The sequence below is a fragment of the Oncorhynchus clarkii genome, chromosome 8, assembly GCF_045791955.1.
Source record: "Oncorhynchus clarkii lewisi isolate Uvic-CL-2024 chromosome 8, UVic_Ocla_1.0, whole genome shotgun sequence".
NCBI classification, from domain to species: Eukaryota; Metazoa; Chordata; class Actinopteri; order Salmoniformes; family Salmonidae; genus Oncorhynchus; species Oncorhynchus clarkii.
In genome coordinates this window covers 35,992,434-36,064,522 of record NC_092154.1, presented here as the reverse complement: position 1 = coordinate 36,064,522, position 72,089 = coordinate 35,992,434, and positions in this window count along the sequence as shown.

The following is a 72,089-nucleotide window of genomic DNA, read 5'->3' as shown; positions in this document are numbered from 1 at the left end:
TAGAGTGCATCTCATTAATAATGAAGCCTATTCAACCATCTCATTCCACTGACGAGATACTGACTGAAGCCATCATCCCAAGGCTCCATGCCTACGGACTAATCATTGTACTGCAAAATGTAATTACACACTAATGCTGTAACAAATAGGAACTCATCTAATGTACAGGAAATCACATGAACGGAAACAAAAATGAACGGCACAAACACACACATTGGTTTTACTATCCAAGTGGGGACCCAAAAATGTATGCCCATTCAAAATCGTATTTTCCCTAACCCGAACCCTAACCCTGACCTTAACTTTAAACCCAAAGCCCTAAAACTAAACCCAACACCTCGATCCTAAGCCTAATCCTAACCCTAATTGTGAGGACTTTTGGAATCCAAAGTGCAGTAAAGTTAGACCACACACACACACACACACACACACACACACACACACACACACACACACACACACACACACACACACACACACACACACACACACACACACACACACACACACACACACACACACACACTCATCTCCTCCTCCTCCACCCCCTCCTCCTCTTCTAGGGAACCAGGAAACTAACAATTAAGCCTCAATATGCTCCTGTACACGACAATCAAAATTAGCTTAATTACATGACATTGACAACCAAGCACTCAACCCTAAATTGGCTCCCATAAGAATGGATTGGTGCCGATGGCTGGCTGGGTGGCTGACTGGGTGAGTATGCTAAGTGATCTGAGTGGAGCTCTATTTTCACATTGTAAATATTCAGACTGTCAGCTGGGCTTCTCCCCTGTTTTCCAGTCCGGCCTTGAGATCCTCAGAGCCATGAGGGGAAGATTCAGGGGGGGAACCGAAATTTGACAGTGAGGGGTGCTTTTTACCGCCAGACACCCTTCAGCCACGGACCTTCGCAGGAAATGATTAATTCAGGAAGTGCGGTACAGCAGAGGCACGACGCGGTGCGGCACAGGGGCATTGGGCCTCCCCCGGCCGGTATTTAGGAGCTTCATTTACCCTTATCCTCTTATTGAGTAATTCATGGCCCTGATGCAATTTTCACAGGTCTGCCAATTGTCTGCCAAGTTTAGCTCCCCTGTTAGTGGCCTTAGAGAACAGGGCGAAGAGTTCTCTCTAAGGATCATTCTATTCTTCTCTATTATTAGGCTAGTTATTTTTTGGTGGTGGGGTGGGGGGGAGGGGGTTAACGAAGGAGAGGTTTGTTAAATATAGATGATATGTTACATTTTCTATAATTGGGGCCTAGTCGAAGAGCATCCGTAATTAACGTATTACAGGACAATGTGGCAGTCAATGAACATCCTACCCCAGTCTCCTTTTGAGCTCAGTTATCACCTGATTTACTTAACAAAAGGCTCATCTCAATAGGTGGTCCAGGTATCCTCACTATTGCTCCTCTATTGTCCCTGCAAGCAAGGGGGAGGCTGGTGACATCAGAAGGCACCATCAAACCAACTCCTTGAATGGCTTACTCTATGAAATGTACACTTGTGTCTAAAAAACACTATTTTGTTCAAAACTAACAGTATTTAGTGTGTGTACATTACTGTATTTAAATGTTGGGTATGGTAAAAAAAAATGCTTTAAGTGATATCTTTACAGTACAACTCTTACAAATTCAGAATTTACTAGTATTTAAGTATTTAATAACAGCAGTCTTGGCCTATAAACTTCTATGTCCACCTGTCATACCGACGCTAGCCTTGGCTTCAGGGACTCGCTCACGTTGTTCCCGAGAGCCTGGGAAAGTTCATATTGGAAAAGTAGGTATGAGTGGAGCGGTGATTGCCAGTGGCTGCTGGCTGATTGGCTGTGAGTAGATGTAGATTTTTTTTAGAAACAACCACTCATTTCATCCTTCTTCAGAAGCACAAATGATCCAGAGTATGTCACACCCTGACCATAGTTTACTTTGTATATTTCTATGTTGTGGTTGGTCAGGGTGTGATCTGAGTGGGCATTCTATGTTACATGTCTAGTTTGTCCAGTTCTATGTTCGGCCTGATATGGTTCTCAATCAGAGGCAGGTGTTCGTCATTGTCTCTGATTGGGAACCATATTTAGGTAGCCTGGGTTTCACTGTGTGTTTGTGGGTGATTGTTCCTGTCTATGTGTTTTTTCACCAGATAGGCTGTTTAGGTTTTCGTTACGTTTTGTTTTGTAGTATTGTATTGGAGATTCGTGTTTCGTATTATTAATAAACATGGATCGTAAACCACACGCTGCATTTTGGTCCGACTCTCCTTCGTATGAAGACGAAACCCGTTACAGAATCACCCACCACCAACGGACCAAGCAGCGTGTCAACAGGCAGGAGCAGCGCGAGGAGAAGCGCAATAAGGATTTCTGGACATGGGAGGAAATCCTCGACGGGAGAGGACCCTGGGCTAAACCAGGGGAGTGTAGCCGCCCAAAGGTGCAGCAGGAGAAGAGGCAACAGGAGCAGCCCAAAGAGGAGGTATGGACATGGGAGGACGAATTAGAAGGAAGAGGACCCTGGGCTCAGCCAGGAGAATATCGCCGCCCCAAAGAAGAACTGGAGGCGGCGAAAGCTGAGAGGCGCAGATATGAGGAGGCAGCACGACGTAGCGGATGGAAGCCTGAGAGGCAGCCCCAAAAATGTATTTGGGGGGGGCTAACAGGGAGTATGGCTACGCCAGGTAGGAAACCTGGGCAGACTCCCTGTGCTTACCGGGGGGCTAGAGAGACCGGACAGGCACCGTGCTATGCAGTGGTGCGCACGGTGTCTCCAGTGCGGGTGTATAGCCCGGTGCGGTATATTCCAGCTCCGCGTGTCGGCCGGGCTAGATTGAGCGTCGAGCCTAATGCCATGAAGCCGGCTCTACGCAGCTGGTCCCCAGTGCGTCTCCTTGGGCCGGCTTACATGGCACCAGCCTTGCGCTCGGTGTCTCCGGTTCGCCTGCATAGTCCAGTGCGGGCTATTCCACCTCGCCGCACTGGCAGGGCGACCGTGAGCATTCAACCAGGTAAGGTTGGGCAGGCTCGGTGCTCAAGAGCTCCAGTGCGCCTGCACGGTCCGGTTTTTCCAGTACCACCTCCACACCCCAGCCCTCCGGTAGCAGCTCCCCGCACCAGGCTTCCTGTGCGTGTCCTCGGCCCAGTACCACCAGTGCCAGCACCACGCATCAGGCCTACAGTGCGCCTCGCCTGTCCAGCGCTGTCGGAGCCTTCCTCCTCTCCAGCGCTGCCGGAGTCTCCCGCCTGTTCAGAACTGCCAGTTAGCATAGAGCTGCCAGTTAGCATAGAGCTGCCAGTTAGCATAGAGCTGCCAGTTAGCATAGAGCTGCCAGTTAGCATAGAGCTGCCAGTTAGCTTAGAGCTGCCAGTTAGCAAGGAGCTGCCAGTCTGCAAGGAGCTGCCAGTCTGCAAGGAGCTGCCAGTCTGCATGGAGCTGCCAGTCTGCATAGAGCTGCCAGTCTGCATGGAGCTGCCAGTCTGCAAGGAGCCGCCAGAGCTGCCTGTCTGCAGGATGCCGCCAAAGCTGCCAGTCTGCAAGGAGCCGCCAGAGCTGCCAGTCTGCAAGGAGCCGCCAGAGCTGCCAGTCTGCAAGGAGCCGCCAGAGCTGCCAGTTAGCATGGAGCAGCCAGGGCCGCCAGTCAGCATGGAGCAGCCAGGGCCGCCAGTCAGCATGGAGCAGCCAGGGCCGCCAGTCAGCATGGAGCAGCCAGGGCCGCCAGTCAGCATGGAGCAGCCAGTCAGCATGGAGCAGCCAGTCAGCATGGAGCAGCCAGAGCAGCCAGTCAGCATGGAGCAGCCAGAGCTGCCAGTCAGCATGGAGCAGCCAGTCAGCATGGAGCAGCCAGAGCTGCCAGTCAGCATGGAGCAGCCAGTCAGCATGGAGCAGCCAGAGCTACCAGTCATCATGGAGCAGCCAGTCAGCATGGAGCAGCCAGAGCTGCCAGTCGACCAGACTCTTCCAGAGCTGCCAGTCGACCAGACTCTTCCAGATCTGCCAGTCGTCCAGACTCTTCCAGATCTGCCAGTCGTCCAGACTCTTCCAGATCTGCCAGTCGACCAGACTCTTCCAGATCTGCCAGTCGACCAGACTCTTCCAGATCTGCCAGTCGACCAGACTCTTCCAGATCTGCCAGTCGACCAGACTCTTCCAGATCTGCCAGTCGACCAGACTCTTCCAGATCTGCCAGTCGACCAGACTCTTCCAGATCTGCCAGTCAGCCAGGATCTGCCAGATCTGCCAGTCAGCCAGGATCTGCCAGAACCGCCAGCCAGCCAGGATCTGCCGGATCCAACTACCTGCCTGAGCTTCCTCTCAGTGCTGAGCTTCCTCTCAGTGCTGAGCTTCCTCTCAGTGCTGAGCTACCCATCAGTCCCGAGCTACCTCTGTCCCGAGCTGTCCCTCTGTCCCGAGCGGTCATTAAGGAGGGTAACCTATCTAGGGACGCTAAGGAGGTGGACTAAAACGATTATGGAGTGGGGTCCACGTCCAGCGCCAGAGCCGCCACCGCGGACAGATGCCCACCCAGACCCTCCCCTATAGGTTCAGGTTTTGCGGCCGGAGTCCGCACCTTGGGGGGGGGGTACTGTCACACCCTGACCATAGTTTACTTTGTATATTTCTATGTTGTGGTTGGTCAGGGTGTGATCTGAGTGGGCATTCTATGTTACATGTCTAGTTTGTCCAGTTCTATGTTCGGCCTGATATGGTTCTCAATCAGAGGCAGGTGTTCGTCATTGTCTCTGATTGGGAACCATATTTAGGTAGCCTGGGTTTCACTGTGTGTTTGTGGGTGATTGTTCCTGTCTATGTGTTTTTTCACCAGATAGGCTGTTTAGGTTTTCGTTACGTTTTGTTTTGTAGTATTGTATTGGAGATTCGTGTTTCGTATTATTAATAAACATGGATCGTAAACCACACGCTGCATTTTGGTCCAACTCTCCTTCGTATGAAGACGAAACCCGTTACAGAGTATGCTATTTCACATTGCTAGAATACTATATATTTTTTTATTGATATTTCTGATTTTGTATAATTTACACTGAACAAAAATATAAACGCAACTTGTCAAGTATTGGTCCCATGTTTCATGAGCTGAAAAAAAAGATCCCCCAAAAATGTCCATTCAAGCTTATTTCTCTCAAATTTTGTGCACAAATTTGTTTACATCCCTGTTAGTGAGCATTTCTACTTTGCCAAGAAAATTCATCCACCTGATAGGTGTGGCATATCAAGAAGCTGATTAAACAGCATGGCCATTACACAGGTGCACCTTCTGCTGGGGACAATAAAAGGGCACACTAAAATGTGCAGTTTTGTGACACAACACAATGCCACAGATCGTCTCAAGTTTTGAGGGAGCGTGCAATTGGCGAGCTGACTGCAGTAATGTCCACGAGAGCTGTTGCCAGATAATTGAATGTTAATTTGTCTACCATAAGTCGCCTCCAACATCGTTTTAGAGAATTTGGCAGTACATCCGACCACATGTATGGTGTTGTGTGGGCGAGTGGTTTTCTGATGTTAACGTTGTGAACAGGCATAAGCTAGGACAACAAACACAACAAACACAATGACCACGCTGGTCATTTATGAACATTTGAACATCTTGGCCATGTTCTGTTATAATCTCCACCCGGCACAGCCAGAAGAGGACTGGCCACCCCTCATAGCCTGGTTCCTCTCTAGGTTTCTTCCTAGGTTTTGGCCTTTATAGGGAGTTTTTCCTAGCCAACGTGCTTCAACACCTGCATTGCTTGCTGTTTGGGATTTTAGACTGGGTTTCTGTACAGCACTTGGATATATCAGCTGATGTACGAAGGGCTATATAAATACATTTGATTTGATTTGATCAGGCCAGGTAGTCCTGAGGCATGGTCCTAGGGCTCAGGTCCTCCGAGAGAGAGAGAGAGAGAGAGAAAGAAAGAGAGAAAGAGAGAGAGAAAGAAAGAGAGAAAAAGAGAGAGAGAGAGAATTAGAGAGCACATACTTAAATTCACACAGGACACCGGATAAGACAGGAGAAATACTTCCGATATAACAGACTGACCCTAGCCCCCCGACACATAAACTTCTGCAGCATAAATACTGGAGGCTGAGACAGGAGGGGTCAGGAGACACTGTGGCCCCGTCCGACGATACCCCCGGACAGGGTCAAACAGGCAGGATATAACCCCACCCACTGCCAAAGCACAGCCCCCACACCACTAGAGGGATATCGTCAACCACCAACTTGCCATCCTGAGACAAGGCAGAGTACAGCCCACGAAGATCTCCGCCGAGGGAGGGGGGGGATGGGGGGGGGGATGGGCCGTACAGGAAGATCACGACAGTGACTCAACCCACTCAAGTGACGCACCCCTCCTAGGGATGGCATGGAAGAGCACCAGTAAGCCAGTGACTCAGCCCCTGTGATAGGGTTAGAGGAAGAGAATCCCAGTGGAGAGGGGAACCAGCCAGGCAGAGGCAGCAAAGGCGGTTCGTTGCTCCAGTGCCTTTCCGTTCACCTTCACACTCCTGGGCCAGACTACACTCAATCATATGACCCACTGAAGAGATAAGTCTTCAATAAAGACTTAAAGGTTGAGACCGAGTCTGCGTCTCTCACATGGGTAGGCAGACCATTCCATAGAAATGGAGCTCTATAGGAGAAAGCCCTGCCTCCAGCTGTTTGCTTAGAAATTCTAGGGATAGTAAGGAGGCCTGCGTCTTGTGACCATAGCGTACGTAGGTAAGCCCATGTAATGCTTTGTAGGTTAGCAGTAAAAACTTGAAATCAGCCCTTTCCTTAAACAGGAAGCCAGTGTAGAGAGGCTAGCACTGGAGTAAAATTATATATATTTTTGGTTCTAGTCAAGATTCTAGCAGCTGTGTTTAGCACTAACTGAAGTTTATTTAGTGCTTTATCCGGGTAGCCGGAAAGTAGAGCTTTGCAGTAGTCTAACCTAGAAGTAACAAAAGCATGGATTCATTTTTCTGCATCATTTTTGAACAGAAAGTTTCTTATTTTTGCAATGTTACGTTGATGGAAAAAAGCTGCCCTTGAAACAGTCTTGATATGTTCGTCAAAAGAGAGATCAGGGTCCAGAGTAACGCTGAGGTCCTACACAGTTTTATTTGAGACGACTGTACAACCATCAAGATTAATTGTCAGATTCAACAGAAGATACCTTTGTTCCTTGAGACCTAGAACAAACATCTCTGTTTTGTCCAAATTTAAGAGTAGAACATTTGCTGCCATCCACTTCCTTATATCTGAAACACAGGCTTCCAGGGAGGGCAATTTTGGGCATTCACCACGTTTCATCGAAATGTACAGCTGTGTGTCATCCGCATAGCAGTGAAAGTTAACATTATGTTTCCGAATGACATCACCAAGAGGTAAAATATATAGTGAAAACAACAGTGGTCCTAAAATGGAGCCTTGAGGAACACCGACATTTACAGTTGATTTGTCCGTTGACAAATATCTTTCCGACGGATAAGATCTAAACCAGGCCAGAATTTGTCCGTGTAAACCAATTTGGGTTTCCAATCTCTCCAAAAGAATGTGGTGATCGATGCTATCAAAAGCATCACCAAGGTTTAGGAGCACGAGGACAGATGCAAAGCCTTAGTTTGATAACATTAAAAGGTCATTTTCCACCTGCACAAGTGCTATGATGGGGTCTAAAACCAGATTTCGTATACATTGTTTGTCTTCAGGCAGGCAGTGAGTTGCTGCGCAACCATTTTTTCAAAATGTTTTGAGAGGAATGGAAGATTCAATATCTTAGTTTTTAGTTTTTTATATCTTCTGGGTCAAGGTTTGCCTTTTTCAAGAGAGGCTTTATTACTGCCACTTTTAGTGAGTTTGGGACACATCCGGTGGATAGAGAGCCGTTTATTATGTTCAACATAGGAGGGCCAAGCACAGGAAGCAGCTCTTTCAGTAGTTTAGTTGGAATAGGGTCCAGTATGAAGCTTGGAGGTTTTAGAGGCCATGATTATTTTCATCAATGTGTCAAGAGATATAGTACTAAAACACTTGAGTGTCTCCCTTGATCCTAGGTCCTGGCAGAGTTGTGCAGACTCAGGACAACTCAATTAAGTTGTAAAATAGGATGATCGAGCAGCAGTGAGGGCTCTTTGATACTGCACTGTGCTGTCTTTCCAAGCTAGTGGGAAGACTACAACATTTATTCTACGGGACAAAACTAGGTCCAGAGTCAGTGAGTAGGTCCGAAGTCATGTTGGACAAAAAACAGTCAATGATGGCTCCGAAAGCCTTTTGGAGTGGGTCTGTGGACTTTTCCATGTGTATATTAAAGTCACCAAAAATTACAATATTTTCTGCCATGACTACAAGGTCCGATAGGAATTTAGGTAACTCTGTGAGGAATGCTGTATATGGCCCAGGAGGCCTGTAAACAGTAGCTATAAAAGTGATTGAGTAGGCTGCATAGATTTCATGACTAGAAGCTCAAAAGACGAAAACATCATTTTTTTTGTAAATTGAAATCTGCTATCGTAAATGTTAGCAACACCTCCGCCTTTGCGGGATGCATGGGGGGATATGGTCACTAGTGTAACCAGGAGGTGAGCCCTCATTTAACACAGAAAATTCCTCAGGCTTAAGCCATGTTTCATTAAGGCCAAACACATCAAGATAATGATCAGTGGTTAGTCCATTGCCTATAACTGCCTTGGAAGTGAGGGATCTAACATTAAGTAGCCCTATTTTGAGATGTGAGGTATCACACTCTCTTTCAATAATGGCAGGAATGGAGGAGGTCTTTATTCCAGTGAGATTGCTAAGGCGAACACCGCCATGTTTAGTTTTGCCCAATCTAGGTCGAGGCACAGACACGGTCTCAATAGGGATAGCTGAGCTGACTATACTGACTGTGCTAGTGGCAGACTCCACTAAGCTGGCAGGCTGGCTAACAGCCTGACAGTGTAGCGCTGCATGAGGCAAATGGTGGTCACACCAGATAGTAACTGGTTTTCTGATCCACGCCCCTACTTAATTTTTAAGGTATCTGTGACCAGCAGATGCATATCTGTACTCCCAGTCGTGTGAAATCCATAGATTAGGGCCAAATTCATTTATTTCAATTGACTGATTTCCTTATATGAACTGTAACTAAGTAAAATCTTTGAAATTATTGCATGTTGTGTTTATATTTTCTGTCTTATATATATATATATATATATATATATATATATATATATATATATATATATATATATATATATATATATACACATTACATGACCAAATGTATGTTGACACCTGCTCGTCAAACATCTCATTCCAAAATCATGGGCATTAATATGGAGTTGGTACCCCCTTTGCTGCTATAACAACCTCTACTCTTCTGGGAAGGCTTTCAACTAAGTGTTGGAATATTGCTGCGGGGACTTGCTTCCATTCAGCCTCAACAGCATTAGTGAGGTCGAACACTGATGTTGGGCGATTAGTCCTGGCTCGCAGTCTGCATTCCAATTCATGGGATTGAGGTCAGGGCTCTGTGCAGCCCAGTCTAGTTCTTCCACACTGATCTCGACAAACCATTTCTGTATGGACCTCGTTTTGTGCAGGGGGGCATTGTCATGCTGAAACAGGAAAGGGCCTTCCCCAAACTGTTGCCACAAAGTTGGAAGCACAGAATCGTCTAGAATGTCATTGTATGCTGTAGCGTTAAGATTTCCGTTCACTGGAGCTAAGGGCCTAGCCCGAACCATGAAAAACAACCCCGAACCATTATTCCTCCTCCACCAAACTTTATAGTTTGGCACTATTCATTCAGGAAAGTAGCGTTTTCCTGGCAACCACCAAACCCAGATTTGTCCATCGGACTGCCAGGTGCTCCAGAGTCCAATGCCGGTGAGCTTTACACCACTCCAGCTGACGCTTGGCAATGCGCAGGGGGATCTTGAGCTTGTATGCTGTGGCTCAGCCATGGAAACCAATTTCATGAAGCTGTCGACAAACATTTATTGTTTTGATGTTGCTTTTAGAAGCAGTTTGAAACTTGAAGTAGTGAGTGTTGCAACCGAGGACAGACAATTTTTACGGGCTACGCACTTCAGCACTCGGCGGTCCCATTCTGTGAGCTTGTGTGGCCTACCACTTCTGTCCCTAACACTAATACTAAAAGTGAAACTAAATCATATAAAAATGAAATTTACTAGTAAAAACTAGTAAAGTGAATCTGAAAACTAATTGAAATAAAAACGAAGATAAAACCACAAAACTATAATAACCTTGCTGTGGAGTTCATATGAATGTATCATGCTTACACGTTAATACGTGTCGCTTAAATTCGAACAGGCTGACATAAAATGACTTTAATTTGAAATATGTTACTGTGGTGCCCCCAGTGATGTGCCAGGGAAAGCCACTGTTTGGAACGTCAGCCACTCCCCACAACCAGCATTGTAGGCTGCAGCAAGCTAGGCTGCAGGGCTACACCCACACCTGAGGCCACTTGGCCTCATTAGACTGCAACACACTTGGGGAAATCGAAGGGTCTGCTTTAATTCAGCATGGGGGAGTTCCAGGACATTTTGTTCTCCACAGGAAGGAGTGAGGGACTGCGAGTGAAGCTGGTTAGCTGGGTAGCAGCCCGGCTAGTTTTCTTTCAAGTTAAGGCTAGCGCTAGGTTCAGTTAAGTAGAGTGGGAGAGTGTTGTGTTTTCAGTTAATCTTTGAGAACCAGCTTTTTGAACCTTTTATTTTGAACAAATGTGCCAGCCTAGCCTGTCTTAAGGTGTGCCCCTTTGTGTCGGACTCATGTCATTGTTCCTCCTCATTGCCTTCCTACCAGCCACCTACCTGCCACACCTAGCGAGTCACTACAGTTACCTTAGTAACGAGGCTGTGAAAATGATTGAACATTGTAACTCATGCTTTCTTTTTTTCCTTTGAGGAACATCTTAATTGCCTAACAGGCTTGTTCTGTTATTTTCTTCTCCATAAAATATTCCCCCTTTCATGTTTCACTTTTTTCAAGGCAGCAGCACGTAAAACTAAAAGAACCCCTCTGACTATGAAAAATTGCTTTCATTTCTCTGCAATAATAGAGCCAAAACATAACATTACCCCTGGGCCGGGCCACTCTACAACGTCCCATGGCAGGGTCGTGGATATATCACAACCACAGATAAAACCAGCTGGACTGGAAATGTGGAGATGTGGTGCAGTGCATCTGTTGTGGTGCAGTGCATCAAATCAAACTTTATCGGTCACACAGGCAGAATGCAACAAGTGTAGACCTTACCGCGAAATCATTACTTAAAAGCCCTTAACCAACAGTGCAGTTTAAGAAGAGTTAAGAAAAAATTTACCAAATAAACTAAAGTAAAAAAAAGATTAAAGTAACACAATGACATAATAATAATAATGAGGCTATATACAGGGGGTACAGGTACCGAGTCAGTGTGCGAGGGTACAGGACATTTGTAGGTAGGGGTGAAGTGACTACTCATAGATAATAAACAGCCAGTAGCAGCAGTGTACAAAACAAATGGAGGGGGGGTCAATGTAATAGTCTGGTGGCCATTTTATTAATTGTTCAGCAGTCTTATGACTTGGGGGTAGAAGCTGTTAAGGAGCCTTTTGGTCCGGACTGGTACCGCTTGCCGTGTGGTAGCAGAGAGAACAGTCTATGACTTGGGTGACTAGAGTCTCTAACAATTTTATGGGCTTTCATCTGACACCGCCTAGCATGGAGGTCCTGGATTGCAGGAAGCTTGGCCCCAGTGATGTACTGGGCCGTACGCACTACCCTCTGTAGCTCCTTACGGTCAGATGCCGAGCAGTTGCCATACCAGGTGGCGATGGAACCGGTCAGGATGCTCTCGATGGTGCACCTGTAGAACTTTTTGAGGAACTGGCGACCCATGCCAAATCTTTTCAGTCTCCTGAGGGGGAAAAAGTCTGTTGTGGTGCAGTGCATCTGGAACCCCTTTCACTCCCCAAAAAGCTGATGGCAGTCACCGTACAAGCTTACAATCAACAAACGGACCGCTGACCTCGAATGGAGGATCATACATGGGGCGATAGCCACCAATACACATCTGGTGCACCTAGATCCAAGCATTGTTAGTTTTGTTTTAAAATATCTTCATACAGTGTCCAAGACTGGTATGGATGTTTATCCTGCTAACTAGCTAGTTTTTGGGCTTGGGGGAGGTTTTCTCTTCCAGGTTGTTCATTTTAGGACCATAGTACAGTTTCAGGCTAAACTGTCAGGAGTCAGGAGTAGCCAAGCAAGCCATCTGGAAGACCAGGAAGAACTGTACACAGGGACAAGGGTCTGTGGATGTGGCGGATAGGCTCAAGGTGTTAGTGGCAGCAAGACTGAAGGTGGAGTTCGCCTAGATTGGTGGGGAACCTTGGGCTTTCCATCTATACATAACATCTATCTGGGGGATTTTTAAACCCTCTTAAATTCCAGTTTGTACTTACAGGCTGGTACACATGAATTATGGTGATGCATGATTCCTGAGGGTTGAATATTCATGGGAAACAATAAAGTGGATTTTGAAATTCAGAATTCTCTCTCGGTTTCCATTTTCCTTTATTTTCAACTGGAAAAATTATGTTCAGTCCACTTCTCCCCTAGGCATCATCACCCCCAACTCCTCTCTTTCCTGTCCCTCACCCTGCTCCCACCCCTATACCTTAGCACGGCCATCCCTCACCCCCACTCCGCCTTCTATTTCTCGCTCTCTCTCACTCCACCTCACGGGTGCATAGCATGCCTCTCTCTCTCCCTCCATCTCTCTCGCTATCTTTCTAAACCCTTTCTTACTCCCCATCCTTCTCCTTCTTCTGCTCTATTTCTCCCTCCCAAGTTCAGGGTTGTGAGGCGTGGCCCCTCACTCAGGTTCTCTCTCGCCTTCCCTCTCTTCCATTTCCTTTCCCTTCCTCTTTATCTCTCCCCTTTACCTTCTCTCCCTCCCTCTCTCTCACCTCTCTCTCTCTCCGTCTCAGGGTTGCAAGGTGTGGCCCCTCACACAGGCTCTAACCCACAGTAAACTAATGAGCCTGTCACGCCACAAACAATCTGCATTCATCATGTCTTATCAGCAGAACGGGGGCCTCAGTTCTGCTCCGCCGTACGCTGCAGCTAAGATAAAATGCAATGAAAAGGGGTGTGTCTGGACCTGTGGCGTGGGCTCGAGAATCAAGGTCTACAGGCCCGGTGAAGTGCATAGCAGTGTGCAGTGCACAGTACACTGGCTCAAGCTACAGGGGAGAGGGGGTGGGGAGGGGTCAACAATGTGGCTGGATATCTGTCTGCAAAATCGCAGGGTATATGTCAAGGGTAGTGGATGTATGTGGCTTGTGAGCGGAATGAAATATCCAGTAGTGAAGTAATAGTCATTGGTTAGACGGTAAGGAAAGGTGAAACAAAGAGTCATGTGTCATATGAACTGTAAGACAGAATAGCAGGGGAGGGTCAAATCAAAATGATTTCATCCAGTGACGCAAATGGAAATAAAATGACCCTGTAGGAAATATCTGGTGAGTCAGGGGGAGAGAGAGTGTGTCAGAGAGAGGGACAGAGAATGATCGAGAGAAAGAAAGAGAGGGCAGAGGGGGGAGGAGTGCGGCAGAGCAAATGAGAGTGAGAGAGAATGAGAGAAAGCGAGAGGGGGAGAGAGTGACTGAGCAAATGAGAGGGAGAGAGCAAGAGAGAGTGGGCAAGTGAGAAAGGGGAAAGAGAGCGAAAATGAGAGGGAGTGGATAAGAAAGAGACAGGACAAAAGAGATCTTGATTAGAAAGGAGGTGATTGGAGTCGGAGGTCTGTAATTGAAGCTGTTCAGTGAGAATGGCAGCACCACAAAGGCAATGACTCTTGGTCAACTATTCTCACACACACACACACACACACACACACACACACACACACACACACACACACACACACACACACACACACACACACACACACACACACACACACACACACACACACACACACACACAGAGAGAGATCAGGGTCAGAATGGCAAGCAGAGAGAGGGTTACACAATGGTGCCTCATTATAAACCAATCCTGGTCTTCCTCTTATGGGTCACCATCACTGAAAGCAGAGGAGAACATCCCCTAACAACATTCAACAAATACATTTTTCATTTCACTTCTCCTGGGTAAATTATACATCATATCCTTGAAGAACCAAACTGAAGTTACTGTGAATGTGTGTGTGCGTATGTCTGTATGTGTGCATGCATCTGCACGTGCGTGTTTGAGCACTGGCTACGTGGTTGACTAGTTATGCCTGGAGGGAGGCCATGCTAAAACACACGTCCCCTGAAGCACTTGCTCCACTCACCATACCAGGTGAAAGTTAATGAGTACCTTGAACAATGTCCTTCTAAACAAATTAAGTCAACCCACTTTTTAATTCAATTTGGCTTTTCGATTAAGTCGTTAGTGAGCGACTGAGCGCATTTGCATGCCTGTAAAGAACCAACCAGTACCTTTTTGTGTGTGTTGGACCCTGAAATGGATTCTCTTTATAAATCAACATGACTTGTCCTCTGCCCCACTGAGACACAAATGGCCTTTACTAATGGATATGATGCACAGCATATGTAATTAAATGTCATAGCTATATTTCTCATAACAAATGAAGTGGCTGGATGTCGTAGCCTAGGCCTACATGAAAAGGGCAAACTCAGTCACAGTCTTTATAAAGCTGTACAAGCTAACAACAGCAAGTATGGGTGTGACTGTCAAGTAGCACCACTTACTGTAAACACAGACTTGTGTTATCACACTTAGCTTCCATCTCAATTCCACAGGGAAACCTGGGTGCTTTGGATTTGTACTTAATGTCTTCCTGTGCTCAATGTACCTTCTAAAACCACAGTATTCCAAAGTCTGTTTGATACTACTGAAATTCTACTTTTGCATGTGAAATGACTGCTAGTCAGTGGTTAAAATGTACTGAAAATGAATGAAGTAATCGTGACACCACTCCACTAATGCAATTTTAATTGTGTGACCCATTAAGATGCTGGGATATTTCAATTACTTTACATACATGCATTACAGTTCCACTCGCTAGCTAGAGACTCGAAGGGACCCAGGGCTAGGCTATGTTTAATACGATTCCACATAATTACTGGAAAATTAGTTTTAATTGTTATATTCCCGCTAAAAATAAATTGGCACATACACTGAGGATACCAAACATTAGGAACACCTTCCTAATATTGAGTTGCACCCTCGATGAGCGTGAAAAACCCAGCAGCGCTGCAGTTCTTAACACCAACCAGAGCACCTGGCACCTACTACCATACCCCATACGAGGTACTTAAATATCTTGCCTTGCCCATTCAACCTCTGAATGGCACATATACACAATCCATGTCTTAATTGTCTCAAGGATATAAAATCCTTCTTTAATGAACCTGTCTCCTCCCCTTCATCCACACTGATTGAAGTGGATTTGACAAGTGACAGGGATCCTGGCTTTCAACTGGATTCACCTGGTCAGTCTATGCCATGGAATAAGAGCAGTTGTTCTTAAAGTTTTGTAGAAGCAGTGTAGTTCTGCCTGCCTCCCTGCTGTGAAGTACTTTCATCTCAATGATGGAGGCATTTCCAAATGGTCTATATGTGGCTAACGTTAGAAGATGGGTTATAGTAAGATTCCATTGTTTGTCTAAATTTAACCATGGAGAGACAAGATAGGAAACGTTCTATTAACCCATTGAAGTCAGTTGCCCCGTGGTTGAATCCACACATGGTATATCCAGGGTTACACTCACAGTCACATGGTATGTCTCTACAGTCTGACATTTCATGGAATATGGACTGCATATATTTAGCAGCTGTACTCTATAGAATTCGTCTTTGATGTATAATGAGCATTTCTGTTAGTGAGGTAACCTTACCTCAGATAACACACAGAGACCAAGTCTGATTGGTCCTGTAGATTCAAGCCCTCCAGCTACTAGTCTAGCCAGACCCTCTACACTCCATCTGTTCTATAAATACAGTATGGTTGCCATATAGGAATCGGCAAGCTCTGTTTGAGATTGGACATGTCAATGGGCTTCCATGTTAGCACCAGGAAAGTTTCAGTGCCAACATGGAGGAGTGATGAATTCCAGAATTTGCCTCATTCCATTTCAAGGTGACTTCTAGAGAGACAGACTGGCACCTCGATGTACAGTATGTCTCCCTGGATGGAATTAATCTGATAATAAGCTGAAATGTCTGTCTCTCTGTGTCAGCGCTGACGGCTGCTGTCGTCGTAGTGGATCTCTGCAGGTTCTTCTGGTGCAAAGATGAGCTCTCAGCTTTCCCTCCTTTCTAAATCAGGAGACAGCCTCTTCATAATTAGATTTGCTTTCTGTTGGGCTCCGGCGCTCCCTTCAATCTAATCTATTTATGCATTCCTTTTTTCAGGCCTCATTGAGATTCTATCGCCTGGTATTTGTACGTCGCCTGTCAAAACGGCCTTCTTTTTCCTCACAATTTCAGGCTCATTTCACCGGCGGAGATGGGCGATGATTGCCCGCCGGTCTCACGGCAAACGCAATGTGCCGGAACTTCAGAGGCTTTCCTCCTCGTTTTAAAGGGGATTCAGGGGGACTGGGTGCATGTGTGTGCTGTGTGTGCTGTGTGTGCTGTGTGTGTGTGTGTGTGTGTGTGTACATTTGTGTTTATCATAATCTTAGAGTATTGGTATGTGTGTGTATTTGTATGACAGCATCCTGGGAAGTACATGTAATTCAGGATAATGGCGATAACCGTATGCGTTGTCAGTCTATGGCATCGCCACTGTCTGTGATCTGTGAGGTAGTGTCACTGAGTGTCAGTCGTATCAGTGTGAGTGGCGTTGTCCCCACAAGGAAGTGGCATCATTTCAGTACATCCTCACAACATTCACAATGATAGCTACAACGGATGTATTGTCATCACACAAGGATCCCAAAGCGCAACATGTTGTGTTGTTGCGCACACACTGTATTATCCAGTATCCGGTGGCAGTGTATAACGCCAAGTTGGCCTCATTGTGAGGTCCAACAATCAACATACATCCAACAAGCTCTCACAGTCTGCCTTCAGAATTAGACGTTCATCCATGTTTCTCAAACGTCAAAGTTGTTCCAAACGTCACATTTTGAAGTGTTTAAGGTTTAAGTTTAAGTTCAGGCATTAAATCACAAATCTTAAGTTTGGGCATGAACTCTGAATGGTTAAGGTAAGGGTTAAAGTTCAGAATAGGCTTAAAAATATATATATATATATATATTGGTGGATTCGAACACGCATCCTTTGGCACATGCTTACATCCATCCACCATCCCTGTCCACAATGCTATAACAAAACCAAAACCTACTTGAAGGTAGCAGGGACAATGCTGGGTAAGGCATGGCAAATATGATCTTAACTTCATCTGTGAAGATCGTCCCTTGCTTCTCTCCTCTTATGTTTGCGAGGTAGGTTTAGAGGAGTAAGGATGGTTATGTGACAGAGTGGACTAAACCACTGTGTGTCATCCTCAACATGCTATGAAAGCGCCAATGCCCTTTATCGTTTTTGAAGACTCCTTTGGAGACACTCATTGCAAATGCCAAACTGTAAAAACTATTGCTATGGTCATCATTCTGTTTTACTTAACTCCAGTACTTTAGGTATTGTTGCTACTGTAAATACATTACTGACCAAAAAAAGTCCCCTTCAAATCAAATCAAATCAAATGTATTTATAAAGTCCTTCGTACATCAGCTGATATCTCAAAGTGCTGTACAGAAACCCAGCCTAAAACCCCAAACAGCAAGCAAATGCAGGTGTTGAAGCACGGTGGCTAGGAAAAACTCCCTAGAAAGGCCAAAACCTAGGAAGAATGTCATAGCATACTATTCTCCTGGACGTTTTTGGTAGACGGTTTGGTTCCTGAAAGGCCCAACAACAAGCTCCATCCAGCTGGTGACAGAGTGTTCAGCTGAGAGCTACCGTGCCTCAGAGCTGCCATGTCTGGTAGAGGCTTCTGTCACGACATTCTAAAGCAGCCAGTCAGGCAGCGGACTGCACAGTCTCAGTCACTGAAAGGTCCCTTCTAGTGCCAGAGGGATAAACAGAGTCGCTGCTAGTCTGTTTTCATTTACAATGTGGTTGTGGCTAAACTATTTCAGCGCTTGTCAGTTGATTTAAAGTAAGGCTAAAAAGGCTTGATGTGTTTTAGACTCTGTACAAGACTCCAATTAAAGGATTTGATGGCGATTTCTACACTGATGTCCTAATTTATTTCTCATATAGCCTGCTGCATTCCTCACCGACCAAACACTTCCACAATATGGTAGTTGAGCGCATAAGGCTTACTGTGAGTGGGTTGTTTGTGTTGTGTGTTTTTGAACATCTGGTTTGCTAAAGTGTGTGTGTGTGTGTGTGTGTGTGTGTGTGTGTGTGTGTGTGTGTGTGTGTGTGTTGATACTTATTTTGACTCTCAGCTCTCACGCTCATGGTAGCACCTTGAGCTTATCCCCCCACAATACTTTTGAAAATAAGATTAGAGCAATTTAATTATGCAGAAAGCCTAAGTAATAAAGCCATTAAATTAGTCATCGACGCAGGGCAGGAATGGCAAGGATTCACGCTAATTAACCTGTGTCTCTTAGACTCTCCAAGAGCTCAGTCCGCTTGTCATTATGGACCAAGCTTGTTGCTGCTATAACCCCTGTGTCCTAACCTTATCCCCAGCACTTAAATTGTCATCTAGTTAGAAAATGGGTGAACCTCATTAGACAGAACATGCAAAGTGTGGACAGAGAGGAGTGTGTGTGGAGTGTGGGGGTGAATGTGTGTGTGTGCGTGTGTCTCTGGAAGGTTGGGGGCTGTGTGTGTGTGTGTGTGTGAGAGAGAGAGAATGTGTGTATGGTTGGTGTGAGTATGTGCACGCGTGTGCGGGACTTTGTTGTTGTTTATTGTGAGTGCGGGTGCGTGCAGATGTGCGCCACCCGCGTGTTCTTTTGACCATGCAGTGCATATAAATCTCTTCTCCGCCGGATACACGATGGTTGGCTAATATGCAAAAGGTTTGAGCATGAAGACTTCACACGGGTCCTCCTCGTGGGTGCTTTCAAGTTCACTAATCATCCTTCCCTTCCATCTGCACTAAGCGGAAACATTATCACAGCACAGTGTGTGTAAACAACAACAGTGCCTCCCTGTTTGAGGTTGAGAAGTCACCTACGCTCTTTAAGGGCAGCCATGCACCACGAGTCACTTCAGCTTTAATTGCACATCAAACTCATGAACACCCTGAACTGGAAACCACCTTTCAAGCAGAATTCTTCCCTGTGTAGTCTGTGATTGAAAGATGGCATCTCTTTTGATTCGGGGACTGTGCATCACCATCAAACGACGAGGACCCACACTTATTTATATTATCATCACTTTAACGCTGGAGTGAAAGCAGTGGAAAGTGTTGAAAATGAGAGGGTACGATAACCAACACGGTCTTTGAGTTCATCGGTTCACATATTGAACTGTTTGGGAACCGCAGACGCTTCACAGCTCTAGGGGACTGAAACATTTTCATGAGACCAGACATACCAGAAATGTGTGTGTGTGTGTGTGTGTGTGTGTGTGCGCACATCAAAAAATACCTTGACATAGAGAAACATCAGGGCAGCAAACAGAATATTAATATCTTTACTTCTCCTCCAACAGAATTAGAGGCAATACCTGTTGGCAATACCTGTTGTGAAGCACTCCAATTTATATACACTACATGAACAAATGAGTGTCTATTTCAGCCACACCCATTGCTGACTATAAAACTATAAAGTCTATAAAATGGAGCACACAGCCATGCAATCTCTATAGACAAACATTGGCAGTAGAATGGCCCGCACTGAAGAGCTTAGTGTCATTCAACATGGCACTGTCATAGGATGCCACCTTTCCAACTGTAAGTGCTGTTATTGTGAGTGCTGTAAGTGCTGTTGTTGTGAAGTGGAAACATCTAGGAGCAACAACGGCGAAGTGGTAGGCCACACAAGCTCACAGAACAGGGCCACCGAGTGCTAAAGCGGGTAGCGAATAAAAATCGTCTGTCCTCGGTTGCAACACTCTCTGCCGAGTTCCAAACTGCCTCCGGAAGCAATGTCAGCACAATAACTGTCGGGAGCTTCATGAAATGGGTTTCCATGGCTGAGCAGCCGCACACAAGCCTAAGATCACCATGCGCAATGCAAAGCATCGGCTGGAGTGGTGTAAAGTTCCCCCACCATTGGACTCTGGAGCAGTTGAAACAGCATTCTCTGGAGTGATGAATCACCCTTCACCATCTGGCAGTCCGATGAACAAATCTGGGTATGGAGGATGCCAGGAGAACGCCACCTGCCCCAATGCATAGTGCCAACTGTAAAGTTTGGTGGAGGAGGAATAATGGTCTGGGGCAGGTGAATAGTGCATAGTGAAGGGAAATCTTAACACTACAGCATACAATAACATTCTAGACGATTCTGTGCTTTTTACTGTGCTACCAAAGGTAAGTGTAACTAGAAAACTATTCAATCATGTTACGTTTTGGGCTTCATTTGTCATCCTCACTGGCATCATTGGTTCACTATCAGTGGCGTGTGTTCAAGGGAAGTTTCCCCAAAAATGTACAAAAATACAATAAAGCATCCGAGCTTGCGAAACACCACCCCTCTGTCTCTGTATCTGTAGGCAATCTATCTGTCTATCTGGTAATAAAGGGTATGCCCGAAGCATTGACTGCAAGGGAAGCCAGCGAGCGTTTGGCCTCCTTTGACAAAAAAACGATAAAATAATAGCCAATCAGCCTAGAGCGAAACTGAGTGAGCTCAACTGTAAATGGTTCTGGCGCAAGAAAAAAAAAGTGTCAAGGGAAGCCAGCCTCAAGAGAAATACGTCATTGACAGAAACAACTTGAATTGTTGCATCTTGTTGTGTTGTTGTCCTCCGGTGGCTAACTAGCTAAAATGGGCCTTTTCCTAAATTAGCCATGGATCTAGATAGGGATTTGGACTTGTGGTTTTACTTCATTCTCCGTACAGGCTAATGATTATATTGCCGATTCTGATCCAACCATAAATTAATTCATTGTGCCCCTTGACTGAGAGGATGGAAGTGCGTTATGTAGCTAGGTGTACAAGGCTAATGTTAACTAGCTTAACGTTGCCCACGAAAGGAAGTTAGGTTAGCGAGCAAGCATGATGTTTAAATGTTGAAGTTGAAATGGTGCTGGAATAGTGGAGGCAGCTCCGGTTTTCTTTGTGACTTGCGGTAACTCTCTTTGGTTCTAAATCAATAGTTGTTTAGTAGTCCGAAAATGTTGAAAACGTTAACTTACTTGACCGCTCTGTAGGTCATGTAACTGTTTGTTACATGCAATGTGCTTTGTGGACGTCACCGGACAGAGGCTGCTCTCCGGGTTTGTGATGAAACAAAGGTGTGGTTGAATTTATTGCACCACTGTGTCTTCTTATTGACTCGACCTTTAGGCCTATATATCATGGTGGCAAGGCGTATGAACTAACAGGTTATAGAGCAAACAACGTACGAGCTGTAAATATTTGCTTTTTACTGGCTTCCCCAGTGATTTTACCCACGCACCACTACTGTTCACGATTGGTTTGAGTGTTTTTTCAAGGTTTACAGTGTGTTGACGATGGTCCAATGTATACAGTACATCAATATTGTACACATACATTTTCTTTCACCACAAAGTCTGTTCTGAAATCAATTTCAAGACTGACTGCTCCTCAATATTATCATCTGGAAACCGTATGCTCATGATTTTGTTGAAAAACAATAATAGACTCTTAACAACTCAAATCCCATTCATGTTGCAGGGGAAATAATACACAAAATCCATAACAATCCCCCGTTGACATGCAGAGATAAAATAATCCGTCTAAGAGGTTAAGCTTCTGAACAACACGTTGTATTTTCAAATGGTCTTTGACATGGCGTCCGTTTTGGTTGGGTCGTCCTGGCATTGCTGGGGCCCTCTCTGGTACCCACGAGGCCAAGCCCAGTCCCTGGCATTGTCATCCTCTATCAATCAGATGGGAAAAGGCTAACAAGGTCTCCAGGCTACGTCTGTCCAGTTTGCCTAGCTGCTCACTGCCTTACTAACGTTGTTAGAAACCTCCTCTCTGCTGCCCAAGGTTTAGTGTATTGTAATCTGGAGGCCGTTCCCGCTGCTGTGTCTTGACCTTAATGTTTAGCAGCAAAACGCTAACAAAAGACTGCAGAGGGACATACACTTTGTGTTTATCGAAAAATCGATTACTATCTGAAAGAGATCAAAATCAACCATTTTAATTTGAAGATTCACATCCCCTCTGGTTTCATTTCTCCCCCTCTCTCTTTCTATATGCTCCTCTCTTTCTTTTTGCTCTCTTGCTCCCCGGCCACCACCCTGATTGATAATTGCTAAAGTTACATGACCAGTTTTAGGTGTATGGCCTATAACCAGGGTTGGTGTAATAATATAGAGATATAAATGTATGTCTGTGGTGTGGCTCATTAGATTATTCCTCCACACAGAGTATCAGATCAACTGCAGTGATCCTGGACCTGGTACCTGCGGTATGCATAGCAATCAAACCTCTTTGACCTGCAATGGTGAACCCGTTTTTACTCCGCTGCTTGCCCTCTCCACTCACGCCTCCTCATTAGTGGCAGGCTCCTCGATAAGAAATGTCCCTTTCTCTTACACTATGCTGTTCTTCTTCCTCCTCCCTCTCTCTCTCTACCTCCCCTCTCTCTTTACTGTGGAACCCACTGATGACACACAGACACGCAACTCCTCCTAGGCGTGTCCCCCAGTACATCGTCTCTCATAGTCTCTGAGAGCCCTTACCCTTTTCTTGTTTGGATCTAAACTGGGCTGCCCTGATCTCTGGCAAGTGGAAGACGGCCCGTGGAAACAACTAGAGAAGGGTCAAGGCCTTAACAATAACACAACAAATCACTGACTCACTCTCTTCTCCCACCGCTAGCTAGCTAACTCACTGACTCACTAGGGCAGAGGCAACCTTGAACTTCTGATTGCTTTCGGCGTGATCAGATTGCAGCAGACATCCACGTTTACATGAGTCTCATCTGCACATTCATGTCTGCATGATAAAACATGTAAATGAGGCAGTCATGTATATTTACTTTGAAATGTACTTCACTTGGAATGAACGATATGACTTTACTATGTGATTTGGATACTAATTATTATGCATATACATATAACAAAAAAGGTATGTTTATGATGGAAAAATCTAAAGAGAATTAAAAAAGTGAATTACCTGAAAGACAATGACCATATTATGAGTCAGATCTGACTGAATAGAAATCCCCATCGCCATTATTACCATTATGAATCAATGCAAAAATCAACAAATCAGACAATTACACAATTAATTGAAGTGTTACCTGTAAACACCCTAAAGCTACATGATGCAATCCAGACCAAATTAAACCAATTACAATGCAGGTGTTCTTCTCCCCCAGTCTCAGTCCTGTAATTATCTGTTTTTGCTCCGCAATTTGTTCTAATTGAAAATGTCAGGAACAAAAGTCTAGCGCAAACAAAGCGTGGCTAATTGTGGCATACTACAATGGCTGGTGTGAGGAATTAATTAGCCAACAGGACAACAGTGTGTGTGTGTATGTGTGTGTGTGTGGGTAGATACACATGGGGGCAATCAGAAAGCATAAAAGGAGGGATGAGATGACGGTTGAAAAGATGGGGAGGTGTGGTATCTGCTGCCAAAAGCACAGATGCAAAACAGTCAATTCCTTTTACTGTGGAAATTACAGGTATTTACCAGAATCCAGGTCCACTCCTGTCCGTTCTGTCCTTCCACCATCTGTCCTTCCACTCCTGTCCTTCCACTCCTGTCCGCCCTGTCCTTCCACTCCTGTCCGCCTTGTCCTTCCACTCCTGTCCGCTCTGTCCTTCCACTCCTGTCCGCCCTGTCCTTCCACTCCTGTCCGTCCTGTCCTTCCACTCCTGTCCGTCCTGTCCTTCCACTCCTGTCCGTCCTGTCCGTCCTGTCCTTCCACTCCTGTCCGTCCTGTCCTTCCACTCCTGTCCGTTCTGTCCTTCCACTCCTGTCCGCCCTGTCCTTCCACTCCTGTCCTTCCACTCCTGTTCAGCCACAGCTGGCCACCCCTCTGTCACACACACACCCACACACACACGTTCAGGTGGTTAAACGCACATGGCCATTATTCAATCCAGCACTCAGTCATCCAGATAATGACTTTGGGGAGAGACGGTCAGGCTGGGGGACAGAAGGGACAGGAAGCTCTTTCTCAAGAAAGGAAGAGGTGGCGTTACAGAGACCGCATTGCGGGATACCTGACGAGCCTAAGTTGGCGAGTGGATAAACCGCCTCCACCCTCCGTTCTATCGGAGAACGTGCAATCACTGGAGAATAAATTGGACGAGCTCTGTTCGAGACTATCCTATCAAAGTGATCTGAAGAACTGTAACATCCTATGTTTCTCCGAGTCGTGGCTGAGCAAGGACATGGAAAATATACATCTAGCTGTTTTTTCTATACATCGTCAGGACAGAACGGCAGCGTCGGGTAAACTCAAGAGGGTTGGTATGTATCTCTTTGTTAACAACAGCTGGTGGGCGATCTCTAATATTAAGGAAGTCTCAAGGTTCTGCTCGCCTGAGCTGGAATACCTCAAGAGAGTTTTCATCTACATTTTTTTGTAGCTGCCTATTTACCACCACAAACCGATGCTGACACCACACTCAACAAGCTGTATAGCGCCTTAAGTAAACAAGAAAATACTTACACAGAGCCGGCACTCTTATTGGTCAGGGAATTTAGTACAATAAAACTGAAATGCATCATATCTAATTTCTACCAACATGTCACCTGTACCAGTAGAGGCGGAAAAAACTCTAGATCACCTTTACTCCAAACACAGAGACGCATACAGAGCTCTCCATCGCACTCCATTAGGCAAATCTGACCATAACTCTATCCTCCTGATTCCTGCTTACAAGGAAAAACTTAAACAGGAAGTACCAGTGATGTGCACAATACGGAATTTGTCCGATGAAGCGGATGCTAAGCTAGAGGACTGTTTCGCTATCACAGACTGGAATATGTTTTCCGGGATTCATCCAATGGCATTTAGGAGTTTACCATATCAGTCACTGGCTTCGTTAATAAGTACATCGATGAAGTCATCCCCACAGTGACCGTACGTACATATCCCAACCAGAAGCCATGGATACAGGCAACCTCCTCACTGAGCTAAAGGCTAGAGCTGCCGCTTTCAAGAAACGGGATACTAATTCGGATGCTTGTAAGAAATCCCTCTACTCTCTTCTTCGATGAACCATTAAATAGGCAAAGTGCCAATACAGGACTAAGATCGAATCCTACTTCACAGGCTTTGACCCTCGTCGGATGTGGCAGGGCTTGCAAACTATCATGGATTACAAAGGGAAACCCAGCCACGTGCTGCCCAGTGACGTGAGTCTACCAGATGAGCTAAATTCCTTCTATGCAGCGATCCTGGACCTGGTACCGGCGACCTGCATAGCAATCACACCTCTTTGACCTGAACTGGTAACCCCGTGGTCTCTCCGCTGCTTGCCTTCTCCACGCCGCTTCCTCATTAGTGGCAGGCTCCTCGGTGAGGAATTCTATTAGTTATATATTTTTCCCTCTCTCTTCCCCCCGTGCTCTCTCTCCCTCTCTCTTACATTGTTTTGCTCTTCCTCCCTCTCTCTTTCTCACACTCTCTCATCCTTTAATAACTGAAACGCACAAAAACAATAAAGAATGAATGAAACGTGAAGACAATGGAGTGCTAACAGGCAACTACACATAACCAAGATCCCACAAACACAGGTGGGAAAAATAACTACTTAAATATGATCCCCAATTAGAGACAACGATTACCAGCTGCCTCTAATTGGGAATCATACAAAACACCAACATAGAAAATAAACTAGAACACAACATAGACAGATATACTAGATCACCCCCTAGTCACGCTCTGACCTACTACACCATAGAGAAACAATGGCTCTCTATGGTCAGGGCGTGATTGGACCACTGTGCCTGGATTGGACCTCGGTGTGAAGGAAGGCTCCTGCCATGGAGCGAGACTGGACACCAGCCCTGGCCTGGACATCGGTGCAGAGGAAGGCTCCTGCCATGGAGCAGGACTAGATGCCGTATCTGGACTGAGCCCGGCGCAGAAGACTCCGGCCATGGAGCAGGACTGGACGCCGTGTTTGGACTGGACACCGGCGCAGAGGAGGGCTCCGGCCATGGAGCTGGACTGGACGCCGTGCCTGGATTGGGGACCGGCGCAGAGGAAGGCTCCCGCCTTGGAGCTGGACTGGACGCCGTGCCTGGACTGGGCACCGGCGCAGAATAAGGCTCTGACCATGGAACAGGACTGAACACCGTGCCTGGACTGGGCACCGTGCCTGGACTGGGCACCGGAGGCCTAGTGTGTGGAGCCGGTACAGGTGGCACCGGACTGGTGACACACACTTCAGGGCGAGTGCGTGGAGCTGGCACAGGACGTACCGGACTGGAGAGGCGCACTGGAGGCCTGATGCGTGGAGCCGGCACAGGACGTACCGGACTGGTGACACGCACTTCAGGGCGAGTGCGGGGAGCAGGCACAGGACGTACCGGACTGGGAAGGCGCACTTGAGGCCCAGTGCGTGGAGCTGGCACAGGACATACTGGGCTGTGGAGGCATACTGGAGGCCTGGTGCGTATAGCTGGCATCAATTGTACCGGTTCGATGACACACTTCGCACGGCAAGTGTGAGGAGCTGGCACAGGACGTACTAGGCTGTGAAGGCGCACTGGAGACCTGGTGCGTATAGCCGGCATCAATTGTACCGGTTCGATGACACGCTCCTCAAGGCGAGTTTGGAGAGCTGGCACAGGACGTACAGGGCTGGGAAGGCGTACTAGAGACCTGGTGCGTGGAGCCGGCACAGATTTTACAGGACTGATAGCACGCTCCTCAGGACGAGTACGGAGAGCTGACTCAGGTGGCATCAAACAGATAACACGCTCCTTAGGGCAAATGTCGTGCATCCTCCACCAACTGAACAACTCTCTCCGTTCTCTCTCCTCCAGTTTCTCCCTCTTCTCCCAGACTGGCTCTGGTTCACTCCTCGGCTCCGCTGACCACCCCTTGTGCACCCTCCCCCAAAATATTTTCGGGCTGTTTCTTGGGCTTTCTTTGTGGCCGCGAACCCCGGCGTCGTCGCTGTCCTCCCTTCTCTCCGTGCGTCCTCTGTGACTCCTGCCAAGGAAGGATCTCCTGTCCTTCCATTATTTCTTCCCATGTCCAACTTATTTTCCCCATCGTAGCACGCTGCTCGGTCCTTGGTTGGTGGGATATTCTGTCACGTTCGTCGTAAGAATTATCGGACCAAGGTGCAGCGTGATATGGTTTCCACATGTTTAATAACTGAAACGCACAAAAACAATAAAGAATGAACGAAACGTGAAGACAATGGAGTGCTAACAGGCAAGATCCCAAACACAGGTGGGAAAAATAACTACTTAAATATGATCCCCAATTAGAGACAACGATTACCAGCGGCCTCTAATTGGGAATCATACAAAACACCAACATAGAAACAGAAACTAGAACACAGCATAGACATAGATATACTAGATCACCTCCTATTCATGCCCTGCCCTACTACTCCATTGAGAAACAATGGCTCTCTATGGTCAGGGCGTGACACATCCTTTCTCTTTTACTCTCACACTGTTTTGCTCTTCCTCCTCCTCTGTCTCTCTATCCCTCTCTCCTTCTCTACCTCTCCCTCTCTTTACTGTGGAACACCCTGATGACACACACACACACACACACACACACACACACACACCCTCCTACTCGTGTCCCCCAGGACATCGTCTCTCGTAGTTTCTGAGAGCCCTTACCCCACTCCTGTTTGGATCTAAACTGGGCTGCCCTGATCTCTGGGAATTGTAAGATGGCCTGTGGAAACAACTAGAGATGGGTCAAGGCCTTAACAATAACACAACAAATCACTGACTCACTCTCTACTCTCACCGCTAGCTAACTCACTGACTCACTAGGGCAGAGGCAACCTTGAACATCTGATTGCTTTCGGTTTGATCAGATTTCAGCAGACATCCACATTTACATAAGTCTCATGTGTACATTCATGTATGCATGATAAAACATGTAAATGAGGAAGTGTCATGTAAATATACTTTGAAATGTACTTCAATTGGAATGAACGATATGACTTTACTATGTGATTTGGATACTAATTGTTGTGCATTTTATTACAAACAGGCCTGTTAATGATGGACACATCTAAAGAGCATTAAAAAAGTGAATTACCTGAAAGACAATGACCATATTATGAGTCAGATCTGACTGAATAGAAATCCCCATCGCCATTATTATGAATCAAGACAAAAAACAACAAATCAGACAATTACACAATTCATTTAAGTGTTACCTGTAAACACCCTAGAGCTACATGATGCAATCCAGATCAAATTAGACCAATTACAATGCTAGGTGTTCTTCCTCCAGTCTCAGTCCTCTAATTAAAAATGTCTGCTCTACAATTTGTTCTAATTGAAATTGTCAGGAACAAGCGTCTGGCACAACACAGTGTGGCTAACTGTGGCGTACTACAATGGCTGGTGTGAGGAATGCATTAGCCAGCAGGACAACAGTGTGCGTGTGTGCATGCGTGTGTGTGTATAGATACACATGGGGGCAATCAGAATATATAAAGGAGGGATGAGATGGAGGTTGCAAAGATTAGGAGGTGTGGTATCTGCTGCCGGAAGCACAGATGCAAAACAGTCAATTCCTTTTACTGTGGAAATTACAGGTATTTACAAGAACCTACAAACATGCAATTAACAACTTGTCAATACAACTTGTGAATACACCTTTCATAAGTGTTGAATCCTGCACAAGATAGACTGCAGAAGAGAAATGTTCATTGCTAATAGAATACAAAGAACAAATTGGATAGAATTCATGGAAGAATGTTGTTAATCGAAAATGGAAAAACATCAGTTAGATGGTTCCAGGTCCACTCCTGACCATCCACTCCTGTCCAACACTTGTGTCCATACACCACAGCTGGCCTCCCCTCTGTCACACACACACACACACACACACACACACACACACACACACACACACACACACACACACACACACACACACACACACACACACACACACACACACACACACACACACACACACACGTTCAGAGGTTAAACGCACATGGCCATTATTCAATCCAGCACTCGGTCATCCAGATAATGACCTTGGGGAGAGACGGTCGGGCTGGGGGACAGAAGGGACACGAGGCTCTGGCTCCCCAGACATGACAGGGACCAGGCGGGATAAAAAGACAGGGAGGGGGCCACGCTGGGATGGAGCTGAACAACCCTACTGCTTACAGTTTTTTACAATCACGTAGGCACTAATTTCGGAACCTTGATGTCATTTTTCAAAACTCTAGACGCAAAACTGAGAACGGGCATCACTTGTAACACAGGCTGTCCAATGTTCAAAACATTGCATTGTGCATTCATATCTTTAAAGAAACCTTGCACTTGCAGAATCATTGGTTCAAATAACTCATTTATCATGAAATACCATAGTAAAAAACTGTAAGCGGCTGAACTGCCCGGGCCAGTGTAGTGTGTGTGCCTGTGTGGATGGACATGCCAGTGTGACTTTGTGTGTGTGTGTGTGTGTGTGTGTGTGTGTGTGTGTGTGTGTGTGTGTGTGTGTGTGTGTGTGTGTGTGTGTGTGTGTGTGTGTGTGTGTGTGTGTGTGTGTGTGTGTGTGTGTGTGTGTGTGTGTCGGTGTCGGTGTCGGTGTGCGAGAGAGAAAGAGAAAGTATAGAGAGCTGACATAAAGCAAGCACAGTGCATGAGTAGAACAGAGTACAACAGCTTCGACAGTAGTCTGGTTTGAGATTACAGGGAAAACCATTATGTTGAGATTTCCGCTGGGGGCGAAAAGGGTCAATATCAGGGGATATCTTTATCTATATATGTCTGGATATCTGATATTTTATTAGTTATAAGGAGTAAGCGTTTTCCAGATACACATGTCCTTCATTTCATATACGGCGCTACATAGGATATTCTCCGTAATTGGACAGTTTCTACATGCATCCAATCTGAACCTACGAAATCTCCAACTGAAAGGTTGCAAGATCGAATCCCTGAGCTGACAAGGTAAAAATCTGTCGTTCTGCACCTGAACGAGGCAATTAACCCACTGTTCCTAGGCCGTCATTGAAAATAAGCATTTGTTCTTAACTGTCTTGCCTAATTAAATCAAGGTAATCCATGTAATATTCATCCTTGTCTGATTGAAAATGGGCCACATCCAACTAATGAAATGTCCATACCCAAATTATTTTACCTATTTTTGGTGCCAAAAATCATTGTGCTTCTTCACATCAAGGTGACGTACTGTATTTGAGCATGCATTTGCACTATATTCAGTAGTAGGCTATACAAGGCACAGAAAGGCAAGCGTCGTCATATTCAATCCAAATTGCTATTTCCAGATTACATCTCTGTTTAAAAAAATGCAGTATAGCAAATACAGAGCTACAGTCACAACACGTTTTCTTTTAGTAAAGATGCAATTGTGTTGTTAATGGCAGCCTGCTGTCATCAAGGCAAAGGGTGGCTACTTTGAAGAATCTAAAATCTAAAATTTATTTAGATTTGTTTATCACTTTTTTTGGTTACTACATGATTCCATATGTGTTATTTCATAGTTTTAATGTCCTCACCATTATTCCACAATGTAGAAAATAGTAAAAAATAGAGAAAAACCTATAAATGATTAGGTGTGTCCAAACTTTTGACTGGTACTTTACATGGAATGGACGCTTCTCCCTGTCACGGATGCCATGGCTGCCCTTTGTCAGAAGATGTAATCCGGAGACAGGTGTTTTCTCAATCTCCTTAACTATCATACTCTGATTCCACTGATTTCAAATCTCGGTCCTCCAAGTTGGGAGCAACACTTACGCAGTTCTAGTACGCAATATATAAAAGAATGTCGCGTTAGACAGGATTACCTACACATACTGACCAGTTCATATAAACAGAAGCGTGCTACTTGGCAGACCAATCCGAACTCATCTCTCGGCATGTCCAGTCCACTCATTATCTCGGCCAATCATGGCTAGCGGGAAGGTTAATGTCTTTTTCTGTGGCTAAACCCACTAGGCTCGTAATTTAACAGTTGTACTCATATTTACAGATGGCATACAACTTTGTTATTAAGGCACATGAAAGTTCACATGTTCCAGAAGGCATTTCTGCCATAAAACCGCATTTTGATTTTTAAAAAAAGTTTATGGTCAAACGGCTCTCCTGTGAAGTTGTGATGCGCGACATACGCCTAGTTTCCTGTAACGAATCACATATGCTAAGACATGTGGTCCATCTCAATGGTAGGCTATCGTTTCTCATTTTTATACGAGACGACTGCTACAGTTCTGTAACTAGTCTGTCTAGCCATGTGGCAGATGCATGCTAGCGGCCACAGCTGTAGTGTGCATTGTCCCTGAATGGCAGCAACTGTCTGCCCCGTTGTGTACCCTCATTTTCACACTCCCAGCTCTCCACATAAAGAATATGGCTGACAGTCACATACGGTGAGTGACTATTGGTGAGTGACTATTGGGATGCAGCCAGGGGGTGAAGAAAAATATTGTCACCTGTCCTTAGTTTCTGTGCAGATAAGGGAAAGAGACAAGAAGAGGAAGCCAGCTCAGATTATTGAGCTGCACCCAGGGCATACAGTATTTACCTAGTCAATGAAGAGAACTGAAGAGACATTCTCTGTGACAATGTGGCTGACAGTACAGCCACATACGGCCCTGTTGAGTGCTGTGCTGCAGTGCAGGAGCTGGAGCTGTGGTTTTGAGGGAGATGCCATGTTCTAGGTACAGATAGGCACAGCTGTGGCGCGCTGGCATACGCTCCGCGCTGCTCTGCTCTGGGTCACCCTCCCCTGGGGCTGGCGTGGCTAAACGCTGCAGCTGTGGCGAACCTCTGCCACACACACACACACACACACACACACACTCCACCATCTCCAGGGATGACCCACCTGTGGATCCAGTGGAAAACAAACTACCATCCGCCAGCAGCATATGCCCTCTTCTAATGGAACATATTTTGGGGGGCTATTCGCCCCTGTTGGTTTGTGTTTGGAGCGGGGTATATTTGTAAGTACTTGCAATTCCATGTAATTCCTTTTTCTCATTGTTCTTAGCTACTCGTTTGAGTTTCACTTTGGCCCATGTACTTGCCAATGGTATAGTGTGGATTGTTAGAGAAGATTAATATTCAATATTACAATGGATTAGAATCACAAAAGCCTGGATGGGGTATTTCTTTTGTCCACTGTTGCGTATAGAAAACCTGGAGAATTTAAGTGTCTTTTATATGTATTGCTATTGGTCCAATGCTTTAATGTATGCAGTATAGGCCTATTTACGTGACATGAAACATACCAACGTATTATATCAGAGCCAAGGAATGTGAATATCAAAGACTTTCTCTTTGTTCTGTTTTGTTTTGTTTAGTAATCTTTCTATAGTCTCTCTCTTTCGCTCTCATACTGATGTAACATAGGAATAGACACACATGACTCTTTCATGTATTTCATGACAAAATGCACCCGTTTTATGTTTGAACAATGGCAGCACACTCTAAACCGGCATTCACTCTTTCTCCTCCACCTCTTATCTCCTCTACTCCCTTCCTCCTCTCCTCCCCTCCATAAACTCCTCCCAGCCCTAAATGAGTGGCAAAATATCTTAATTAATAGACCAGGCGAACTCAAAACGGTCTTCACAAGTGTCGCCAAGACAACAGCACATATGATACGTTTCCTCTTGATATTGAAATCAAGTGAGGTAGAGCAAAGGGGGGGGGGGGGGGGGGGGAATGAGAGGTGGAGAGAAGAGCAAAGGAGATTATCTAGGCTCTCTTATTGACTGTCTCCGCCCCCCCCGTCTCCGCCCCCTCTCTTTCACTCCCTCTGTCACCCCCTTTTCTCACTCTCTCTCTCTCTGTCATCCATCCATATGTTGTTCTCAGATCAGCACAACACACAGCTCTGTTTTTCTTTCTCTCCAGAGAGCCTCCCCCTCTGTTTTGTTAAGTCTAAGGGAGCATGTGTTGTGTTGGGTGTGTGCTGGAGATGTGTGTTGTTGTGGGGTGTATAATGTGCATGTCTGCTGTATGAATCGGTGATCCCAACGAGGGACATGACAGCGACTGAACATATTATGTACATGTGTGTTTGACATGAGATATGTATGGCAATGCATGTGTGCTATCTCTCTGTGCACTGTCCGTATGTGAGCCAACATGTATGTGAGCCACCACATATGTTTACGCGTGTGTATCCCTGTCCTGCCATTTGTGTGATGATTTGCAACAGTGAATCGGAAATGTGTGGTTCTGACTATGCTCTTTAAGAGGTGGTCTAGTGCAGTGGAGGCTGCTGAGGGGAGAACGGTTCATAACACCGGCCGGAACGGCGCAAATGGAATGGCATCAAACACCTGGAAAACCATGCGTTTGATGTATTTGATACCATTCCACTGATTCCAGTCCAGTTATTACCATGAGCCCGTCCTCCGGAATGAAGGTGCCAACAACAACCTGTGGTCTAGTTACAACCAAATAGTTAACGTTTATTTGACAATCCCTTTGAAAACGGCACGCAGTTGTCAATGGGGCCTCCTTGCCCCCCCCAGCAGGCAAATCGAACGCTCTGCACCTTAGTGTGACGTTTTATCGATAACAACATGAATACATCTTCCAAGTTGCCATCTGGACATAAAACAAATAGATGAATGACTACTGACTCACAGCTTGTCACTGGATGTTTGGGGTACTGTTCCTTGGCAAGATACATGGTAAGGCACATAGTAGAAAGACGAAAGCCTGTCAATACGACCACATGAGGTTAATACACATCAATATCTACAGTCTCCAAGTGACCAACCTATAATAGGTAACCAGGAGGTAAACAACTAATCTAATTCAACTCGGTCTTGATTGATCAACACGGTTGCTATCCTGGTAACAAAATACTAGAATACCACAGTACTTACTAAAGAATGATGTAGTAAACTGTAGAATTCTATACTACACACTGTGGTATACCTCAATCATGTATAGTACCTACTATAAAATGTTGTTACATAATGTAGAATGCTGTAGTAAATACAGTATACTACAGACCGCAAAAAAATGTCCTCCCCCATATCTGAATTTGTGCCACCCATAAGTGAGAAACCTACATACCATGTATGGACCATATATTTTGTTCCCTACAGGTTATAGAGAAGAGCAGAAGACCATTCCAACCTCAGTTCTACCTACCTACCTACCGGTTATGTTACATTTGCTCTTGGAGTATTTTGTACAAGTAGGTTTCCTCACAGACAAAGCCCCCACTGCTATGTCAAAGATAATACAGCAAAAACAATATAGTAAATACTACAGTAATGTCTGCTAAAACACTAAAGTATACTACAGCCCCCCAAAAACACTACAGTAAATACTAAATGATTCATTGTAGTGTTTTTGCAGGCTTTAGTCTGTAAAAACATTACACAAATTATACTACAGTACAGTCCACAGAAACACTACAGTGAATACTATAGTATTTAACCATAGTATACTAAAGTATTTTTTCATGTGGGCACCTACACATGTACTGTAGCTAATTCAACTCAAAGTCTGATGCATACATACACACACACTACATTACCAAAAGTATGTGGACACTTGCTCATCGAACGTCTCATTCTAAAATCATGGGCATTAACTTGGAGTTGGTCTCCCCCTTTGCTGCTATAACAGCCCCCACTCTTCTGGGAAGGCTTTCCACTAGATGTTGGAACATTGCTGTGGGACTTCCATTCAGCCACAAGAGCATTAATGAGGTCGGGCACTGATGTTGGGCGATTAAGCCTGGCTCGCAGTCGGCTTTCCAATTCATCCCAAAGGTGTTCGATGGGGTTGAAGTAAGGGCTCCGTGCAGGCCAGTCAAGTTCTTCCATGCCGATCTCGACAAACCATTTAAAATAAAACTGTGAAGGACCTTGGCTTTACTCTGGACCCTGATCTCTCTTTTGACGAACATATCAAGACCGTTTTAAGGACATTTGGTCCTGCCTTACATACCTACACGTACGCTACGGTCACAAGACCGTAGGCCTCCTTACTGTCCCTAGAATTTCTAAGCAAACAGCTGGAGGCAGGGCTTTCTCCAATAGAGCTCCATTTCTATGGAATGGTCTGTCTATCCATGTGAAAGACGTAGACTCGGCCTCGACCTTTAAGTCTTTATTGAAGACTTATCTCTTCAGTAGGTCCTATGATTGAGTGTAGTCTGGCCCAGGAGTGTGAAGGTGAACGGAAAGGCACTGAAGCAACAAACCGCCCTTGCTGTCTCTGCCTGGCCGATTCTCTGCCTCAAACCCTACTACAGGGACTGAGTCACTGGCTTACTGGTGTTCTTCCATGCCGTCCCTAGGAGGGGTGCATCACTGACGTGATCTTCCTGTCCGGGGTTTGACCCCCCTTTGGTTTGTGCCTTGGGGGAAATCTTCGTGGGCTATACTCGGCCTTGTCTCAGGATAGTAAGTAGGGGGTTGAATATATCCCTCTAGATATCTGTCCTGTCCGGGGGTATCGTCGGACGGGGCCACAGTGTCTCTCGACCCCTCCTGTCTCAGCCTCCAGTATTTATGCTGCAATAGTTTGTGTCGGGGGGATAGGGTCAGTCTGGTATATCTGGAGTATTTTTCCTGTCTTATCTGGTGTCCTGTGTGATTTTTTTCTCTCTCTCTCTCTCTCAGGACCTGAGCCCTAAGACCATGCCTCAGGACTACCTGGCCTGATGACTCCTTGCTGTCAACTGTTCTGCCTGCGCCTATGGAACTCTGACCTGTGCTACCTTGTCCCAGACCTGCTGTTTTCAACTCTCTAGAGACAGCAGGAGCGGTAGAGAAACTCTGAATGATCGGCTATGAAAAGCCAACTGACATTTACTCCTGAGGTGCTGAGCTGTTGCACACTCTACAACCACTGTGACCTTTATTGTTTGACCTTGCTGGCCATCTATGAACATTTGAACATCTTGGCCGTGTTCTGTTGTAAACTCCACCCGGCACAGCCAGAAGAGGAAGCGTTCCCCTGACATCTGGCAAACCAAGATTTGTCCATTGGACTGCCAGATGGTGAAGCATGATTCATCACTCCAGAGAATGCGTTTCCACTATTCCAGAGTCCAATTGTGGCAAGCTTTACATCACTCCAGCCAACACTTGGCATTGCGAATGGTGATCTTAGGCTTGTGTGCGTTTGCTCAGCCCATTTCATGAAGCTCCCGACGAACGGTTCTTGTGCTGACGTTGCTTCCAGAGGCAGTTTGGAACTCAGTAGAGAGTGTTGCAACCGAGGACAGATGATTTTGACGTGCTTCAGCACTCGGCTGTCCCGTTCTGTGAGCTTGTGTGGCCTACAACTTCGCGGCTGAGCCATTGTTGCTCCTAGACGTTTCTACTTCACAATAACAGCACTTACACTTGACCAGCGCAGTATAATTTCAAGAACTGACTTTTTATAAAGGTGGCATCCTATGATGGTGCCGTGTTGAAAGTCACTGAACGCTTCAGTAAAGCCATTCTACTTTCAATGTGTGTCTATGGAGATTGCTGGAAATAGCCAAATCCACTAATTTGAATGGGTGTCCACATACTTTTGTATATATAGTGTACATACTGGCGCAAGCACACACACACACACACACATACACCACTCCAATACTCTGTTGTTTTCTGCTTTGCATTAAACCAATAATCTGACAGAGAGAGAGAGCGAGAGATACCCCCTGATGGGTAAGACTATGACAATGAAGCACAGGGAGCTGAGCCAAAATTGTATATTTCACTCCGATCGTGCAATTCAAAGAGACCATAAATAAATTCTAATGACAATGTTGCACTTTTACGTCCAATTGAACAAAATTACAGTCGCTCAGCTTCTGGCTGATTTGGCGTCAGCCATGATGTATCATCTCAGATCCCACAGTAACCAGGGCGGCTCACAACCCCTCAGCAAGGCATTGTGGGTTTTGACGGTGCGGAGTAGGCTCGGTTTCTATGTACGGTTGCCACTCCCCTCCCTTGGGGTAAGGGGAACACTGGCACAGCAAGAGCCAGGAAAGAGAGAATGTCAGATTGAAGGAGGGAAGGAACGAGGGAGGGAGGTTGGATGTTTTCTTTCGTCTGGGAGCATGCCAGTGTTCCAGTTCGCTCACTCGCAACAGAATACACACAACAAAAACATACACACACTCATACACACACTCCTAAAACTCACAATATTCTACTATGTCTGGCCTCAGATTGGCCCCTGGTCTGCATCTCAGTTTCAATGTTCATAGAGTGTGTGCTTCTGTGTGTGTGTGATGCCTGTGGTGGCATCTAAACGGGACAGTACATCAGTGAGACAAAGGTCACGTTTCTCTGGGCTGCTAATCGTCTGACTCACCTTCACACAGACCCTTAGGGAAGGAGGAATAGAGGGATGGAGCAATAGATGGATGGAGGGATGGCACAGAGGACTAGTCAAGGGGAAAGGCAGAGGGAAATCAGACTGAACGATTAGGATAATAAACGGAGAGAGAAAGAAAGAGTAAAAAGGGGAGAGGAGAGAAAATAAATCGGGAGAGGAGGAAGGAAGGGAGAATAGATCCATTGCGTTCTGTTGTGTCCCTGTGTGTAAATATGTTATGATATCTTACATTTTTTTTAAAATTCAAGGACCACTAAGGAGTGTTATTCATCGAGACCTGCACCTCAGTGTGAGTGTGGCCCCGGGATATACTTCAAGTCAATGCTGCTCCCTCTGTCTCTTTGAGGTGCTGGGTGTACGAATAAACCAGAAGGCCCAAAAATTGTCCTGAATTATTAAGAGGACAAAGGGCAAAGAGAAGCCTGATCATAGCCAGAGATCAGTCCACAGCCGAGTACAACAAGTCAGCCGTCCATGTGTCTTTGAGATGCTAACGAGTGTTACACAAACAACATAGCATATTGTGCTGGTTTGCAGAACTGATCCCATTGTAAATTCCTTTGTTGTCCAGAGGATCTGGGTTAGTTATTGCTGAAACTGTTGCTCTTGAGAAGACCAGTAAAAGCCATAAGCTGACACACAGCCAAAAATGTTTTTTAGGGTTTGTGGACTGGGGTGGTCGAGCAGTCTAATGCTGCATGCCAGTATGGGTTGCTCTTTCAACCAAAATGTCCCTTACTTTTCTTCTTTACCTCTCTCTGTCCTATCCAATAAGCAATCAAATACATAAGGAGTGGGACTACTCCACTGCTCCAAAAAAAGAATTCCACCAGCTAGTGAGAAACATGCATCACTGGGTATGGCACTTTTGAGGTTTTAAATAATTTGGTGTTTGCATTCTGTAACGTCAAGAAGGAAGTTCAAACAACCCTTTTGTTTTTGTGAGAAGAACATTCTCTCTTCAAGGCCCTGAAAAGGATGAGTCTCATTGCCATTCAGTGAGTGTGTGTGTGCACGTGTATGCGTGTGTGTGCATGCTTGCATGTGCATGCCCGCCAGCAACCTCATATGTGTGTGTGTGTGTGTAGGTGTGGGTGTGTGTGTGTGTTTGTATGATTGCCAATCCGGTCACCTCTGTTGAAGCCTTAGAGCAGTGAGGGGATTGGGCCTGTCAAAGTGTTGCTGTTGGAAAAGCATTTCTTGTGCTGATATACTCCCAGGTTGGCTGTGTAGGTCTATGTGCCAATTGATCTCAAGAACTGAACCTTTCAGATTGCATTGGGCCCTATACCTCAGGAATCTGGACCCTCCAGGATTCAACATCAACAACGCAAACAGAAACTATAGCTAGTCCATTTTCTGCCGCACTGCTTAAGGACCAGAAATGACTCTGTGTGTAAAGCAACCATCCAAACATCTGAGATCTAGGGGCCGTTGTACTGTTGTACTCAGCAGGATGAACCTATTGATTTTAACCAAGCTTTTCCTGAAGGACGGGCGTGAATTTTATAGCACACAATAAAAAGAAAAAAGAAAAATCCCTTGTAGGAGAAAAGTACAAAACACACATGTCTAGGAAGAAGCTCAAAGGATCCCAAACCATTTGGACTGGTGAAACTGTACGAGCTTTAAACAGAGAAGCAAAATCTTTAAATCTTACCCAAACTCCCCTCCATCCACTACTTACAACACATCACCTTATCGACCCACCCCTGTCCTGTCCTCCATACCCCCTCTGAGCCTCCTCCACACACACACACACACACACACACACACACACACACACACACACACACACACACACACACACACACACACACACACACACACACACACACACACACACACACACACACACACACACTTTCTCTGTTTGAGCCACAGAGTCATGTCTAAGCACTGGCCTTTTGATCTGCAGGATGTTTCTGGACCGACCACTGTGTCTAAAGGTTAGGGTTAAAGGTCAACCACTATGCCTTAATGTTAGGGTTAAAGGTCAGGGGTTAAAAGTCATGCTGCTCCATGACAGACACCATGACGGGATCTGACTGGACCTCCTTGGTGACTATGTCCCTGGTGTTTGTTCAAGGTCCTCCAGGCCCTAACTCTCTTTACCTGTCTCTCCCTACACCTCAGCCCCAGTCTCTCTTCCTTTCCAGTCCTCCATCTCTTTCCCTCTCAGGGCCCTAGGCCCCCACAGAGCAGCTGTAGTGTCCCCCCTGCCCCCCCTCAACTTTCCTACAATGCACCACAACAACAGTGTGAAATTTAATTGGACACCTGCACTCAAAGAGCACCAAAAATAACCCTCCCTGTTTTCAACACTGCGAGGAAAGAGGATGAGGTAGAGAGAGAGAAAGAGAGAGAGGAGAGAAGAGGATAGAGAGAGAGAGAGAGAGAGAGAGAGAGGAGGGACATACAGAGGAGAAAGAGAGAGAGAGAGAAAGAGGGCAACACAGCATAGCGTATCATCATCACCCCCCTTTTGTGTTAGAACGGGAGATGTTTTCTTTTTAGTCCTGGCACAGAAAAAACACCCCCCAAGGAAGGCCAGTTTGGATTTGGCTTCACATCAGTGTTGTGTTCGAGACCACCTAAAGTGAGACAGATTCAAGACCAAGACCAGATGAAATTTTGTCAAATCACCACTTTAATAAGAGTATTTCTTTGTTCATATTTCTGTTATGAATTTTATGTATAATGACTAAATGATGTATACATTTAAAGTAATGATAGGACTATGTCTAACAGAATTCTACCCGGTCTCTGTATAATGATGAAGAATGTTTGTCCATAAGAAAAGAGGAACTGTTAGCAGACAACAAACTGTGGCAGACAACTTGTGACCACTGTGAAACTGATACCAAGGAAGGAGGTCTCCCCACCCAGAGAGGGGAGAAACTGTTGGGCTTGCAGTAGATTGTGTAACATGTTGCAGGATGTGATAAGCAATGTATGCATAGGAGAAGACTTGTAAACTATATTGTCATTGTCTGAGAGTAGGAGGGACATTTATGACGAAATGGGAGATATATAAACCAATGTACATGATATGATTGGTAGAGCTCTCGTAAATAAACGTTGCTGACTATTGTAGACTGGCCTCTGTCTGTTTCATTTCAACAAGAATCTTAGAAATTCTTGGTAGCAGACCGAGTAGTTTAATTGAAGTTCAGTTTATGAACATTGAGAACATAATTCTCTTAACAATTTGGTCCTTCGAGCCGGATCCCAATACCTGTCCCTGTCGTCCCAAGGTGCCATGCCGAAAACGGTGCACGGGCAGGTCATTGACCCGTAAATTAAAGACCTGTCCCCTGACATTGGGGTTCCATAACAGGCCGGTATATATCTAAGGTCGGCAGAGACGGTGACGGGATCCAACCAACATTGCTTTTCCCAGTCTTCAAGACGAAGGTCAGTAATCTTTATTCACAGATTTTGGGGAATTGACATTCAGACTGCATTTAGAAAAATTATTATTATGACTCTTGTTTGGTTTGGATATTGATCTTTAGAATTCTGTAGGCATTCTTACCTGGTGACCTGTCTTTAGAATTTTGTGTAGAGAAAAGTTTTAAAGGGGATGAAGTATCTATACAATTGGAAGATAGGAATCGGGTGTAGAGCCACCTAGGAGAGAAGAAGTCCCCAGCTACTTATGTCCGAAACGACAGAGAGTATCTGCAGTACCAATGTAAACTACCTAATTTCGAGATCTAAGAGTAACTGATCAAAAGTATATTTGTCATGTATTGTCATATTATGTCTTGTTCCTGTTCTTTCTCTTCACTTCGTCTCCCTCTGCTGGTCGTATTAGGTTACCTTCTCTTCCTCTCCTTCTCCCAGCTGTTCCTCATCTTCTCTAAACTACCTCGTTCACCCTTTTCCCACCTGTTCCTTTTTTCCCTCTGATTAGGTCTCTATTTCTCTCTCTGTTCCTGCTTCTGTCTTTGTCAGATTCTCGTTTGAGTTTCTCATGCCAGAACCAAACTATCGTCTCGTTTGCTTCACCCTTGTCCCGTCCTGTCGGAATCTGTCTGTTCATCTGATGCTACGTGTGATCAGGTACCTCTGTCCTCTATGACCCGCACCTACCCAGAGAGACCAGCAGTCTGTCGCCGCTAACCCAGCTATTCTCCTCTGCTGCTAAGAAGGGGACTCTAACCCAGCTATTCTCCTCTGCTGCTAGAAGGGGGACTCTTCTGTAAATATCAGAAGGACTTTATGATTCATTTATCGCCCTCTCTGCGGGTTGTCTATTTTGCCATTATATACATCTGAAGAGGATCTATGTCTTCCCTGTGTTTTGACATTAAAGGACTCTGTTTTTGTTAAACCGCTTTTGGGTCCTCACTCACGTGCATAACAGAAGACTCTGACCAAGAATGGACCCAGCGACTTCGGATCCTCTCCACTCAGCCGTCGAGATCCAGGGAGCGATGCTAGGCAGACACGAGCAGGAATTGTCTGCTGCTCGACATGCCGTTGAGACCCTGGCCGCCCAAGTCTCCGACCTCACAGAACAGATTCACCATCTCCGCCTCGATCCACCGGCCACTTCCAGGGCTTTCGAATCTCCGGAGCCCAGAATCAATAACCCGCCGTGTTACTCTGGGGAGCCCACTGAATGCCGCTCGTTCCTCACCCAGTGTGATATTGTGTTTTCTCTCCAGCCCAACACTTACTCCAGGAGCACAGCTCGTATCGCCTACGTCATATCTCTCCTTACTGGACGGGCTCGTGAGTGGGGCACGGCAATCTGGGAGGCGAGGGCTGAGTGTACTAACCAGTATCAGGACTTTAAGGAGGAGATGATACGGGTTTTTGATCGTTCTGTTTTTGGGGAGGAAGCTTCCAGGGTCCTGTCTTCCCTATGTCAAGGTAATCGATACATAACAGATTACTCTATTGAGTTTCGCACTCTTGCTGCCTCCAGTGACTGGAACGAGCCGGCTTTGCTCGCTCGTTTTCTGGAGGGTCTCCGCGCGGAGGTAAAGGATGAGATTCTCTCCCGGGAGGTTCCTTCCAGCGTGGATTCCTTGATTGAACTCGCTATTCGCATAGAGCGACGGGTTGATCTTCGTCACCGAGCTCGTGGAAAGGAGTTTGCGTTCTCCGTTGCCCCCCTCTCCGCATCACTACCATCTTCCTCCGCCGGCTCGGGTGCTGAGCCTATGCAGCTGGGGGGTATCCGCATCTTGACTAAGGAGAGGGAACGGAGAATCACCAACCGCCTCTGTCTCTATTGCGGTTCCGCTGGTCATTTTGTCACTTCATGTCCAGTAAAAGCCAGAGCTCATCAGTAAGCGGAGGGCTACTGGTGAGCGCTACTACTCTGGTCTCTCCTTCAAGATCCTGCACTACCTTGTCGGTCCATCTACGCTGGACCGGTTCGTCAGCTTCCTGCAGTGCCTTGATAGACTCTGGGGCGGAGGGCTGTTTTATGGACGAGACCTGGGCTCGGGAACATGACATTCCTCTCAGACAGTTAAGGGAGCCCACGGCCTTGTTCGCTTTGGATGGTAGTTCTCTCCCCAGGATTCAGCGTGAGACGCTACCTTTAACCCTCACTGTCTCTGGTAATCATAGCGAAACCCTTTCTTTTTTAATTTTTCGTTCACCTTTTACACCTGTTGTTTTGGGCCATCCCTGGCTAGTTTGTCATAATCCTTCTATTAATTGGTCTAGTAATTCTATCCTCTCCTGGAACGTCTCTTGTCATGTGAAATGTTTAATGTCTGCTATCCCTCCTGTTTCCTCTGTCTCTTCTTCACAGGAGGAGCCTGGTGATTTGACGGGGGTGCCGGAGGAATATCACGATCTGCGCACGGTGTTCAGTCGGTCCAGGGCCACCTCTCTTCCTCCGCACCGGTCGTATGATTGTAGTATTGATCTCCTTCCGGGAACCACTCCCCCCCGGGGTAGACTATACTCTCTGTCGGCTCCCGAACGTAAGGCTTTCGAAGATTATTTGTCTGTAGCTCTTGACGCAGGGACCATAGTCCCCTCCTCCTCTCCCGCCGGAGCGGGGTTTTTTTTTTGTTAAGAAGAAGGACGGGTCCCTGCGCCCCTGCATAGATTATCGAGGGCTGAATGACATAACAGTGAAGAATCGTTATCCGCTCCCTCTTATGTCTTCAGCCTTCGAGATCCTGCAGGGAGCCAGGTTTTTCACTAAGTTGGACCTTCGTAACGCTTACCATCTCGTGCGCATCAGGGAGGGGGACGAGTGGAAAACGGCGTTTAACACTCCGTTAGGGCACTTTGAATACCGGGTTCTTCCTTTCGGCCTCGTTAACGCTCCAGCTGTCTTTCAGGCATTAGTCAATGACGTCCTGAGAGACATGCTGAACATCTTTGTTTTCGTTTACCTTGACGATATCCTGATTTTTTCACCATCACTCCAGATTCATGTTCAGCACGTTCGACGTGTCCTCCAGCGCCTTTTAGAGAATTGTCTTTTTGTGAAGGCTGAGAAGTGCACTTTTCATGCCTCCTCCGTCACATTTCTCGGTTCTGTTATTTCCGCTGAAGGCATTAAGATGGATCCCGCTAAGGTCCAAGCTGTCATTGATTGGCCCGTTCCTAAGTCACGCGTCGAGCTGCAGCGCTTTCTCGGCTTCGCGAATTTCTATCGTCGTTTCATCCGTAATTTCGGTCAAGTGGCAGCTCCTCTCACAGCACTTACTTCTGTCAAGACGTGCTTTAAGTGGTCCGTTTCCACCCAGGGAGCTTTTGATCTCCTCAAGAATTGTTTTACATCCGCTCCTATCCTTGTTACACCTGACGTCTCTAGACAGTTCGTTGTCGAGGTTGACGCGTCAGAGGTGGGCGTGGGAGCCATTCTTTCTCAGCGCTCCCTCTCTGACGACAAGGTCCACCCTTGCGCGTATTTTTCTCATCGCCTGTCGCCGTCGGAACGTAACTATGATGTGGGAAACCGCGAACTGCTCGCCATCCGCTTAGCCCTAGGCGAATGGCGACAGTGGTTGGAGGGGGCGACCGTTCCTTTTGTCGTTTGGACTGACCATAGGAACCTTGAGTACATCCGTTCTGCCAAACGGCTTAATGCGCGTCAGGCTCGTTGGGCGCTGTTTTTCGCTCGTTTCGAGTTCGTAATTTCTTATCGTCCGGGCTCTAAGAACACCAAGCCTGATGCTTTATCTCGTCTCTTCAGTTCTTCAGTAGCCTCCACTGACCCCGAGGGGATTCTCCCTGAGGGGCGTGTTGTCGGGTTGACTGTCTGGGGAATTGAGAGGCAGGTAAAGCAAGCACTCACTCACACTCCGTCGCCGCGCGCTTGTCCTAGGAACCTTCTTTTCGTTCCCGTTCCTACTCGTCTGGCCGTTCTTCAGTGGGCTCACTCTGCCAAGTTAGCCGGCCACCCCGGCGTTCGAGGTACGCTTGCTTCCATTCGCCAGCGTTTTTGGTGGCCCACTCGGGAGCATGACACGCGTCGTTTTGTGGCTGCTTGTTCGGTCTGCGCGCAGACTAAGTCCGGTAACTCCCCTCCTGCCGGCCGTCTCAGACCGCTTCCCATTCCCTCTTGACCGTGGTCTCACATCGCCTTAGATTTTATCACCGGACTGCCTTCGTCAGCGGGGAAGACTGTTATTCTTATGGTTGTCGATAGGTTCTCTAAGGCGGCTCATTTTATTCCCCTCGCTAAGCTCCCTTCTGCTAAAGAGACGGCACAAATCATCATCGAGAATGTTTTCAGAATTCATGGCCTTCCGTCAGACGTCGTTTCGGACAGGGGTCCGCAATTCACGTCTCAATTTTGGAGGGAGTTTTGCCGTTTGATTGGGGCTTCCGTCAGTCTCTCTTCCGGCTTTCACCCCCAGTCTAACGGTCAAGCAGAACGGGCCAATCAGACTATTGGTCGCATCTTACGCAGTCTTTCTTTTCGTAACCCTGCGTCTTGGTCAGAACAGCTCCCCTGGGCAGAATACGCCCACAACTCGCTTCCTTCGTCTGCGACCGGGCTATCTCCTTTTCAGAGTAGCCTCGGGTACCAGCCTCCGCTGTTCTCGTCTCAGTTCGCCGAGTCCAGCGTCCCCTCCGCTCAGGCTTTTGTCCAACGTTGCGAGCGCACCTGGAAGAGGTCAGGTCTGCACTTTGCCGTTATAGGGCGCAGACTGTGAGAGCCGCTAATAAGCGTAGAACTAAGAGTCCTAGATATTGTCGCGGTCAGAGAGTTTGGCTCTCCACTCAGAACCTTCCCCTTAAGACAGCTTCTCGCAAGTTGACCCCGCGGTTCATTGGTCCGTTCCGTATTTCTCAGATCATTAATCCTGTCGCAGTGCAACTTCTTCTTCCGCGATATCTTCGTTGCGTCCACCCGGTCTTCCATGTCTCCTGTGTTAAGCCCGTTCTTCGCGCCCCCGCTCGTCTTCCCCCCCCCCCATCCTTGTCGAGGGCGCACCTATCTACAGGGTCCGTAAGATTTTGGACATGCGTCCTCGGGGCCGTGGTCATCAGTACCTAGTGGATTGGGAGGGGTACGGTCCTGAGGAAAGGAGTTGGGTTCCCTCTCGGGACGTGCTGGACCGTTCGCTGATCGATGATTTCCTCCGTTGCCGCCAGGTTTCCTCCTCGAGTGCGCCAGGAGGCGCTCGGTGAGTGGGGGGGTACCTTCATGTATTGTCATATTATGTCTTGTTCCTGTTCTTTCTCTTCACTTCGTCTCCCTCTGCTGGTCGTATTAGGTTACCTTCTCTTCCTCTCCTTCTCCCAGCTGTTCCTCATCTTCTCTAAACTACCTCGTTCACCCTTTTCCCACCTGTTCCTTTTTTCCCTCTGATTAGGTCTCTATTTCTCTCTCTGTTCCTGCTTCTGTCTTTGTCAGATTCTCGTTTGAGTTTCTCATGCCAGAACCAAACTATCGTCTCGTTTGCTTCACCCTTGTCCCGTCCTGTCGGAATCTGTCTGTTCATCTGATGCTACGTGTGATCAGGTACCTCTGTCCTCTACGACCCGCGCCTACCCAGAGAGACCAGCAGTCTGTCGCCGCTAACCCAGCTATTCTCCTCTGCTACTAAGAAGGGGACTCTAACCCAGCTATTCTCCTCTGCTGCTAGAAGGGGGACTCTTCTGTAAATATCAGAAGGACTTTATGATTCATTTATCGCCCTCTCTGCGGGTTGTCTATTTTGCCATTATATACATCTGAAGAGGATCTATGTCTTCCCTGTGTTTTGACATTAAAGGACTCTGTTTTTGTTAAACCGCTTTTGGGTCCTCACTCACGTGCATAACAATATTAGGAGAGAGATCTAATATAGTGGAGTGAGATCCAAGATATTAACGTCAAAAGTCCCAAGGAACAATAGAGAAATAGGTCGTTAACCAGGGCTTTACGACCCCTGGAAAACAGCTTATAATTGTATACAGGTGAGATCTAATGTCCAATAGAAAGACACCTCTATAGATAAAGTTTCCAGAAAGGAGAAACACATATAGAACAGCACATACACACAGAGTGTGAGATAATACCATAGATCATAACTATAGTAATTGGATAAAAGTAGAAAGCACACACATAGATCATAGAGGCATAATATAGACACACACACGTAGGGAGTAGTGACATACACATTCATTGTGAGACACCTAGAGATAAAGTTTTACTAAAAATGGGCAGTAAATCCTCAAAGGAGGTCCCGGAATTAACTGGGGATGAGAGGTAAATCTAATGCCCAACATGGAGAAAGAAGTACGAATTTGAGAGACGTCTAGATGTATATAAATTTGAATTAATGATAAAGTAGATACATAAGACATGTGTAGATAGTCAAGGGAAACAGCAGGTCGAGGGTTAGATATAGCCAGGGTGTGGCTGTCTGAAGCCCGGAAAAGAAGGCAAGAAGGCAAGTGTAGAGAAAGAGAGAGAGAAAGATTCAAGAAGTATATCAGCAGGGAAAAAATTATGTGTGTGTGAGATAGGTTTATTGACCAGTCAAAAGTCACAAGAAGCGGTAACTTGTATACGTGTGAGACCTAATAACTTATCAAAAGTCACAATAGTAATTATTCCTAAAATCTGAGAAGGAGAGAGGCAGAGACAACAACAGAGAGAGAGAGTAAGGAGAATCATCACCAGAGAAATGCCTGGACCTTTAAAATATGGCTATTTTCTGGGAATTGTCTGATTTTGTTGGTAGCACGTGCCTGCGAGGAGACTTCAGCATTTCAATAGCTTTGGTGGTCCTACCACGTGGGAGACTCGGGTAGCCTAGGCATCAATAGACTAAAAACTTGGTTTCTGAGTGTAATTCAACTATTGGTATATTTTGGAAAGATGGAAAGATACAGTTGTTAGGGTTTGTAACCTATTGGAGATAGGGGGCAGTATTCTAACTTTGGATTAATTGCATGCCCATAGTGAACTGCATCAAACTCTGTCCTAAATTGCTAATATATGCATATTATTATTACTATTGGATAGAAAACACCCTGAAGTTTCTAACCCCGTTTGAATTGTCTGTGAGTATAACAGAACTCACAGGGCAGGCAATCTTCCAAACAAGTTTTGAAATCCTGAAAGTTGGGGCAACTTTGACGTCATCGCCCCCTTCCTTCCCAACAAGTTATGGAAACACTTCATACGTCTTCCACTAGATGTCCTCATTCAGTAGAAAGTGTAATGGAGCATTTGCTGTGAACTTTGACCTAATGGGAGGGAAAATAGTCGGTGTCGCAAGATAATGCCATTTTGTTGTGGCGCATTTCTCTGTGAGTGCTACGGCTGCTCCAATCAGCCCCAGATGAAAACGAATGATCCGGTTGGAACGTTATTGGATATATATGATTATAACATCCTGAAGATTGATTCTGCACTTAGTTTGACCAGTTTTTTCGACCTGGAATATGTCTTTTGGAAGTTTTCATGCAAGTTATCCTGGACCAGAAGTCAGTTTTTGGGCACGTGAGCTGAAAGTGATAGCAAATGCTGCTACTTGGACGCTAGTATTGGACATTATGGAACAAAACGATTTATTGTGGAACTAGGACTCCTTGCACTACATTCTGATGAAAGATCATCAAAGGTAAGGGAATATTTATGTATTAATTTTGTATTTCTGTTGACTCCAATATGGCGGAGAAATATTGTTACGTCTGAGCGCCGTCTCAGATTATTGCAATGTTAGGCTTTTTCCGTAACGTTTAAAAGAAATCTGACACAGCGGTTGCATTAAGAACTAGTGTATCTTTAATTATATGTAGAACATGTATCTTTAGTCAAAGTTTATGATGAGTATTTCTGTTATCTGGTGTAGCTTTCTATAATTCCTCCGGATATTTTGGAGGAATTTCTGAACATGGCGTCAATGTAAACCGAGATTTATGGATATAAAATGCATATTATCGAACAAAACATAAATGTACTGTGTAACATGTCATATGACTGTCATCTGATGAAGATTTTCAAGAGGTTAGTGATTGATTTTATTTCTAATCCTGCTTTTGTGATTTTATCTTTGGCTGGAAAAAATGGCTATGTTTTTTCTTTGGCTTGGTGGTGGTCTAACATAAATATATGTTGTGTTTTCGCTGTAAAACATTTTAAAAATCTGACACGATGGGTAGATGAACAAGGTTTTTATCTTTCATTTGAGGTATTGGACTTGTTAATGTGTGGAGGTTAAGTATTTCTAAAGAATATTTTTGCATTCCCTGCACCACCTTTTCAGCTGAACGGGGGGGGGGGGGGGGGGATGGAGTTCCCTGAGGGGAACGCCTTGCCTCAACATTAAGAGATAAACTGAACGTTTTAATAGCTTGTTTAGGTTAAACGCCTAGATGATCTGCTGGAATAACGTATTGAGAATAGAGTCGTATTTAAATTACAGAATCATAGAAGAGACAGTTACCTAAATCTAATGAATCCTAAATAATAGCGGAGAGATAATTGCGATAGAGTTGTGCCCACCGAAATGTTTTTATTCTAAAAGGGTGGACAGAAATATGGTGTTTGAGTAGAGGATATATTTTTTCGCCCATTGGTAAGAAGAGGAGAGTTGGTTGTGCGCGCTGGGCTATATTTGGCAGTAAGGGATTCAGGTCTGAATAGTTGAATCGTAAAAGTTTTGAGATTGGTTTCTGGTTATTGATTTTTGGTTTGATTGTTTAGGTAACACCAGCGAATTTGAACAGGAAGTTAATGTATTCTAACATTATAATCTGTTTCCATTACGTGGAACAATGTCAGGTCAGTAAAGTGGACTGCAGGTTGAGTTAATTTCATTTTACAGGAACAGCGCACATAAATTATAGTTGTGTGGATCTAATAACAGGGTATTCCTATCAAGCAATTTGAGAGACTGTTTGCAGACAGGCTGAATGTGGTTTAATGTTGTAAAGCAGGCTTGGGCAAAATCAGTCAAGTAATGTGTTATGTGGGATAATTTCAGTAGATTTGAGGTACAACATTGTATCCAAGGGTAGCACATGTACATGTAAGTACATATAAACATTGAGGAAGTTTAAAACAAATGATTGGAGGGAATACAATGGAATTATAATTATTATTAGGTTTTTGTTTGTAGTCAACGTTTGGGTTTCTGAATCGGTGTAGTATATTGAAATTCTGACCAAGTGGTTGTATTTTTTTCTGGGAAAAGGAGGGCTTCACTGACTTTCTTTGGAATCTTTTCTGGGGCTGTAATCTTGAAGGGAGCGAGTGAGAGAGGCATATTTCTACCAAATTGAAAAGGCCTGGAAATGTTTTGTTTGTTAGAACCTGGGGGTTGCCTTTGGGTTTGAGGAGATTTCCATTTTTCCTAGAGACACGATATCTTAAAGGGATACACACACATATGGAATTTTAAAAGTTTTATTTTCTGAGTTTTATTTAAATACATACATTCTTTAGATAAGGGAATGTTCTGGGAACCTGGGATACAACATGTAGAAAATGTTTGATGGTTTTTCTTTAATTTGTCTAATATAGTAAGAAAGACTTCTTTGATAGGGTGGTAGGACTTTTGACCTCTATCATGGCTTTCCGGTGTGGTCTGATCAGCCTCATGGGAGGGCCATTTGGATGATGATTTTAAGGTAATTTTTAATACTGATTTTAAGGTAATTTGTGTAGTTAATTATTAGGATGGAGCTTATAGTTCTTCGACATATTTGTAAGAATACGTTTAATAATGGTAGACTTATGTTAAGTATTTAGGACATATTCTGAGCCAACAGGACAGGGACATGTGACATCTGTGGTGATCCAGGATCAATATTTGGAAACAGAAACCCTATTTGATATTGACAGTAATGGGAAAGAAAATTACATTTGATCCTCCATGTGGAAAACTAATTTTGATGTATGTAGAAGATATATTGGTGGCGAATCCCTCACAGGAGGGCTATAAAGCTGATATTCTAGCTCTGTTAGTGTTCTTAGCAGAACAAGGTCATAAAGTTAGTAAGAGGAAGTTACAGCTCTGGCAGGAACAGGTCATTTATTTACGACACTTAATTCCACCAGAAAGACAGCCATTCTAGAAGCACCTAAACCACTCAATAAGAAACAGATGAAGAGTTTTCTTGGAATGATTAACTATTGTCATGCGTGGATACCCCACTTTGCATTACATACAGGGAAGCTCAGTGAGTATATATATGGTAAAGCTATGGCAGCAAAAGATAAGATTGAGTTGACAGATGGGGCTGAGAACCAGTTTGTAAACATAAAGAAGTTATTGACATCTAGCTCTGTTCTAGCGTTTCCCAGATATGATCGTACTTTTACACAGACAGTAGACTGTAGGGAGGGGTTCATGACGTAAGTACTAACCCAGAGACGGGGGAAAATTAGGCCTATTGCCTACTACTCCTCCCGATGTAGACATTTGTCTTATATGATAATTCCTTTGAACATGCCTAATTTGACAATAGAACGTTGTACTACTCCGAACCCCTCCACATTAGTTCCTATTGCAACAAATGGCAGCCCACATGATTGTGTAACAGAAACCGAGAAAGTTGTCTTACTACGAGCCGATTTGACTGATCTAGCTTTATCTGATGGGGAACTGACAGTGTTAGCACTGGAAACAGGAAAGCAGATGCGGAAGCAAAAATGGCCGGTCTAAAACTACATTGGTCTCAGCAGCAGTTGTTAAAAGAGGAAGTGAACATAGACAAAACTATATTATAAGATTGTCAGGCTAGAGCACCCGTGAAAGAGATTTCAAAATGGGAAAAGTTAGGAGCAATTTATAAGAATGGTATTTGATATCATATTGGTTACCCTAGTCATTGTTTAGATATGCAGCAATATTGATACATGGGCAGAGCCATGTATCAAAAGGGGGGATAGTGGAGCAGCTAGTAGAGCAGGTTAGGTTACACTTTGAGGTAGTGGAGTAGGTGGTAGAGCAGGTTACTTAAAAATAAAAATACATGTTTTGGGTAGAATATCCATTCCAACAATTGGAAATGGGCTTCATTGAACTATTCTGAAGTGAGGGAAGGAAGTGGTGTTTAATAATAATAGATAAGTATATGAAATGGGTAGAAGCGTTCCCAACTTACTTCATGGACATGATTAGGGTAGCTAAAATATTAGGTCCAGATATTATCCATAGAGTTGGTTTACTAGGATCTATCTCTTTAAATAATGGATTACATTTTAGCTAATCAGGTAAACCATATAGAATGCCAGAGTAAGGGAGACCAGAACAGGTAGACATAGAAGTTGAAGATATACTAGCAGATCACATGAGAAGACTGTTTGTTAACCAAACCCGTATGTCCGAGATTTTATGCCCAACAGGAGAACTACAGAAGGAGATTACACATAAGATTTTGCCTGTAGACTGGGTCTGGGTCCAATCACTAAAGAAAAAGGACTGGAAGCAGCCACGGTGGGAGTGGCCATACCAAGTGCTCCTGGTGACAGCCTTCGCTGTGAGAATAGCTGAAATAACTACCTGGGTTCATAACACACATTGCAAGAGGGTAAGACACACGGACACTGTCAAACAATCAAAGAGTTAGGAGAAGAACTGAATACCAATAAGGTTCGGGAGGGTTAACTCTCTAACGAAGATTCCCTAACCCGCCCTATCCTCCCTGTGTGCGTTCATAGAAGTGAAAGTATGGGTTGGCCTTTGGCTGATGATATGTTCTCTGGGAAGGGGTGGGGCTTTACAGGAGTGCTGGTCGGTCTGAGCTGTCTGATTGTGGGAGCCATATTTCTGATACACCACGACTCCCCCGGGAAGGCCGAAGGGGGTAACTTGACTCATAGGGTAGACAATGAGAATTTGATATTGCCAAAGCATTTCAAAAGGTCACTGAAACTGGATAGAAAGGAAGTGAGAGTGGAGGTAGGGAAGGACCTTTCAGTTGAGTTTTATGTAGACCAAAGGGGGTCATTCACTTCTTGGTAGTCTAGAACTATGGGCAATTATGGAGAATATCTGTGCAAATCCCCATGTAATTTGTGGAATCAGGTCATAGCTCACACTGAGAGGGATGGCTATGTAAACCCACACACCCAATATGGGAACAGATGGAGTATAGAAAAGGTGAGGGTTTCTGACTGTTATCCGGAGCAGGGGAGGTATTGTATAAAGATACGACTTACCATTAAAACTGTAAAGACCGAGGATCTTGGGTTGTGGTATGTTGGTTTTGACCAGGTTTCGACCGACACTATGGTACCATTCTGGGTAGCAGAGGTAAGAGCCGGTGAGGACACCATGGCCAGTCAGAGTCCAATCAGTCTCCATAACAAAACGGATATTCCTTGTGTTGTCATCCAGGGCCAAGGACCGGTGCGAATAGTTCAGACGAAAGACCTTAAAGAAGTGATTGAGGTGTAGACTGGGTTTGAGGATTCCAACTCCATGGTTGGAATGGATTCAATATACGGCCAGATCAGTAGCTAAAGAAGATTGTTATGCCTGTGCCACAGCCAAACCTTAGTTGACAACCATCCCCTTTCCACTCGATGGAATTAATTCACCTAGGGGAATGGCCTGTATGGTGAAGCTGTTTGTGAAAGCAGGAATGCCAGACAGTGACAGTTGCACTGATCTGCATTAGTTGTATCCCCATGTACCCCTTAAATCTAGGCTCCCTCCCTTCACAGTGGCAGGAGGAGACTATTACTGTTTGGCCCGGTACAACACTCATGGGAAAGACATAGGGGAAGTGAGTACATGCAATAGGACAGAGAATGTTACAACTGATTGTTGGGGGGGATTTCAGTAAGATAAAGAAGCCAAGGGCTGACGTCTGGTGGTTGTGTGGGGGAATTCAATTATGGCCTATGTGCTCTTGCACATTTAGGAATGCCTTTCACCCTCATCCAACACCATGACATAGTGGTGGCAAGACGGTTAAAAAGAAGCTCTCAATCTGGGTCTTTTGACGATAGAGTATATATTGATAATATTGGGGTTCCACGGGGGGTGCCAGATGAGTTTAAAGCAAGGAATCAGATCTTAGCAGGATTAGAGTCGAGCATTTTCTGGTGGTCCACTCTCAATAAGAATGTGGATTGGAATAATTATATCTATTATAATCAACAGCGCTTCATCAATTATACTAAAGATGCAATAAAAGGATTGGCAGAACAGACAGAGGCAACTAGTTTGATGGCATGGCAGAATAGGATAGATTTAGATATGTTACTAGCTAAGAAGGAGGGGTCTGCGTGATATTTGGAACAATCCCAAATAACACAGCTCCAGATGGATCAGTGACCAAGGCCCTGGCTGGTTTAACCACATTAGCTCACGAATTAGCAGAAAACTCTGGGGTGGATACTTCTCTGACGAGTTGGTTTGACAGTATGTTTGGAAAATGGAAAAATGTAATGATCACTGTGTTGTGGGCAACCTTCACCTGTGTGACTGTGTTGGTTTTATGTGGTTGTTGTTTGATTCCGTGTGTGAGAGGTCTCATTTCCAGGACTCTGGAGAAATCGATGACACAACAGATGGTGAGATATGGACTGATTCCTGACCTAGTAGATGGACCCGGCTCCTTCACTTACAAGGAGCCTATGTTAGATGAGACCATTTTTAATTCCTTCTTCTTTTGACGTTTAGACTGAATAGTTATGATTCTGATGTAGGCCTAGAACAGTCATTGTAAATACATATATTGGTTTTTGTGTGGTTGATTTGTGGTTGATTTTGGACATGATGGATAATTCTAAGAAAAATAGATGTGTGATTGTGTGTATAATATTTAGTCAAAGGGTGGATTGTTATGAATTTAATGTATAATGACTAAATTATGTATACATTTAAAGTAATGATAGGACTATGTCTAACAGAATTCCACCCTGTCTCTGTATAATGATGAAGAATGTTTGTCCATATGAAAAGAGGAAGTGTTAGCAGACAAGGACCTGTGGCAGACAACTTGTGACCACTGTGAAACTGATAACAGGGAAGGAGGTCTACCCACCCAGAGAGGGGAGAAACTGTGTGGCTTGCAGTAGATTGCGTAACAAGTTGCAGGATGTGATAAGCAATATATGCGTAGGAGAAGACTTGTAAACTATATTGTCATTGTCTGAGAGGAGGAGGGACATTTATGACGAAATGGGAGATATATAAACCAATATACATGATATGATTGGTAGAGCTCTCGTAAATAAACGTCGCTGACTATTGTAGACTGGCCTCTGTCTGTTTCATTTCAACAAGAATCTTACAAATTCTTGGTAGCAGACCGAGTAGTTTAATTGAAGTTCCGTTTATGAACATTGAGAACATAATTATCTTAACAATTTCAGAACAACATATGGATCCTTTAGAGATTCAAAATAGTGAGAAAATGCATGCTGAGGGAAATAGAACCACTCTACAAATTATTACTAACCCAAACACAGTGGGGAACAATGGGCGTTCTACGCCTTCGTAGAAAGGTTAAGGATTTATAAAATAATTATTATAATCATATAATAATAATTAGAATGATATTATTATTTTCAATGATGTTCTGATTTAATCTCTTCAATTGTTGTTGGAAAGGCAAGGATTAACACTGAAGAGAACAAAAGATACAATCAGGATTTTTGTTTGCTGATCTCTGGTGAGATAAATCTAGCTAGCTAAGTCAGCCATTGGCTAGACCATTAAACCTGGATGAAGGCATCTGCCATGCAACTGTATTTGGAGTGACAGAGGAATCAACCAATCACATTTTGACTTAATGGTTGGGACCGTTTTTACAAAAACTTCTGCCTTCTGGAAGGCCAACAGTTCAATACGCAATAGCAAGCAGCAGTTTTCCCACGGTCTATTTAGCTAGCTTTTGTTGTCGGCTAATTTGCAGCAGCTGCAGCAGGTGTTGTCAAAGAAGATATTGCTGCAATTCCTTTTCAAGAATAAAATTTCAAATGATCATAATAGGGGTTATAATAACTTTTGTGTGTCAAACATTGTTGCATTTAAAGTGGAACTGAAATCTTGCTAAAATCTTTTCATAAACACCCCAGGAAGAACATGACACGTAATAAAATCTAATCAAATCAAATTTATTTGTCACATACACATGGTTAGCAGATGTTAATTAAGTCTACCCCCTCCTTTTTTGAACATTCTGTTAAAAATCGCGCAACTTTTCAGCGTCCTGCTACTCATGCCAGGAATATAGTATATGCATATGATTAGTATGTGTAGATAGAAAACACTCTGAAGTTTCTAAAACTGGTTAAATCACGGCTGTGACTATAACAGATCTTGTGTTTCATTGAAAAGCGCAAGAAAAACTGCTCTCTGAAAGCTAAAAATTATTTCCATGCATCACTTTCATGAGTTGTTAAAAGGGCACAAAATTAATTATCGACCTGCATGCAATTCCTACAGATTCCACACGATCTCGCCATTGTCGTCATTTTCAAGGGACTTTTTTCTTGGTAAATCCAACTAACTGGATTCCATTTCTTCCGGTCTCCACCAGGATGTTTTGAATGTGCACATTGGCAGCCATTGATTTGAAAACGAGGACCTATTGAATATACATCACCCTGTAATCATTTTGATAGATTATAAACGTTTACTAATACCTAAAGTTGGATTACAAAAGTATTTAGAAGTGTTTTGTGAAAGTTTATCGTCGACTTTCTTAATTTAAAAAAATGACGCAGCGTTTAAAAACAATGTTTTTTTCTGAATGACACAGCTTCCATAGAAAGCTATTTTGGGTATATATGGACCGATTTAAACGAAAAGAAGACCCAATAGTGATGTTTATGGGGCATATAGGAGTGCCAAGAAAGAAGCTCGTCAAAGGTAATGAATGTTTTATATTTTATTTCTGCGTTTTGTGTAGCGCCGGCTAAGCTATATCTTTGTTTACATCGCATTCAGGCATTTTGAGGTGTTGCATGCTATCAGATAATAGCTTCTCATGCTTTCGCCGAAAAGCATTTTAAAAATCTGACTTGTTGGCTAGGTTCACAACGAGTGTAGCTTTAATTCAATACCCTGCATGTGAATTTTGATGAAGGTTTGAGTTTTAACGAGTACATTTAGCATTTAGCGTAGCGCATTTGCATTTCCAGGTGTCTACTTGAGACATCTGCGTCTCAAGTAGGAGCAAGAAGTTTGCGAGTGTAGCGAAATGCTTGTGCTTCTAGTTCCGACAATGCAGTAATAACCAACAAGTAATCTAACCTAACAATTCCAAAACTACTACCTTATACACACAAGTGTGAAGGGATAAAGAACATGTACATAAAGATATATGAATGAGTGATGGTACAGAGCGGCATAGGCAAGATACAGTAGATGGTATCGAGTACAGTATATACATATGAGATGAGTATGTAAACAAAGTGGCATAGTTAAAGTGGCTAGTGATACATGCATTACATAAAGATGCAGTCTGTGTGGGTGGACCAATTCAGTTTGTCTGTGATGTGTACGCCGAGGAACTTAAAACTTACTACCCTCTCCACTACTGTCCCATCGATGTGGATAGGGCGGTGCTCCCTCTGCTGTTTCCTGAAGTCCATAATCATCTCCTTAGTTTTGTTGACGTTGAGTGTGAGGTTATTTTCCTGACACCACACTCCGAGGGCCCTCACCTCCTACCTGTAGGCCGTCTCGTCGTTGTTGGTAATCAAGCCTACCACTGTAGTGTCATCCGCAAACTTGATGATTGAGTTGGAGGCCTGCGTGGCCACGCAGTCGTGGGTGAACAAGGAGTACAAGAGAGGGCTTAGAACACACCCTTGTGGGTCCCCAGTGTTGAGGATCAGCGGGGTGGAGATGTTGTTACCTACCCTCACCACCTGGGGGCGGCCCGTCAGGAAGTCCAGTACCCAGTTGCACAGGGCGGGGTCAAGACCCAGGGTCTCGAGCTTGATGACGAGTTTGGAGGGTACTATGGTGTTAAATGCTGAGCTGTAGTCGATGAACAGCATTCTCACATAGGTATTCCTCTTGTCCAGATGGGTTAGGGCAGTGTGCAGTGTGGTTGAGATTGCATCGTCTGTGGACCTATTTGGGCGGTAAGCAAATTGGAGTGGGTCTAGGGTGTCAGGTAGGGTGGAGGTGATATGGTCCTTGACTATTCTCTCACAGCACTTCATGATGACGGAAGTGAGTGCTACGGGGCGGTAGTCGTTTAGCTCAGTTACCTTAGCTTTCTTGGGAACAGGAACAATGGTGGCCCTCTTGAAGCATTTGGGAACAGCAGACTGGGATAAGGATTGATTGAATATGTCCGTAAACACATCAGCAAGCTGGTCTGCGCATGCTCTGAGGGCGCGGCTGGGGATGCCGTCTGGGCCTGCAGCCTTGCGAGGGTTAATACGTTTATATGTTTTACTCACGTCGGCTGCAGTGATGGAGAGTCCGCATGTTTTGGTAGCAGGCCGTGTCAGTGGCACTGTATTGTCTTCAAAGCGGGCCAAAAAGTTATTTAGTCTGCCTGGGAGCAAGACATCCTGGTCTGTGACGGGGCTGGTTTTCTTTTTGTAATCCGTGATTGACTGTAGACCCTGCCACATACCTCTTGTGTCTGAGCCGTTGAATTGCGACTCTACTTTGTCTCTATAGAACCTTAGCTTGTTTGATTGCCTTGCGGAGGGAATAGTTACACTGTTTGTATTCGGTCATGTTTCCGGTCACCTTGCCCTGATTAAAAGCAGTGGTTCGCGCTTTCAGTTTCACGCGAATGCTGCCATCAATCCACGGTTTCTGGTTTGGTAATGTTTTAACCATTGCTATGGGAACGACATCTTCAATGCACGTTCTAATGAACTCGCACACCGAATCAGCGTATTCGTCAATGTTGTTGTTCGCCGCAATGCGGAACATTTTCCAGTCAGCGTGATGGAAGCAGTCTTGGAGTGTGGAATCAGATTGGTCGGACCAGCGTTGAACAGACCTCAGCGCGGGAGCTTCTTGTTTTAGCATCTGTCTGTAGGCAGGGAGCAACAAAATGAAGTCGTGGTCAGCTTTTCCGAAAGGAGGGCGGGGAAGGGCCTTATATGCGTCGCAGAAGTTAGAATAGCAATGATCCAAGGTTTTACCAGCCCTGGTTGCGCAATCGATTTGCTGATACAATTTAGGGAGTCTTGTTTTCAGATTAGCCTTGTTAAAATCCCCAGCTACAATGAATGTAGCCTCAGGATAGGTGGTTTCCAGTTTGCAAAGAGTCAAATAAAGTTTGTTCAGAGCCATCGATGCTGCTTGGGGGGGATTATATACGGCTGTGATTATAATCGGATTTCATCAACCTTGTTGTCAAGAGACTGGACATAGGCGAGAAGTATGCTAGGGAGTGGTGCGCGATGTGCCCGTCTCCGGAGCCTGACCAGAAGACCGCTTCGTTTCCCTCTTTTACGACGTCTTTGTTTTGAGTCGCAGGCTGGGATCCAATCCGTTGTCCTGGGTGAAAGGCAGAACACAGGATCCGCCCCGGGAAAGTCATATTCCTGGTCATACTGATGGGGAGTTGACGTTGCTCTTATATTCTGTAGTTCTTCCCGACTGTATGTAATGAAACCTAAGATGACCTGGGGTACCAATGTAAGAAATAACACATAAAAAAACAAAAAACTGCATAGTTTCCTAGGAACGTGAAGCGAGGCGGCCATCTCTCTCAGCGCCGGAAGTCTCATGGTAATATGATAATAATATGACAACAACCACTTAGATATGGTCATTTTAACGTATTCATAAATTCTTAGAATGTTTGGGAATTATGTACACTAAAGCATTTGTGAAAATGTTATAGCAATATAGTGGGAAGCGGTCAAGCATTTGCACAATTAATAGACATTGCAGTAAATAAAGCCAAATAAAAACATCTGTCTACATAGACCGGTGCGCTATAGCCAATCAAAGCTACAGTAGGCATTGCCTACTGGCCCTGCCATCATTCACTTTGAACGGGACTGTGCGTTGTCGTGGAATAATCCGAATTTGTTGGTAACATATGTGAGGTGTTTTATATTCATCATATGTTTGTAAATGACTTCTCATCAAGAATGTTATTTTTGTATAATACTGTGGCAGGGTTGCAGTATCTGTTCTATGTCAAGACTAAGTTGCATGGGCCGCAGAGAGGGGAGAGGTCAAAGTATCATCATGTGTAAACATATATTTTGCTCCACTGTGTCTGTGCTAGTCACTCCTTACTTTTCCCATCAGGGAAAGGAGGATGGCAGTGTCTGGAATCATTCTATCCTCTCCGTGAGTTTGTCCAGGATTGGTTGTATTTAGAGTTGGTTGTATCTAAATGACAATTTGATACATGCCTGTTCATATGGATGATTGGTTTATGGTTCTGGGGTTTGAGTAAGGAGACAAAGCTGAACGATGAATTATGCCGATGCTGTCTTATCCTGTGTGTCTCTTTGCTATAAAGGACCTCATTTGAAATGTGGAAGGGGCTCTCAGAGAATTCATTGATAGACACTGAATCGATCTGAGAGTCACAGGGTTGTGATAAAGCTCATATAATTAAAGATGGACTTTGATAACTAACTCTGACTTGTGTTGTGGTTTGCTCCCATGATTTGGTAAATAGAGGAAATTTCCACGACAGCGTTTATAGTCAGTTGCAACAGCGCAACTTTAGATCATTAGAACGCATTCACCAAAAGCCACAAAATACACCTGAATGAATTTCTGCAAATATGTAAACACCATGGGAGTCCTCTTATATTTGGGAACTTTACAGTCCTATTGATCAAAAAAACATGAAAAGGTAGGCTCTCTCTCCCTCAGTTACGCACTTGAACAACAACAAGATCAACAACTAATGCTAGCCAGAGTGAAATGAGCTAAAATCTAACGAAGGAACATTAAATTAACCCTCTCAAACTTTTTCAGCTAGTTGGCCGTCAAAATTGCACTGACAAATGATGGGGAATTGTAGCCTTGCTGTTCTGCCACTTGCCTGCCAATGCATGCTTGTCCTACCAAGCACCCAAGCTAACTGGCTAAAGTTGGCTAGCTCGCTAGCTAGCTACTTCCGGTCCTAGGAATTTAACAACCGGTCGTAAACTTCCTCTCTCTCTGCACTGCAATATGGAGAGGGAAAAGAATCCCTCTAAATGTTGTTCTTCTAATATGATTAAATATTTAACTATTTGTAAGAAGATGAAATGTGATTTTATCCTTCTAAATGAGATAATTGTTTTCATGTAAAGTTTTACCCAGTCAGTAACCATGCCCATGTGAGCACAGACATTATGCCAAAGGATGGATTGCCCCTTTGACCAGAGTGCTTTTAAAGGACTCCAACTAAATTTACATTAGACCAGTACATTGCCGGGTTGCTACTGGCGTGTAAAATGGTTTAAAACCACCAGACAAGACAGCGTGGAGCGGTGGCTACATTAAAACTAAAGACCAGCAACGTACAGAGTGAGCTGAATGTGACAAATGGTTCTAAAACTACAAGACCCTCTGAAACTCAATGAGTGTAGTTATGAGCCTGCAACTCTGCATGTAAAGTAATCTAGAACTTTGACAAAAGACACGAGGAAGATCTTTTCAAATGACCATTGGTACGTCTGCTGTATCCATCTAACAGACACTTCCAGAACAAATGAAACCTACTACAACTACAAAAGACACGACAGAGATCCCATCAGAATGACCATTGGAATGTCTGAAGGATCCAGTCTAACGAATATCCTGAGACCTAAACAACCAGAGAATTTCTGTGGAATTACTCCCTACAGACGGACAGGGCGATTTCAACAGAGGAGACGGCAAAGACCTACAAGCGTTAATATGTACATTGCATTTCTAAATCCAAATGAGTGGTTGTTATGGTGCTAAATATCCATAATTATGATATGCGTATTATTCAACTGTGTGTACGGTAGTTGAATTCCTTTGCCTCTCCTTCCGCTCTTTTGTTCCCCAACCCTTTCATAGTGTAACCAGCAGCCATATCGGGTTAGTCCACTAGAGACTTTTCATTGCATCATGTTAATATTCAGTACTATACTGTGTGTGTGTTAATGTACTTCTGTGGGATTATTTCATTAGTAAATAAATAATTAGGCCAATTTGTGGAAGCTGATTCATCATGGAGAGTAGGGTTCGTGCAGATTTATAGGATATTACGACATTCAGAATGAGACTGAAATAGGAGCAAATGATTTGATGGATGACGGATAGTATATCGAGATATTATGTCCAGAATTTGACCAGTTTATTATTGGATGCAATGTTCAGACATTCACAGAAGTAGCTACTTTATAACAGAATCATCCAAACTGGTAAATGTAGGCTACATTTGTCCTAGCTCTAACTGAGGAAAGATTGACATGACACAAGCGGTCATATTTTTATAACTCTTGGCTGACAGAAACTACAATATGAATTAGCTAATAGAAATGACTATTTATAATTAATCACTTCACGGGTGAGCTCACCATTGACTGAGTAGAACACTTTCTAGAAATCGAAAGTAATCCGACAATGGGTAGTTTGTGTGCGCCGCCATCTTTGTTTTTTTGTGTCAACCAAAGATAATAAGAGGAGACAAGATGAGTTTGGTAGACAAGATGAGTCTGTTTGTAGTATACATGTTGAAGGGTGTGTGTCGTCTACAATCATTCACGCCCCTTCATTCACTTCTGGAAGTTTATCTGAAAGATGAGTGAACCATTCCTTCACCTCAATATAACATCTTTGGTCTGACATATGTTTACGTGACAAAAATAGTGCATTGTATAATGTCAACAAACATGGCACCACACATACACATAGCTGGCAAATAGCTTAGCATTAGCTCATTATAATTAGTACAACCTTCAACAAAGTATTTTACCCACATCATAGGTGTCCATTACAATCTATGCAATAATCGAAAAGCATTATTTGTCACCAGTACTTGAAAACATTAATAAAACTGTAAATACATTATGCTCCATACATACATACTGTATGCGCCTACAGTAAAAATGACAACACGATATACAGAAAATAAGGAACTTACTTTGATAGGAACGCAAACATGTCCAAAGTTATTATTTATGAGCAAAACAACAAGGAAGGCAATGCGAGCACCAGCCAGAAAATATTCAAATTCATGCAAGACTACACAAATATCTGCATACTTGATCTGCACAAATATTGGTGAAGTGCGTGGGCTCTCCTCGAAGAGAAAAGTTTGAGGAGAGAAGTTCGTCCGGCTCAGTAAAGCCTCAAACATAAATTGTCCGAAACGCTGAAATGGGCTACTTCTATGTGAATTAATGAGGAGGCGGAACACACCTCAATTCAAACTAATGTTAGAAAATATAACTTTTAACAAATATAATTTGAAATTGACAAGTTGAAACATAGCCTATAAATAATTAGCAGGCAGCGGGTGTTAACTGTTAACAATTAACAATCGGGAATTTGATATTTTGGACTGATATTATGATTGTGTTTGTTTCATGTATGCAATGTAGTTAAAACGTTGTCAGCTCCACTTTAAACTTTAGGTCACCAGTTACTTTGTGTGCTCAACGTCAAATGTTTTTTTGCAATGGGAAGTAAGTAATACATTTCGATTGAGAAATATTTAATGGCTGTGTTTTTGCATTATTACGATTGGGATCTACTGGCTTATTATGTCTGAGTTTATGGACTGCTTATCTTAACATCATGCTGTGTGTGACTGCTGTCTTTCCATCGGCCCTATGCAGTGGCGTAGTGGTACCTGGAGAAGTGGATATACTCTAAATTTGCCAAAAAGTTCCCAAACAGCCCGCTCAGCGAATGAAAGGCACCTTAGGATAACAGGATTTTTCACACATCTTTTTAAAAACGACAAGTCTACAACAATGCTTAAACCACATCAATCTGTTTGGATGGACCTGTCAGGGCCTGGCTCTCCAGTTGTTACGTCCGTTGTTGGAATGAGACCAAGGTGCAGCGTGGTAGGCGTACATTATACTTTTATTTTAAATGACACCAAAAAATAACAAAATTAACGTAAAGCTATATGCAGTGCAGAAAGCAACTACACACAAACAAGATCCCACAACCGAAGGTGGGAAAAAGGGCTGCCTAAGTATGATCCCTAATCAGAGACAACGATAGACAGCTGCCTCTGATTGGGAACCATACTCGGCCAACAACGAAATAAACAAACTAGAAGGCCCCCCCAAATCACACCCTGACCTAACCAAATAGAGAAATAAAAAGGCTCTCTAAGGTCAGTGCGTGACACCAGTGGGTGGGCCTCTGTCCACCCAGGCCCATCCATGTCTACTCCCCTGATGCAAACAGCGCATGACGACAATTGCACATCACAAATAACATACAAACCAACACTTCAGACTACATTTGTACAATACCTGGTTTGCATACCCATTGATGACTTAGTTAGCGTTTACTGGTACATTTAAATGTCTTTCCAACCTACCGGCTACTGATGTCAATCTTCTATGAGCTGCTCCATGCCAAAACCAGTTGAGAGCTGCACACTCTTGCTGTCTGCAGATGATATTCCGCTGAAACTAGGCCATATGTGCCCCGCGCATGTGAATATATAGTGTATATAAGTATTTAGTCAGCCACCAATTGTGCAAGTTCTCCCACTTAAAAAGATGAGAGAGGCCTGTAATTTTCATCATAGGTACACTTCAACTATGACAGACAAAATGAGAAAAAGAAAATACAGAAAATCACATTGTAGGATTTTTAATGAATTTATTTGCAAATTATGTTGGAAAATAAGTATTACAGTCCTGTATTCGACTAAGTATTTATAGCCTAGTTGATTTAATGATGTTTAAATGTGTAAATTGAAATGGTGCTGAAATAGAGGAGGCAGTTCTCCTGTTTGCTTTGTGCTTACTTGCAGTAATTATTCATGGCTCTAAATCAGTAGTTGTTTAGTAAACTGTTAACTTGCTTGACCATGTAGGTCATGTAACTGTTTGTTACATGCAATATTTGCTTTTTATACAACGGGTTGGTCTAATCCTGAATGCTGATTGGTTAAAACCGCATTCTAGCCGGTGTCTATTCCACAAGTTACCACCAGCTAAATCTATGATGTTAAAATCCCTATTTACTCTGTTCCATCTGACTGCACAAGCCACTGCCTCATCAGCCCAGCCAGGCAATTTATAAACAAATCTCCACTATAAAAAGCATCTAGCCATTATCTTACATTTCCTTTAGACTAACATGTTGTTTTCAACAGAGGAGATTTGTATAAACCTTGCTGTCTCGCTCTCCGACATTTTCAACATTGTTTCAATATTCAAATTCGATCTCCAGCTGTCCCATAGTAACGAACGTGTCGGGAGTCGGGACGAGGCAGGTAGGCAGGCAGCGTTTCTCTGCCAGTCTAAATCATGAATCAGCTGGCATCGTTTTTATGGATATATACAAAGAAATGTCAATGTAAAAAAGGTAAAACGAAACGAAGTGCGGCTAGTTTGCAGTCTTTCCAGCTTAAGTTCAAAGTAATTGTGTTAGCTGTGTTGTTGGCAAGTTCCTCTGAACAACAGTGTCCTGATGAGTGAGCACATATTTTATGCCAGGCGAAATCGCGTGTCATTAGCTCATTGATATGGGTGTATCCAAATAAATGTCACTAGAAAACAGCTTAAACAAATGCAAATCCGTATACTTTACTGTTATTCTGGCTGCACTTTTTGATGTGGATGTAAGTTAGCCGTAGTTGGCTAGCTAGCAAGTGAGGTATAAGAATTTTGCCAGCCAGCATGGCAACAGAACGTTTAGAACGAATGAATCGGTCGCGTCCATAGATACAGAACAAAAAGACTGAACGACTGGGTCGTGTCTCTGGCAACCGAACCGATAGAACGAACGATCAGCCGGCATGGGTAGCAACCCTTGATTTGTGTCAGGACTATATCTTGTGGAAGGCTGAAATAGTATGAATAAATTCATCCAAATAACGTTTTTAATTCAAATACGTCAGTCATTATTTGAATATGTTGTTAACCCGTTGTATAAAAGTGATAATGTCCTCAAAGCCAGTGTTTTGGAGGATATACTGGTACAGTTTGCCAATATATCCTCCAAACACTGGCTTCTCGGGCATTATCACTTAAGTGGACTTCACCGGACAGATGTTGCTCTCCGGTTTTGTGATGAAGCAAACACACGTGTGGTTGAAATTATTCCACCACTGTGTGACTGTTGTCTTTTTCTTGTCTCTGCCTCATTTTATATCACGGTGGCATATGAACGAATGGGTTATAGAGCAAACAACACAATTATCACAGCATAGTTTGTAATATGGCTTTTTTCTGGCTTTGCTTCCCCAGTGATTTTACCCACACGCCGCTACTGCTGTGAACCTCTCAGAATTTCACCCCAAAAATAGAGGAACAATACTAAGGTTATTGTCAGTCATTTCATGAAATGGGGAATAGTGAATGACAGTGCCATTGGAGGCATGGGTTGAATCTCAATATTCTAAAGAGGCTTCCTTTCCTTGTAAGTGAACCAGCTCTCGTGATCGACTGGGTTGTCTGTGTACCACAATACTGCATTAGCCCGCTGAGCAAATTCCTTGGTATTTTCCCGGGCAGCTAACAAGTCTTCACGTCTGAAGTGAATGGTCCCTTTTGTGATAGCAGTCTGGTTCAGCTTACCACCTCCGTTACACTGAAATGGATCCCCTCTGTCTGTGTGTCCACATGACGTAGAATTTACACTTCATCCTTATTGATTGACCCTGGAGGCAGCGTGGCCCCAGTCTCACTCTCAACCAACCCAATATATATCTCCTCATCAACCTAGGGACCCAGCACCACAACACAACAGAGCCCAGCACACAATTAAAAATGTACACTTGACTGTGTTTAGCAGACAGCCAATATAAAGATAATACATTTGGACAAAGTTGGAGGGTAAATGCAAAGTTAGAGGGAGTTAACAGCAGAGGAGTCGGTGGTTGGCTATAGTTTTTACAGATAAATATCTACTGTAGACAGAAAGACGTACGGGCGCGCACACACACACACACACACACACACACACACACACACACACACACACACACCATCCTCAGAGAGGTGTCTCAACAGTGTGTATCGTGTGTGTTTTTTACATCATGCATCTGGCAACATTTTCCACAACACATCTTCTGTTTCCAGACAGCCGTGTCTCACCTAGCCTGCGACGTGACACTGTCTCAGCTATCGGAGGTCCTTTTGTGGCAGCACCTCCTCCCCAGGTGTCGGTGTGTTTCAGGCTATGACTGGAACCTCAGTCGCTGTGAAGTACAGAGAGCCACACTCTAGTCCCACAACACAACACGTAGGAATGTTTAAGCACAGGGGCTTGAGAATAACACCGTGAATAATAAGATGGTTGAACTGCAATATGAGTTCAGATAAACAAAGGTTATCTTACATTGTGGATACAGTGCAGATTTGATAGGTGGACGTGCAATTTATCACTTTAAAGTTGTTTACAGTTTTTTCCAACCACTCACACACGTTTTCAAAACTGTCTCCTTTTTTCAAAACTCTACACACAATTCCCAAAAACTGCACACACAAAATGCAAAATGCCTCACATCTCCTTCAAAATGCCATAAACACATGTCAGAAGGAAGCATTTGCATCAAATGGCCAACACTGCTTTCATAATAGTACATTTTTGGATATACCATGTAAACACTGTTAAAAAAACTGTTAACTTGCTTGACCATGTAGGTCATGTAACTGTTTGTTACATGCAATATTTGCTTTTTATACAACGGGTTGGTCTAATCCTGAATGCTGATTGGTTAAAACCGCATTCTAGCCGGTGTCTATTCCACAAGTTACCACCAGCTAAATCTATGATGTTAAAATCCCTATTTACTCTGTTCCATCTGACTGCACAAGCCACTGCCTCATCAGCCCAGCCAGGCAATTTATAAACAAATCTCCACTATAAAAAGCATCTAGCCATTATCTTACATTTCCTTTAGACTAACATGTTGTTTTCAACAGAGGAGATTTGTATAAACCTTGCTGTCTCGCTCTCCGACATTTTCAACATTGTTTCAATATTCAAATTCGATCTCCAGCTGTCCCATAGTAACGAACGTGAGTCGGGACGAGGCAGGTAGGCAGGCAGCGTTTCTCTGCCAGTCTAAATCATGAATCAGCTGGCATCGTTTTTATGGATATATACAAAGAAATGTCAATGTAAAAAAGGTAAAACGAAACGAAGTGCGGCTAGTTTGCAGTCTTTCCAGCTTAAGTTCAAAGTAATTGTGTTAGCTGTGTTGTTGGCAAGTTCCTCTGAACAACAGTGTCCTGATGAGTGAGCACATATTTTATGCCAGGCGAAATCGCGTGTCATTAGCTCATTGATATGGGTGTATCCAAATAAATGTCACTAGAAAACAGCTTAAACAAATGCAAATCCGTATACTTTACTGTTATTCTGGCTGCACTTTTTGATGTGGATGTAAGTTAGCCGTAGTTGGCTAGCTAGCAAGTGAGGTATAAGAATTTTGCCAGCCAGCATGGCAACAGAACGTTTAGAACGAATGAATCGGTCGCGTCCATAGATACAGAACAAAAAGACTGAACGACTGGGTCGTGTCTCTGGCAACCGAACCGATAGAACGAACGATCAGCCGGCATGGGTAGCAACCCTTGATTTGTGTCAGGACTATATCTTGTGGAAGGCTGAAATAGTATGAATAAATTCATCCAAATAACGTTTTTAATTCAAATACGTCAGTCATTATTTGAATATGTTGTTAACCCGTTGTATAAAAGTGATAATGTCCTCAAAGCCAGTGTTTTGGAGGATATACTGGTACAGTTTGCCAATATATCCTCCAAACACTGGCTTCTCGGGCATTATCACTTAAGTGGACTTCACCGGACAGATGTTGCTCTCCGGTTTTGTGATGAAGCAAACACACGTGTGGTTGAAATTATTCCACCACTGTGTGACTGTTGTCTTTTTCTTGTCTCTGCCTCATTTTATATCACGGTGGCATATGAACGAATGGGTTATAGAGCAAACAACACAATTATCACAGCATAGTTTGTAATATGGCTTTTTTCTGGCTTTGCTTCCCCAGTGATTTTACCCACACGCCGCTACTGCTGTGAACCTCTCAGAATTTCACCCCAAAAATAGAGGAACAATACTAAGGTTATTGTCAGTCATTTCATGAAATGGGGAATAGTGAATGACAGTGCCATTGGAGGCATGGGTTGAATCTCAATATTCTAAAGAGGCTTCCTTTCCTTGTAAGTGAACCAGCTCTCGTGATCGACTGGGTTGTCTGTGTACCACAATACTGCATTAGCCCGCTGAGCAAATTCCTTGGTATTTTCCCGGGCAGCTAACAAGCAAAACGTTATGTTTGGCGTAAAAGCAACACAGCTGAACACACCATCCCCACTGTCAAACATGGTGGTGGCAGCATCATGGTTTGGGCCTGCTTTTCTTCAGCAGGGACAGGGAAGATGGTTAAAATTGATGGGAAGATGGATGGAGCCAAATACAGGACCATTCTGGAAGAAAACCTGATGGAGTCTGCACAAGACCTGAGACTGGGACGGAGATTTGTCTTCCAACAAGACAATGATCCAAAACATAAAGCAAAATCTACAATGGAATGGTTCAAAAATAAACATATCCAGGTGTTAGAATGGCCAAGTCAAAGTCCAGACCTGAATCCAATCGAGAATCTGTGGAAAGAACTGAAAACTGCTGTTCACAAATGCTCTCCATCCAACCTCACTGATTTTGAGCTGTTTTGCAAGGAGGAATGAGAACAAATTTCAGTCTCTCGATGTGCAAAACTGATAGAGACATACCCCAAGCGACTTACAGCTGTAATCGCAGCAAAAGGTGGCTCTACAAATTATTTAACTTAAGGGGGCTGAATAATTTTGCACGCCCAATTTTTCAGTTTTTGATTTGTTAAAAAAGTTTGAAATATCCAATAAATGTCGTTCCACTTCATGATTGTGTCCCACTTGTTGTTGATTCTTCACAAAAAATACAGTTTTATATCTTTATGTTTGAAGCCTGAAATGTGGCAAAAGGTCGCAAAGTTCAAGGGGGCCGAATACTTTCGCAAGGCACTGTAGTTATATTACCCCCACGCTGTCCAGGGACATTGGTAATTGCCCTCTGTCCCATTACATTTCTTCCGCGGCGCCTGGTTTGGTGAGGTTGAAGCCAACCTCATCCACATAAATATATTGATGGCGAATTACATGGGCATCCAGCTCCAATACTCTCTGTAACAGACAAAAGGATATACAGATGAGTAAATATGATGTCTGAAGTACTGGAAGTAGTGTTGCATACATACCTCTACAAAGTCATGTCGCATATTCTTGACTCTGTCAGAGTTTCTCTCAAATGGCACCTTGTAAAGTTGTTTCATCGTCACTCGGTGCCATTGGAGGATGCGTTGTATGGTCGACAGGCTTACAGCATTGATGTTGTTAAATATGGTGTCATTATTCAAGATATGCTCTCTTATCTCTCGAATCCTAATTGCATTGTTAGCCAAAACCATATTTATAATTGCAGTCTCTTGTACATCTGTAAACAAGCGTCCTCGTCCTCCATGATGTCTTTGCCTTTCCACTCTGTACAGAATTCAAACACAGTATGTGTTCAGCATAGGAACTGTAAACAATGTACAAAGAAATGTAGTACAGCATGATAACCAACCTCATTCATTCAATGCAGTGCAGTAAATGGATGGCTTAGAGTTACAAATGTTTATGCAATACTATGCAGTCATAGGTATTTTACAGTACATTACTGTAATGCTAAAATAGTCATTAGATAGTTGCATACCTGTTCTCATTTCTGAAGGTTCGAATTATGGACGCCACTGTAAATCAATTCAAGTTGGGCTGGACTCTCAGTCCAGCCTCTCTCATGGTCAAACCGTAGTTGATCACATGATCAACAAGTCAGAGATGGCTCTCCTTCCTTCTCTTCTTTGACCTCGTCCTCTTCTTCCTATTCCTCTCCCTCCTACTCCTCTTGCTCTCTGTCCATTTTTGGCATCCATTGTTCAAAACAGGTAATCTGACCTTTGACCTATTTATAGGCCTATACCACAGTAAAGTAGTGATTGGTTAGTGATCAGTTAAGCTATTCGTGTTTGCACATGTGAGGAGTGTGTGTGTGACCTGGTGAATAAGTGTAGCATTTTGATTACTTGTGTTTGGAAAAGTAAAGCAAGTCACTTCCTGTTAGATATTTGTGTTTTAGGTAGAGAATTGTGTGTAGTGTTTTGAAAAAGGTGTTTTATGCTTTTGACAACCGAGTCAAAGCCTGAGAAATAGCTTATGGTTTTGAATATTTGGTGTGTAGTATTTGCATTTTGAGTGAGAAGTTTCAAAAATCGTGTGACATGAAAAGATTTTGTGTGTAAGCAGTTGGAAAAAACTGTAATAAAACAGTTTTATTCAAATACAATATACGTTGTGGGAACATTTCTAAATTCTTTGACCAACATGATAAACTTGAACAAAAATGGCTTCATAGTATGACCCCCACAGAGCCAACCCCCCCCCCCCCCCCCCCCCCACACACACACACACAAAAAAAGCAATCATAGCTGAAACAACCAAAACCACCAACAACACAATGTTGCATTCTAAAGGATAATATAATAATTACTTTCTGTCCTCTGCAGTCAATTGGGGAACACAACAGTCCAAAACACTGTGGCACTTATATCGGTAGAAGATCGAAGAACCTGCATAGCGTAACTGGGAATCAGCAGAATATGTTAGAAAACGGACACATTTCTCAAATGATTTTCAGCCATCTCACATCAGATTGTGAGAGGAGGGAGGCTCAGCCGGCCAGTGAAATAATATGTAAGCACTGACAAAATATGTTGTTTCAGATAGAGGGGCCTCCCCTAAGGTAATAGACTGGGGAGGTTGCTGAATTCCGAATCCATTCTGATGCTAAAATTCTTCTAAAGCCTGGGTGTTCTACTGTAAAACTCTTTC